A 71,778-nucleotide genomic window follows, 5' to 3' on the forward strand; every position below is an offset into this window, starting at 1 on the left:
GTGTATATATATATATATGTATATATATGCATATATATATATATATGTGTATGTGTGTATATATATATGCATATGCATGTGCACCAAAAGTCTTTATATGCACTTAAGAATTAAGATTAAGAATCCCATTCTTAATCCGTAGGGTTTAATATGGAGTTGTCCCGCCCTTTGCAGCTATAACAGCTTCAACTCTTTTGGGAAGGCTTAGGTGTGTTTATTAGAATTTTTGACCTTTGCTATAGAAACGCATTTGTGAGGTCAGGCATTGATGTGATGACGAGAAGGCCTGGCTCACAGTCTCCACTCAAATTCATCCCAAAGGTGTTCTGTGGGGTTAAGATTTCCTTTCACTGGAACTAAGGGGTTGAGCCCTACCCCTGAAAAACAACCCCACACCATACCCCCCACCACCAACTTTACACTTGGCACAATGCAGTCAGACAAGCACCGTTCTCCTGGCAGCCGCCAAACCCAGACTCGTCCCTCCAGATTGCCAGACAGAGAAGCGTGATTGGTCACTCCAGAGAACACCTCCACTGCTCTAGAGTCTAGTGTTGGTGTGCTTTACACCACTGTATCCAGTGCTTTGCATGCTGATGTAAGACTGAGCTGCTGAGAGCGACCCATTCTTTCACAGTTGTTTGTAGAAGCAGTCTGCATGCCTATGTGCTTGATTTTATACACCTGTGGCCATGGAGGTGATAGGAATGCCTCAATTCAATGATTTGGAGGGGTGTCCCAAAACTTTTGGCAGTGTATACATGCATGTATACTGTACAATGAATGTTACAGTTAAATGAATGCAGACCCTGATTATGGTTAGGTTTCCCTAGGAGTACTTCAGTGGTCTGGGGTTGTGGTCATTAAAATGCTAACCTCAGTTGTTTTTATTTCATATTTCTACACTGGGTCAGATTGTTGTCTGAACATAACGTTCTTAAATGAACATAATCCAGATTTAGCCTCAATTTCAATTCGAGTCATCCTCAGTTTAAAAATAAAAGAGTAGTGCACTGACTTGTTCACTTTGTGCAGTTTGATTAACATTTATGATAAAGTATACTGGTTTGTTTAATGGTCCTTAGTGGTGCAGCAGCTAAGGATCCTACACTCTCGAGACCATGGCCTGGGTTTGATTCCCAGGCAGGGAACCCATCCAACCAATGAGGGGTTATGGTTTACTGTCGGTTCCAAGCCTGGATAAAACCTGTGCTAAAGATGCTTGCCAGGGAAGCTGCAGCTCAGTGGTTAAGGTGTTGGACTGCTGATAGGAAGGTGGTGAGTTTAAATCCCAGGACCTGAAAGCTGCTACTGCTGGGCCCTTGTGCAAGGCTCTTAACCCTTAACGGTTTAGTTGTATAGTGAGATAAATGTATTTCGCTCTGGATAAGGGCAGCTGAACTATCAAAAGCATACACTTTTCTGAGAATTCTTAGGAGGAAAGCTGCCACAGAAGCAGTTTATTCAAAGGACTTCATTCACCTTTACAATCCCAGATACTTTGGAAACCTTACACAGTTGTAAATCAGATGTAACTGTATACAATGCACAGGGGGGTCTTTAGGACCGTATGTAAGGTTTTGTGTACAACAAACAAAATAAATGTTGAACGTTTTAATACAGCCGAGAGCTACGTAAGGAATAAAACACTCAGAGTGCTGTTCTAGGAAAATAATCAGTGACGTGATGGAGACTATTACTGTGTATTCAGAGTAGACAGAACATCTAGGAAGCAAGTTATACCTTTATTATAGCCGCTCTAAACAGCCATCCCTTCACTCTCTCTGGAAGACTTGTCATGTTACCAAGAAACCACAATGCATCCTCCATCCTGAAGACTTTCCTGTGGCGGAAAACCAAAAAGCTTTATCTCTGTGAAGCACTGACATTAACGACTCCTGAGAATCTTCTAACACTGAAAACATACATTTCTCCTTGTTAAATAACGCTTGTTTGTGTTTTATTTTAATCTACCTAGTACTCTTGGATATTATATTAGCTGTCTAAAGCCTAGTGAATTAGCTGTTGCTATAGAAACATGAATATATAGATAAGGTATTAGACTCGAATTCAAATTTTATTAGTCACATACATAATGGTACACAGTATGATATGCAGTGAAATGCTTACACGACTGTTATGACCCTAGGAAAAGGAAAAGGACAGAACAAAGACAAGGATAAAATATAAAAATACGAAATATAAAATAAGTATACGAATTATACTAAAAATATGAAATATAAAAACAAGTTCACAGTAAGTAAAAAATAAAATATAATAAATATAAATAAAGTAAGGTATGGTATATATGTATATAGAATATGTATATAAAATAGAATATGTATATAGGAAGTGTAAAATACAACAACTGTGTTATGCAAAATGAATAGTGTGTAGTGCAATAGTGTCCACGGTGCAGACAGCAGCAGTACAAAATTTTGCAAAATTATATAAAGTGAAGTGTGTAGTGTGCAATAGTGTCCACGGTGCAGACAGCAGCAGTATGGGGTGGTCATGAAGTGGAATAAGGTGATGAGAGCAATGGTTTTGCTGACAGTGTGCATTCATGTACTACAGGTCTGTGATGGACACTGGAGTTTGTATTTGCTTCCTCCAAGAAGCAGCGGAGTGTAATGTAAGAGTAAAGTGTTGCTCTTGTGGTGACAGAATGTTTCTTTTGGAAAGTATACAGGATATTAGAGATGTAGAACGAGGTATATCCGGTTAATTCAATTCAATTCAATTTATTTTGTATAGCGCCTTTTACAATGAACATTGTCTCAAAGCAGCTTTACAAAAGAAGAAAAACAGAAAGGGGAGGGGAAAGATAAATCAAAATGAAATAAAATGAAATAAAATAAAATGAAATAAATAAATAAAAATAACTAAATAACTAGAAATAAGAGTAAATCATTAAATTTAATAATTAAACTATTTTATCCCTAATGAGCAAGCCTGTGGCGACGGCGGCAAGGAAAAACTCCCTGGGATGGAATAAGGAAGAAACCTTGAGAGGAACCAGGCTCATTTGGGTGACACTAAACAATAAATAACGTAACTGTAACTGATTAATGTGTAAAGTGCAGGCAGGGACTCTGGCAAGACTAGCTATGACAGCATAACTAAAAGGGAGAGCCAGAAGGTGACAGACACGAAGGCTTGCCGGGACATAAAGAGTCCAAGCATTTGACAGTCAGCAAACCTGAGCGACTTGTGAGGGTGGTAGGGTGACAGCATCCAAACATCCCAGTACACCAAACACTCTATGCCCATGAACCTTCCAGATCTGCTCCTTTACCTAAGAACTATATATTAAAAGCTTGACTAAACAAATGTGTCTTCAGCCTAGACTTAAACATTGAGACTGTGTCTGAATCCCGAACACTAATTGGAAGGCTGTTCCATAACTGTGGGGCTTTGAAAGAGAAAGCTCCGCCCCCTGCTGTAGCCTTTGCTACTTGAGGTACTACCAAGTAACCAGCACCCTTTGATCGGAGTAGGTGTGGCGGATCATAAAAGAAACGAAAGACCAGAGTCAATAATCACACCAAGATCTTTTACTGCTAGACAAGATGAAACTGAAAGACCATCCACCATTACTCTATAATCAGAAAGCTTACTTCTAGCTGCATGTGGTCCAAGTACTAGCACCTCTGTCTTGTCCGAATTAAGCAGGAGGAAGTTAGTGGCCATCCAATGTCTAATGTCCTTTACACATTCTTCTATCTTAATAAGCTGGTGTCTCTCATCTGACTTAGCTGAAACATATAGCTGTGTGTCATCGGGATAACAGTGGAAGCTAATACCATGTTTATGAATAACTGCACCAAGGGGTAGCATATATAGGGAGAAAAGCAGTGGGCCTAAAACAGAACCTTGTGGAACACCAAACATAACCTTGGTATGCATAGAGAAGTCACCATCTAGATCTACAAACTGATAACGGTCAGTCAAATAAGACCTGAGCCAGGAGAGGGCTATGGCCTTAACACCAACAACATGTTCTAACCTATCCAGTAGAACAGTGTGGTCAATGGTGTCCAAAGCTGCACTAAGATCCAGTAGGACCAGTAAGGAGACACAACCCTGATCAGAAGCCAGTAACAGGTCATTTACCACTTTAACCAGTGCTGTTTCTGTGCTATGATGAGGCCTAAATCCTGACTGATACATTTCATAAATGTTATTTCTATGCAGGTCTGAACATCACTGCTGTGCTACAGCCTTTTCTAGGATCTTGGAGATAAAGGGCAGGTTTGATATCGGTCTATAGTTAGACAGCTGACAGGGGTCGAGGTCCGGTTTTTTAATCAGTGGTTTGATAACTGCTAGTTTAAAGGATTTAGGCACATAGCCAGTGCTTAGGGAAGAATTAATGATTTTTAGAAGGGGTTCGGTAGCTACTGGTAATATCTGTTTAAGGAAAGACATGGGTAAAGGATCTAGGATGCAGGTGCAGAGTTTTGAAGAGGAAATTAGTGAAATTAGATCAGGCTCTTGAAGTCGAGTCAAGCATTCTAAGCTCTGATCAGAAATAGCTATATTATCTAAGGAATTATCTAACAAATAATTTGGTTTTAAATTAATAGTCTGAATTTTTTGCCTGATATTGTAAATTTTTTCATTGAAGAAATTCATGAAGTCATTGCTGCTAAATGTAGATGGTGTGCGCTTTTCTACAGTGGTTTTACTCCTAGTTAGTTTTGCTACAGTGCTAAATAAAAATTTTGGATTGTTTTTGTTATCTTCGATTAGGGCAGAGAGATACGCTGATCTAGCAGGACTAAGAGAATTTTTGTATCTCAGAAGGCTTTCCTTCCACGCTAACTGAAATACTGCTAATTTAGTTTGACGCCATTTACGGTCTAGTTTCCTAGCTGATTGTTTTAAAGCTCGTGTGTGGTCGTTGTACCAGGGTGCTAGTTTCTTCTCTTTAATTATTTTCCATTTAAGTGGAGCTACAGTGTCTAGGGTGTTCCGAAACATTGACTCCAGGTAATCAGTCGCCTGGTCAAGTTCTGTGGGGTCAGACGGCAAACCAATCATGCGAGATAATTCTAGGAGACTATCGGTAAATCTCTCTGCAGTAGCAGGCATAAATGTATGCTTGATACGGTAACGTGGAACATCTCATGTCTAAGACGCATTCTAAATGAAACTAGATAATGATCTGAGATAGCTTCCGACTGTGGAAGAGTGACTCTGTTTTCTATATTTAATCTGAATGTAAAAATGAGATCCAGAGTGTGACCTCCATTATGAGTGGGTCCTATTACATTTTGATTAACACCTAATGAATCTAAGATGGACACAGCTGCTGTTCTCAGAGGGTCTTCTGGCTTATCAAAATGAATGTTGAAGTCTCCTACTATTAATGCTTGGTCTAAAGAAACAACAAGGTTTGAAGTAAAATCTCCAAATTCACTGAGGAATTCAGAGTATGTCCCTGGGGGTCTGTAAATAACAATTAGTGGGACTGACTCTGTGAACTTATTATTTGTGGCTGCATACGTTAGGTTAGTATAAAGAACTTCAAATGTGTTGAACTGATGTCTGGGTTTTTGTGTGGTGCTTAGCTTATTATCATGAATAACTGCGACACCTCCTCCCCTGCCTGTTAGACGTGGTTGATGTATATAGCTATAGCCAGGCGGACAAGCTTCATTTAATGCTACGTACTCGTTTTGTTTAATCCATGTTTCTGTTAAACAAAGAACACTGAACTCCTGATCAGTAATCAGTTCATTAATTATAAAAGTGTTTTAGTTGACAGAGATCTTATATTTAACAGTCCTAGCTTCAGATCAAAGGTGCTGGCTGTGCATTCACTATCATCTAGTTTTATGTTAATCAGGTTACTAAAACAAATTTTCTGATTGTTAAAACATTTTCGTTTGGTTCGGGGAATAGACACAGTCTCAATGTTATGAACCCTGAGTGACGACTCTTTGCAGCCAGCAGACGGTGGCTTAGAGCAGATCTGCTCTAAGACTATGTGCTATGCTGCAAGAAATGAGAGCAGCACCCTCCCGAGTGGGATGGACACCGTCCCATCCTAACAGGCCAGCCTTGCCCTCAAAAGAGCTCCAATTGTCTATGAAGCCCACATTGTTTTCGGAGCACCACCTGGACATCCAGCAGTTCAGCGACCATAACCTGCTGTAAGCTACATCGCCACGCCGCATTGGGATGGGGCCAGAGCATACTACAGCATCGGACATCGCCTTCGCTAATTTATACACCTCTACAACATTACTCTTAGTAACCTCAGACTGACGAAGGTGTATATCATTAGCTCCTACATGGAAAACTATCTTGGAGAACTTGTGCTTGCCTAGGACCCTAAGATTACCTGCAATGTCCAGCGCCCTGGCTCCCGGAATACACCTAACCTGTGCTGCTGGAGCCCCTAAAGGCCTAGCTAATTTCACATGCCTTAAAATTGAGTCTCCTATAACCAGAGCTCTTTCAGGTTTCTCAGCGGGTTCTTCACTGAGGAGAGCAAACCTGTTAGACATGTGAAGCAGAGAGGAGTGGTGCTCCCGTGGGCAAGCCTTAACGTTAGCCTTGGCTTTGTGACTATGCCGCCGAGTTGTCACCCATTCGCCCCGCTGTGAGGGCTCTAATGCCGGAGTTGGGTGGTTACTAACTCCACCTAAGGCATCCAGACTTCCTCCTACAGACACTACACTACTGTCACTATCACTAACCCTCTCTAGTGTCTGGATGCGCACCTCTAAAGCTAATATCTTCTCCGTCAGAGAGCTAACTAGCGTACACTTATCACAGGTAAAATTAACACTAACGACGGAGAAAGAATTACTGAACATCCTGCAGCTCACACACTGAACAAACTGAAAGTTAGCCATACTGTATGATCACGTACCTTTGAGTGGATTTATCCTGATAATAAAGAGATCCGGAGAGGGTTTTCCTCCGATTGCTGTATGAAAACAAGGAAAAAAAGGCTTCTCCCAACAGAAAACAAATGAACAATTTACTGCAATATGCAAGTAAAGATTTAGAAAACGAAACCTGACAGTGTAAAATATTCAGCGGGTTAGGAGACCAATAGAGCTTGATGGTACTGTATTAAACCTGGTCTCAAGCATTCAGATGTTCTTAAGGATGAAGAGACTCTCTAAGAACCTATGAAATTATTCCACCAAATCTGCTCTGAAAAAAGTAGGAGTACTGCATAATTACCAGGTTTGTAATAAGACACTGATTAGGATTTCAGTGCAAATGTGCCTTAGAATAAATTGTCTTGGGGATGGTTTTCTTTTCAAACTTTTCAGGACTCCATATAGCTCATCAGGCAAAGTAAAACAATGCTTAGGTTTTCTACAGGCAACCTTATACACTGTATTCCCAAAGGTATGTGCTTGTAGATCAGATTGCTTTGATCTCACAGGAAGTATAAGGTAAGTCAATTACCATATCCACTCTTTATAACCGTGGTGAGCAGAAAAGCATCTCAGAACCGTGTACCTTGAGGCAGATGGGCCATAATGGCAGAAGAACCAGCCAAGAACAGGTCTTCAGCCTGGACAGGTGATTGGAATGACTGATTTCAGAGTATATTTGATGCTCTGATAGGTAGGCTGCAGTGCAAGATTTCCTGTCAAGCACTGCTTTCCCCATTTGTTCGCTTTTGGTGGCACCAGTTGTTCTCTAGAATAGGCTCCAGATCCATGACAAAGATGAAGCAGTTCCTGAAAAAGATATCTGAATATAACATTTGACAATGAGGCCATGGTGGTTACCTGCAGGCTGAGAGGAAGGATCGGGCAGAAGGCTATGGGTCAGTTGGATGCCGGCAATAAAAACACACAAAACTTTTCGAATAGAAAACCTTGACTGTTTAATAAATGCAATGATATTTCATTAAGAAAGAATGTAGTACTGTGAGCTGCCAGGAATGGAGCAGTCTTGGAATTGCTTCAGAAAGCTGACAAAAAAACAAAACAAAACATTCCCCTCTTTTTGTTTTAACATATTATACAGCATTAGAAACAGCAAAACAGCCTTTTAAACAGACTCGAATTCTAATCCAACATTGTTGAAAATCGTACATTTAAATAATAATAATAATAATAATAATAGTAAAAAGCTGAAATGAAATGTAAACAGTGTCTTAAGGTTCGATCGCCGGTTTTAAATCGGACTTTTCTTTAAATAAGGTGGCAGAATTGTAGCAGTGTGAAATCTCTCTATCGTTTAACTGGATTCGTAAATCATTTGCCTTTAGACTTCCGATTCGACCCTGAGAAACAGGCGACATTAACATGAGCTGAAAACAGTATGTGGGGAAAATAGCATGTCATCTCTTCAGCATCCAAGTACAAACCCACACACCAGCATATGGAATAATATCAGATACACAACCATCTCTGCAGTTCATCTCTTACACGTTTGGATGCTGTAGAAGTCGAGAGCTGATACACTATTTTGACATTTAGCACAGTGCAGTTCTATGTAGTTTGGATGTAGCTCTAATCCACTAAGCTGATGTTCGCTTCTCGCCTGTTTAGCCGTCTGTCCCGAGGATGAGCACAGCCCCGAAGATGGCCACGTTGTGTCCGATCAGCTTCATCTGGTTCCAGAACTCGACGCGGCGCGTGTGGTGCCAGTAGCCGAGGTTTCCATCGATGAACAGAATGATCAGCGGGAGCAGCACAGCTAATATCTGAGAGGCTAAACGCACGTAGTAGCCCGAGAGGAAGGAGAGAGCAAGCACACCAAAGAGAATGATCAGGAGCTGAAGGGTGATCTCACCACCGGGGATGTGGTCCAGGTACACCAGTCTGTCCTCCTGACTGTGCTGGAGGGAGTAAACCTAGTGAAAGACAATAAGAAGAGTGACAAAATAATAATTAACGATAACTGTAGACCTCATCTTTGTTTGTCTAACAAACATTTCCAGATTCCTTTCTCTGAGAACACTTGAAGAACCCTTTTGGTGAGCACACAAGATGTTCTCCCTGCTGTTAAGAGAAAATAACACAGGATATCTTGTGGGGGGAAAAATCTTACCACGCAGATTAAGTAGATTCCTAAAAAGACTTGGCCAGTGGACTGTAGCGAGCGTGTACGTGGTTTCTGCCTGTAGACTTCTCCTGCTCCACTGGCCAGCACTAGAAAAGCTCCAATAACAGCCATGACCCTCGAGTACATCCTCACCTGAGGAACAAGACAATGCATAGAAATACACATAGCCATGAGTAAAAAGATCAAATCACCTTTATCCAAACTTTATCCAATTTAGGGTTGAACTACATTTGATTAGTATTACTGTTATTTGCTCCAGACTTCGTACATACCTTTAACCAGTCTCCGTAATGGACGTGTCCACCGATGTAGGACGCGTACGTGCTGAAAGCCAACTGCAGTGCGGCGCAGAGTGCAAACCATCTCCTCTTCACCCCGAAAGACATGAAACTGGCACACAACACTGCTGCTGCCATGTCAAAGTACAGGTACGGCACCTGGATATCTGGCTTCCTGAAATACATTTAGATAGATAGATTAGATTAGATTCAACTTTGTCATTGTGCAAAGTACAAAGAAAATGAAATGCATTTAGCATCTAATCAGAAGTACATAGTGGTATATTTACATTAAATCACGAATATATATATACAGCTATGGGGGTGATCCATGCAGGGGGAGTGAAAGATTTATGTGCAGGGGTGCAGTAGTTATTATAAAACCCAGATCAGCCATAACATTATGACCACCTGCCTAATACTGTGTTGGTCCCCCTTTTTGCTTCCAAAACAGCCCTGACCCATCGAGGCATGGACTCCACTAGGTGTGCTGTGGTGTGGTGCACATGGTCTGTAACAATGCTTAGGTAGGTGGTACGTGTCAAAGTAACATCCACATGAATAGCAGGACCTAAGGTTTCCCAGCAGAACATTGCCCAAAGCATGACACTGCCTCCACCGGCTTGCCTTCTTCCCATAGTGCATCCTGGTGCCATGTGTTCCCCAGGTGCGTGATCCATGTGATGAAAAGAAAACGTGATTCATCCGCCTAGGCCACCTTCTTCCATTGCTCCATGGTCCAGCCTTGACCGCCCATGACCCTGTCGCCGGTTCACCACTGCTCCTTCCTTGGACCAATTTTGATAGATACTGACCACTGCAGACCGGGAACACCCCACAAGAGCTGCAGTTTTGGAGATGCTCTGATCCAGTGGTCTAGCCATCACAATTTGCCCGTGTCAAACTTGCTGCCTATCAGTAGTCATAATGTTATGGCTGATTGGTGGCTGAATTCTCCACTCTGATTGGTCAGAAATCGTTGATTAAAATTTTGTAACAGCAGCTCTGACAGTAGATCTGACTTTATTTGTTTTATGTGTTTTTCATAATTTATCACGTCTTCAATTTCTACTATGTTAGTTTTTATTCTTCCTATTTTTCCATATATATTTTTATTACCTATATCCCTATACTTTCTTGTCCACACACTTTACTTTATATCCTTCTTCAAATGTAGGACAGTCATAATAAGCATTTCAGTACATGTCGTACTGTGTATGATTTTGTATATGACAAATAAAATTTGAATTTGAATGTATATCCATTGCTCTCCTTTAATCCGTTATCACAGGGATGTGTGTGGTTTCATTTTATTTGTAATTATCTTTCCTTTGATCTTATAGCCATGTGAGCTGAGGCTTGTCCAAAAATATCATTTTTACCACAAAGAGAGCTAATTAAAGGGCTTTGAGATTATAGACTAAGCCATGGGAGTGGGTTAGACTCCATCCAGATGTGTAAGCAGGTCCCGGAAGTCTCGTGGACATTTTCTTCGGTTCCAGACTAATCCGCTCCTTACTGTCTACATAGGTGCACTCGATAGGGAGCGAAATACAAGCGGCTGCACCCTACGTAGTAAGCTATAGTATTTACCCGAGAGCCGTTTGAGACTGAGCCAATAAATATATATAAATATACAATAGCAGGAATTATTTGCGTACAGGTGAGCGCTTAGGTCAAACTTTTAAACTGAAACGCGAGTGCTAACAGGCTAACGTTAGCTGCCCTAATCTGTTTTAAGATTATTATTATAGCTGATCCGAACAAATGTTTTTTTTTTTTTTTTACCGTTTCACATCGGCCCGCTCGGCGAAAAGCATCAGCATGCTGAAACAGTTCCAGAAACCGAACCGGGTCAGAATAAAGGCTCCGAACTGCGCGATGAACCTCAACGCTTGTCTTCTACTTGGAGCCGCCATGATTACTGTGGGCGGAAGTGATCTCTTCTACTCCTCACCAACACAGGCGCAGTGAGGCGATGGACACTCTTTACTGCCCCCTAGTGTAAATATTAAGTTACGATTTTATCCCTAATGAGAAGTCTGAGGTGATGGTGGTGAGGAAAAACTCTCTGAGATGATCTGAGGAAGAAACCTTGAGAGGAATCAGGCTCTGAAGGGAACCTCATCCTCATTTGGGTGACACTGGACAGGAAATAATGGAAATGTAAATAAATAATGTCCTTTCTACAACAGCAGTCAATGGCCCATGAGGAACTATTAGGTCAGTGTAGTTTCTGAGGTTATTATAGGCACTAATTCCTTGCTGTCACAAACTGTCAGATGTGGCTCTGTCCATGGCTGTCTCCTGGTCATAGGCTGTCCACACAGATCCATCCACAGCATCACTGAGCATCACCAAGTGACAAGAGTCCAACCAGGGGTAGAGCATCTGGATGGATCAGGCAGGTCCAGAAAGAAGAAATGGACACACTGGGAGGTCAGGAGTGGGATGTCCGTGATGCTCCTGTGCTACAGTTTAATCTTTTTTCTTTGCGATTAGGACTCTAGACTACTGGTTATGTCAGCGCTGACCCTTCAGCAAGGCCCATGATTGGCTCAGTTATAAGTTTCTTTGGATAAAATTGACTGCTAAATTCATCAGTTCAATTAGCTGAACTGCCTTGTTTCAATAGTGTTTGTTAAGAGCAGAAATTCCTGCAATTCTCACAGAAAATATCCAGAGAAAATACACAGATCAGGCATAACATTATGACCACTGCCTAATATTGTGTTAGTCCCCCTTTTGCTGCCAAAACAGCCCTGAACCGTCATTCTGACACCTTTCTAACATCCATCATATTATCCAGCATTAACCTCTTCAGCAATCTGAGCAACAGTAGCTCGTCTGTTCTGTTGGATCGGATCACACGGGCCAGCCTTCTCTCCCCACGTGCATCAATGAGCCTTGACCGCCCCTGACCCTGTCACCGGTTCACCACTGTTCCGTCTTTGGACCACTTTTGATAGATACTGACCACTGCAGACCAGGAACACCCCACAAGAGCTGCAGTTTTGGAGATGCTCTGATCCAGTGGTCTAGCCATCACAATTTGGCCCTTTTGGTCAAACTCACTCAAATCCTTACGCTTGTCCATTTTTCCTGCTTCTAACATCAACTTTGAGGACAAAATGTTGACTTGCTGCCTAATATATCCCACCCACTAACAGGTGCCATGATGAGGATATTTTATTTTCTTCACCTCTCACTGGTCATAATGTAGTGAGTTAGTAGTGAGCATATAAATGGCGCCTTGACCTTTTTTTTTTTTTTTTTTTTTTTTTTTTTTTACAGATTAAGCCTGTCTGGGTTAGGAAGGTGACCAGGTCACCACTTACACACGTAAGGAAATAAACCCTAAGCCTGGATCCATAATTGTGACCTTGTAACCCTAATCCATACACTTCCTTATCTACGTGCCTTTCTTGAGTTTGTCTGATTTTCCCCCTAAAACTGTTAAAGTCCCAGAGAAATGCCACTCACTGAAGTACACAAAACCTTTCAACATGACAGGAAACATAAATACTCAGATTTTTGCTCATTTTGGTTTTGTTTTCGAGATTTTTCTAACCAGTTCAAGTCAGTCAGTTCCACCCATCTGAGGTCATCACTGCCTGGTATCCGTCATTAATCCTCCTGCAAATGAGCCTAACCTAGATCTGAAGAAAAGGGCTTAAAGGTGAGTCAAAAGTAACAACCAGCTTAGCCACAGCTCAGATACTGGGCTAAATACAAACACGGGGAAATTTCAAGAAAAAAACATCTTGAATATAAGTGTGAATTTTTATATTTTCCAACTTGAAACAATCAAACACACATTCTCCTGAGATTCACCAAGGATTCGGGTTCTTTGGGGAATTTATTTTGTAATCTGTTATGTTCACTAACAAAAAGACTTACATGATATGAAAGGGACAGATCAATGTTCTCATCTGATTTCTTTTTTTTGCCATATTTCACATTTCTGTGTTGAAACTCAGAGCACGGACAAATCTGTCCATCATATTTTACCCAAATTCTAAATTTTAAGCCTTAAATATCTAGCAACTGTCAGCAGATGTCATCTGATTTACCTCAATCCCATACCTGCATAACTATAACTCTTTGTACAGATTGATTTATAGATAGATAGATAGATAGATAGATAGATAGATAGATAGATAGATAGATAGATAGATAGATAGATAGATAGATAGATAGATAGATAGATAGATAGATAGATAGATAGATAGAACTTTATTGTCATTGTCATTGTACAGGTACATAGCAACAAAATGCTGTTTAGCATCTACCAGAAGTGCAAATAGTAGAAACTGTGCAGATAAATATGTAAATAGACCATATATTAGCTCAATAGTGTTTTGTATCTCAGCTTCCCAGAGATGCAAAACACAACCCTCAGATTTCCTGGACAGAGAGATCATTTGTTGGTCATCATAATGCCATGAATCCTGTCTTGGAGTGTGACAACATTTACTTTTATTGAGATTCTTGAGACCATGATGTATTCCAAAATAATATACATCGAAAGGGAAGAGGAATGGGAAAAGGGGTGGGGGGTGTTACATACAAATACAAAATATATACCAAATAAGCAGAATATTGTATATTGTATAAGTAATGTGCGGATTCTTTCTGTGAGCCCTGTAATATCTGCAGTCACATAGCTCATAGTCACATAAGCATCACATGATCAGAAACTTAATATCTTTCTCTTTCTCTCTCTACCTTCTCTGTGGAGCTATACACCCCACTCCTGAGCTCCCAGTGTTTGCCAGTTTCCAGTGCGACCACTGCCCTACCCCTGGTTGGAGTCTCGCCGCGTGATGGTGCCCACTGATGCTGTGGATGGATCTGTGTGGACCAAGAGACAGCCATGGACAGAGCCACTTGGGGACTTTCACACCATCACAGATCTGCCATTTCATCTGTCAGCCCGTGACAGCAAAGAACTAGTGTTTATAATGACCTTAGAAACTACAATGACCTAATAGTTCCTCATGGTCATTGATTGCTGTTGTAGAAAGGACATTAATCAGCTACAGTTACATTATTTACTCTTTAGTGTCACCCAAATGAGGATGGGTTCCGTTCTGAGCCTGGTTCCTCTCAAGGTTTCTTCCTTTCCATCCCAGGGAGTTTTTCCTTGCCACCGTTGCCGTCGCCACAGGCTTGCTCATTAGGGATAAAATAGTCTAATTATAGAATTTAATAATTTATTCTTATTTCTAGTTAATTGGTTATTTTTATTTTTTATTATTATTTTTCATTTTCCTCTCCTTTTCCCTGTTTTCTTCTTTTGTAAAGCTGCTTTGAGACAATGTTCATTGTAAAAGGCGCTATACAAAATAAACTGAATTGAATTGAATAGCTAAAGTGGGATTCCCGGCACTAGTGAAGCGTCTTATCTGCTTAAAGAAGTGCTTTGAAATGCTTTATTTCAGTAAGTACTTCCTGAATCTGTTGGGGTAACATTACAAGGAAACAGAAAAGGCTGGTTTTCAAGCATGAATTGAAAGAATGTTAGCTGGGTTGTTAAGTGTCACAGTAAACTTTTAGCATATCCGGCCCAGAGTAACAAGTGAGCCCAATCCTTTTAGTCAATGGCACAGAATCTTCTTCAGAGACGGTTGATTTCCTGACTGGACCTGTTCACTTGTTTGTAAGTCTGTGGATGGTAACATGATGGTCACTCCCAGTTTGTTCATAAAGACCAAAATCAAGAGGTTAACTGAGTACCCTGGTCATGCACAATGTCCTCTAGAATCCTGAAATATTTAAACACATGGTTGAACAAGATCTAGGCAGCAGAATAAGGCATAGACTTTTAGAATCTGTTGATGATGACCAGGATTATGGGGCAGCCCAGGGATTTTAGAAGTCCACTGCGATGTGTGACCAGGGTCTTTGGCGTAGGCAGGGGCTGTAGCTTCCCAAATGTGAAGGTTCATGGGATTTCAGCTTGGGTACATGTGGAACAGGACGAGATGGTTCGCTGCACATCTGCATGTGTGTTGGGCCACCAATACTTGTCCTGTAGCAGGTGAAGGGGTAAGCTGAGGATGGGTTGAGTGTCATCCACATAGCAGTGGTATGACAACCCATGTGAGGATATGGCCGTACCAAGAGATTGAGCTAGTGGTAGAACAGAAGAGGTCCAAGTACTAATCCTTGTAGGACACCAGTAGAGACTCTGTATGGAGCACATGTGGATCCCCTCCACATCTCACAACCTTGGCATTGCTTCACTTGTACCTCTGTTTACATATAATGTGCTAGCCAGTTGCACCACTGAAACTCTCCAAAGGTAAATACCACACATACAGGTATCATAATAATATGCTCCCATAGCTTTGGCAAGAAACCTCTGGTGACATAGGCTTATGGGTGCCCAGAAACTTTGTACCAGGCTTTAAGAAAGTGGGAGCTCTTTCTCTCATGCATCCAACCACTGCTCTCCCCAAATCAGGCTTTATGTGTGCTCTAACATGGAATTGGGATCAAGAGATAAACTGTGTCAAGACATGCTCTCAAAAGAAAACCCTTTATCTGTCGCCCATCTCCTCACCTGGGCCCACACATCAACTACTACAGGTTACCCATGCATCCTTAAAGCCATGCCTCATGAAACTGGGACCTCATTTCTTAATAGACATCCAACAGTTAATTTCATCCTGTACAGTTTGTCCCCTGATGTTGCTACCCACTCCACAGCACCCATGGTTCCACCTTGATCTGGACATCATGACTGACTTCCCTGCCTCAATTATAAAGGAAAACAGTTATCCTGGTCATCATTGATCAGTATTCCAAGAAACGTCTGCCTGATACCACTGCCCAAGTTCCCTAAACCCTTCAAAACTGCAGAGCTAATTTTTAGTTACTGTGTATGTTCTGATACTACAGTTTACTGGATGATATTGAAAATGACCAAGGATCACAATTCAGCTCTGGTATGAAAAATGTATGAAAGGTATGAAGGTATGAAAAAACCTCACAGAGAAGCTGGTTGTGACCATAAGCCTCACCTCACTGTCACTGGCCAACCAGGAAGTAAGCAAATTTTTTGCAGTCCTTTTGTGCCTGTAAACAAGAGGATTAAGCTTGACATGTATGTCCATAACTCATTGAGGAATTTTGCCCACCAGCTCACCTCTTCCCAATGCAACCATAGTTACCATCCTTCCTTGCTCACGTTGGAAGCCAACCATATGGACTGTGAGAAGGTTTGGTTCACTGACTGACACTGACCAGAACACCCCAAATATCAGCCTGGAGATTGAGTCTGGCTTGTGTGTGTGTAAGTGGGGTGGTGTGTGTGTAAGTGGTTTGTATTGGTTCCGTCATGTCAAAGCCAAACTTGGCACCAGACTCCCAGATTGATCAGATCTCCCAGAATGCACCTCCACCTACAAACATGTCCACCATGGACACCAATTCACATGCTCAAGTGCAACTGATTACTGATACACTTAGACTTTAGTTTGTGGCAGATCACTGTGTTTTCCTGCTCAGAGAGAAGGATAGTCCTTTTCACCAATGGAGTTTTATCAATTATGTGCTTTTGACTGAAAGATTGACTTTAAATGCTAGGACTCAAATCCTAGAAATCCACTGATGTCTGTTTTGACATATATCCATCAACCGATCGTGTCTGAGCATGGATTATTTTAAATAAAAAGAACATATATTTCCAGTCTTCTTAACTTAATTGAACAGCAGTGCTATGTGACTGCTCATATATACGTTTTGAGATTTGTTGTTGTATTTGTCAACTAATTTTGCTTAAACAATCAGTTTCACCTTCAGAGCCGAATGCTTCGCTGTCCTTCTCCCAGGTGTCCTCGTTGAGCTTTAGAGGCTGAAGCCCTCTGACTTCCTCTGATTGGTGATAATGAGATCAGCAGGGATTGATGACATCACTGGCCACCAGGATCAAGCTGAAAAAATTAAAAAGACTGGGCATGCAACAAAGAGGAGAGGAGTGTGGAGAGCTCAGTCCACTGAGTGAGGTGTGGAGAAGTGCGGATGATATCCTAGGGGACAGTAAGAGATTTCTTGGACTGCTGAGAGTCCCACCATTCAACAGGTAAGAACAGGTTCAGTGAGAAGCATGAGGATGAAAAGCTTATGTAGTATTTTGACTAGGATCTGATTGTGATCAGTGATCACTAACGTTGGGAGAGAGGTGTTAAAAATTAATCTGTTGTATTTTATCACCCATTATTTTATTTATATCCATAATTTGTTCTTTAAACTATATTATTATTTGTATTGGCTTGATGGAAACATTTCTAAACACACGTTAAAGTTGATCTTTTATCAAGTCTGTATTAAATTCTCTCAATAGCCGAGATGGCTCGGGACATGTCTGATAAGGACATCATGAAAATGGAGCTGGAGCAGCTGCAGGTGGAAGTTAACAACACCCGGATTGCAGTAAGTTATCTCGGTGAATTTCCAGGCATCTAAACTGGACAGTAGGACAGGGGTGTATGTTTGGTGTTATTGGTCACTAAACAAATTATTTTTGATCTTGGACTAAATGTAATAAGCAAGACACCCCGGTCCTGTGATATACTTCCTGTTAGATGTCTTAAACACAATACGTTCGAGTACAAGTGACTACAAGTCACCTTTAATTCGATTCTTCATTACAGATTTCAACAACTGCCCCTGAGATTATCTCCTTTATTGAGGCCCAGTCTGCAGAAGACCCTTTAATCAAAGGAGTTCCTGAAGACAAGAACCCCTTTAAGGAGAAAGGAGGTTGTGTTATTACATAGTGATATGAAGGCTTTCTCCAGGGCTTTTTTCATAGGTTTAACCCATCTTCTACGTTCTACAAGGAAATAACTAAAAGAGGAAAATGATTCATTTGTTTTTTCTTCTCATCATTCTTTAAAATAAAGAGTAGAAGCACGAGACACTCCTTCATATCCCAGTAATCTTCAGAGATCTTTTTTCTTTTACGTGTCTTCAAAAAATCTACATATGTGTGGTATTTTTAGGGTGGACAAATGAGAGTGTATATAGTGAATAATAGTTAAATTTTAAATATATATCCAGGTTTCTGTAAAGCTGCTTTGTCACAATGTTGTTAAAAGCACTATAGAAATAAAAACGTTATTGATCCGATTGTCTCTTCTCATTCTATAATATATTCTGTAACCATCTAGTTATTAGTATAAAAAAAGCTTTCTTTGCTAGCCATAGTTCTAGCTAGTCATAAATAATTCTATGCCCTTGTGTTCCTTGATCATGTGTTGCCAGTATGTATGAGTTATTCATGGACAAAAGAAACATGCTACTCTATATGCCTGAAGCCTTACACATGTCCCACTATCAGTTAATGCTAATGAGATCTGTGTGTCCATCGTTCTCTAGTCCACTAAGGCACTTTTCTTACCTGTCTGTCAAAATGGTTAATCTTATTCTCCAAACTTTATCTCAGGATTAAGATCTAAGCATTTTATCCTATTACCTTACTGTTCCCTCGAACTCGTTTCTCTTTCTGTTGTCCTTACTGCTCTTCAGCTCTACAGGACCACTGTAGTCCGGTGTAGGAAATCTTTTACAGTGTAAGAATAAGAATAAACTTTATTGTCATTGCACATAAGAAGTACAACGAAACTGTGGGTGCTCTTCTCAAACACAGTGCACTGAAATAAAATACCATAAAAAGCATAGCAGGTAGTATATAAAATAAGAAACAAATAATTAAAATAATAAACAATTTAAAGAAATACAAAAACTGTACAGGTGGAAAAAACTGTTCCTGTTTAAAGTGCACAGTGAAATTGCACATTTTATGAGGTAAAGTTTATATTGTGTGTGTGTGTGTGTGTGTTCAGTAATTGTTTGCAGCCCGAATGGTCCAGGGGAAAAAGCTGTTTGTTAGTCTGGTGGTGTGAGACTTTGTTGTCCAGATGGCAACAGGTCAAACAAGTGATGAGCAGGATGTGAGGAGTCTCCTGTGATGGCCTTGATTTTTCCAAGGCAGCGGGACCTGGAAATGTCATCCAGGGAGGGCAGAAGGCAGCTGATGATTTTTTGAGCTGTATTTATCACCCTCTGCACAGTTTTTCTGTCCTCAGCTGTGGAGCCTGTGCAGCACACACCCAGACAGTATGTCAGTGTGCTCTCCACAGAGACATGATAGGAAGCCATCAGCAGCTTTTTGTCCAAGTTTTTTTTCCTGAAGACCCGCAGGAAGTGCCCAGGGATCTGATAGTGGAGACAGTGTTCACACGTTCTCCGTTGATGAGGAGGGGGCGTGGTCCTGTCTGTGTTTCCTAAAGTCCATAATTAGTTCTTTAGTTTTATGTACATTCAGTGTCAGATTGTTCCTTGAGCACCAGGCGGACAGGTTCTCTTCTTCCACCCTGTATGCCGTCTCATCCTCTCCGGAGATGAGCCCAACCAAGGTGGTATCATCTGCAAACTTGATGATAGTGTTGTTTGGGTGTACCGTGACAGCACAAGATTTGAGCAGTTTAATTTAAGGTTATTTATTCAGAAGAGAATTCAGGCAATTATAAAACATTCATTCATCTTCAGTAGCGGCTTTATTCTGATCATTATCTCAAATACACTAATTCATGGTAATACAGCCTGTAGGATAGCAGTCTATCACCATGAACACATACTCGTTCACAACCACCGGCATCCTACAGTCACCATCACTTTATCCACTGGGATTAGTCAGGAGGGAGGATAGTGGGAAGCCAGAAGAAAACCAGGAGAAACATGAGTGGAACTTGTAGTCCATCTGCCTACATTCTGAGATGCTTTTCAGCTCATCAATTCAATTTATTTGTATAGCGCTTTTAACAGTGGACATGGTCTCAAAGCAGCTTTACAGAAATATAGAAACATAGAAAAAATGATAAAGTTTAAAGTTAAGTTACTGTTTATCCCAAACACTTATCCCTAATGAGCAATCCGGTGACGGTGGCAAGAAAAACTCCCTGAGATGATCTGAGGAAGAAACATTGAGAGGAACCAGGCTCAGATGGGAACCTTATCCTCATTTGGGTGATACTGGACAGTGAATAATGTAAATGTTTATAATGCCTTTCTACAACAGCAACCAAGAGCTCTTGAGGAACAACTTGGCAGCTTGGATGGATAGCTTGACAGAGACAGCGAGAGAGAATGATATTAAGTATGCTTGTGATCATGTGATGTTTAAAGACAAGTGCAGGCAGGGACTCTGGCAAGACTAGCTATGACAGCATAACTAAAAGGGAAAGCCAGAAGGTGACAGACATAAAGGCTTCCCGGGACATAACACATCCAACCACTTCACAGTCAGCAAACCTGAGCGACTCTTATCTTAGCCACACTGCATTAGCTCCCAGTCAAATTTCTTATTGATTATAAAATACTATTGACCTATAAAGCACTAAATGGTCTCGTGCCACAGCACGTGAGCGATCTTCTGGTTATTTATGATCCGCCACGCCTACTATAATCAAAGGGTGCAGGTTATTTGGTAGTACCTCAAGTAGCAAAGGCTACAGCAGGGGGCAGAGATTTTTTTTATTTATTTTTTTTACAAAGCCCCACAGTTACAGTGTTGGGGATTCAGACACAGTCTCAATGTTTAAGTCTAGGCTGAAGACACATTTGTTTAGTCAAGCTTTTAATGTATAGTTTCTCTTAGGTAAAGAAGCAGATCTGGAAGGTTCATGGGCATAGAGTGTTTGGTGTACTCGGATGTTTGGATGCTATCGCCTTACCACCCTCACAAGTCGCTCAGGTTTGCTGACTGTGAAGTGGTTGGATGCTTTATATCCCGGGAAGCCTTCCTGTCTGTCACCTACTGGCTCTCCCTGCCTGCACTTTACACATAACCTACATTGTCTTTAAACATCACTTGATCACAAGCATACTTAATGTCTTTCTCTCTCTCTCTGTCTTTCTCTGTAAAGCTATACACCCCACTCCCGACCTCCCAGTGTTCTGAGTTCCCAGTGTGACCACTTCTACTTTCCAGACCTGCTGGATCCATCCAGACGCTCTACCCCTGGTTGGAGTCTCATCACTTGGTGGTGCTCACTGATGCTGTGGATGGATCTGTGTGAACAGTCTGTGAACAGGAGACATCCGTGGTCAGAGCCACTTGGGGACTTTCACACTGTCATGGATCTGCCATTACATCTGTCAGCTTGCGACAGCCAGGAATTAGTGTCTATAATGAACTCAGAAACTACACTGACCTAATAGTTCCTCATGGGCCATTGATTGCTGTTGTAGAAAGGACATTATTTAGTTACATAATTTACTGTCCAGTGTCACCCAAATGAGGATGAGGTTCCCTTCTGAGCCTGGTTCCTCTCAAGGTTTCTTGCTCAGGGAGTTTTTCTTTGCCACTGTTGCCTCAGGCTTCTCATTAGGGAAAAATATGGATAAAATAGTTACTTAACTTTATAATTTTTTTCTCTTCTCTATTTCTATACTTCTGTAAAGCTGCTTTGTTAAAAGCTCTATACAAATAAATTAAATTGAATTGAATTCAACATCTTAGTCTTCAGCCTAGACTTAAACATTGAGACTGTGTCTGAATCCCCAACACTAATTAGAAGGCTGTTCCATAACTGTGGGGCTTTGAAAGAAAAAGCTCCGCCCCCTGCTGTAGCCTTTGCTACTTGAGGTACTACCAAATAACCAGCACCTTTTGATCGGAGTGGGCGTGGCGGATCATAAATAACCAGAAGATCGCTCAGGTACTGCGGCGCGAGACCATTTAGTGCTTTATAGGTCAGTAACAGGATTTTATAATCAGGGTGAAATTTGACTGGGAGCCAATGTACTGTGATACGAGTGATGTGTTCATATCTTCTGGTTCTAGTTAGGACTCTAACTGCTGCATTCTGGACTAACTGGAGCTTGTTTCTGCTCCTACTGGAACTTCTAGACAGTAAGGCATTACAATAATCCAACCTAGAACTAACAAAAGCATGAACTAGTTTTTCTGCATCATGAAGTGACATCATATTTCTTATCTTAGCAATATTTCTGAGATGAAAAAAGTGATATTATCTACATGAGCTTCAAATAAAAGACCAGAGTCAATAATCACACCAAGACCTTCTACTGCTGGACATGATGAAACAGAAAGACCATACAGACTGTTACTCTGTAATCAGAAAGCTTACTTCTAGCTGCATGTGGTCCAAGTACAAGCACCTCTGTCTTGTCAGAGTTAAGCAGGAGGAAGTTAGTGACCATCCAATGTCTAATGTCTTTTACACATACTTCAAACTTAATAAGCTGGTATCTCTCTTCTGACTTAGCTGAAACATATAGCTGTGTGTCATCGGCATAACAGTGGAAGCTAATACCATGTTTATGAATAATTTCACCAAGGGGTAGCATATATAGGGAGAAAAGCAGTGGGCCAGAACAGAACCTTGTGGAACACAGAACATAACCTTGGTATGCATAGAGAATGCATATCATTATGGTTGGAAATGGAGTGCTTATTTGAGTTACTTCCTGTAAGCTCAAACCAGACACTGGCATGGTGATATGAGTCAGGCTTCTGGACTTGTTATTTTGTGTTTGGGTCACTAAAGGTCCTTCATGTTTGTGTTCCCTTTGTCTGCTACCTCTCAATCCCTTAGATTGAATTGCCTCGGTTCTTTGGTTCTTGGCTCTGTGTTTAGTTGTGCCAGGGCGAGCTGTTCTCGCCTCTTGTGGTCCTGAAATCTTTTCATCATGATTTTTCCAATTTGCCTTAAATATTTATTGTATTTTTATATTTTTATTTCACCAGACCTTGTTTTTTTGTCTTGTTTTTAATTTCCATGTTAGTTCTGGATTTTAATAAACCCTTTTTTTAACTATGTCTGCATTTATCTTTGCAGTTGGCTTCACAGCCTCTTCTACATTTCTGGCATTTGGCAGATGCCTTAATCCAAAGCAAGTTACATTTTATCACATTTTTGTACAACTGAGCAATTGAGGGTTAAGGGCCTTGCTTAAGGGCCCAGTAGTGGTTCTGAGCAGTAGTCCAATAATGGGACCTGGAAGCAGAACACAAACTCAAGTGTAGAGGGTTAAATGGGTTTTATTGAAGGTAATTTCGGAGAGGGGCGCATGACGAGGTGTACCTGTTGATCTCGGGATTCAAACTCCTATCGGTGGCATGAGAGACAAGTGTTCAAGCGGAGCTCCACAGAAATGGCAAAGCCAGTCTGGGCATTACAGGAAGTGAGCAGGTGGACCTGGAGCAAGGTACACAAAATGCAGGAAACAAACACAGGTAGGCCTGAGGAGTTAAAGCACAGGAAGCCAGAATGATCTGGTGATGAATAGCTGAAGGACCAGGGTTCATGTATATACAGTACACTGTTGATTGGCAGTCTGATGGAGTCCTGGTGCGTTTAATGATTTTATAGAGGACAACACTACACACACACACAAACACACACACACACACACACACACAGTAGAGAGCTCAGGAGCATGAGGAGGGGAAAAATAGAAAAACATAGATCGAGGGAAACAACTTGGGCCATTCACTTTTTAAAATGGTGACATACTCTTTAGGAAATCTAATAGCAATGCTCTCATCATTCTTTCTAAGAACTGATTTGGCCAAACATTACATATATTACAATACAGCTGATTATTTTCTATCCCCATATACCACCTCTTATCTTTACCGTTGGTCATTTAAATGAATGTATCTTTCATTCCTTCAGACCTTTAGCACTTGCTAGATATAAAACGGCTTATGAGAGAATAATTTCATCAGCGCTGCAACAATAATCAGTTCATACAGCACTGCAGCAGCAACTGTGCAGCTTTACGCATTCTGTCTACAGCAGCTGTGTTGTTTCCTTCAGGATGTGGTTGCTGGTGCTGTTGGTGTGGTTCCTGCTTTGGGCTGGGGGTACTTACTGGTACCTGTTTGGCAAACCGAGCCCTTTCTCACTGGAGTCGGTTAGACCGCCCGGTCCATTAGAGCTGGACCAGAAGAAGAGATCCAAAATTCTGAAGCAAGGTGAGTGCATGAGGATTCTGTACATGTTCAGGTGATGACTGGACGTTTATATAATTTACATGCTAAAGCTTTACATGGCGTCTAAATGTAAAATGTTTTGATCAAGAAACGCAAAAACTGAATGAAATGAAAGAAATGATCTAATTAGCAAGATTTACACAAATTGAAGGAGCATATAATACAAGGTTTGGAGGATTTTTTATTTTTATTTTTTTTAGAGAAGTCGCATAAGAAATATCTACATGCCATAAAGAAATAATGTGATAGTCCAACTTTATCTTGTCTTATCTTAATTAGATTAACAAATTTGGAAACCTGCCCAGAGTGTTTAAAGACACTAAAATTGCTGTTATGATAAAGGAAACTTTATTGAGTTACGTGAATTTATTTTGGTCTTGAATAGAAACAATTATTTTTTTTACTTAACCTATTCAAAATAATATCAGGTGGTTTACAAAACAGTGATTCGTTCCTGTAGGCTTCAGGAAAGAGAAAGTTCCGGAGAATCTGGATGCCATCGTGATCGGCAGTGGTATCGGTGGCATGACGGCGGCAGCTACGCTGGCCAAACTGGGGAAGAGAGTGCTGGTGCTGGAGCAGCATGACCAGGCTGGAGGCTGCTGCCACACCTTTACTGAGAAAGGGTTCGAGTTTGATGTAGGTAAGAAATCACGCCATTACATTTTGGACTTTGGATTTTCATCATGTATTCCTGCCTCATCTGCAGGGTCAACATGATAAGCTACAGATGTGCATGACCTTGACCAGGATAAAGTGATTACTGAAGATGAATAAACTCTTTTTTTTTAACGTATTTGAATTTTTAACATACTCTAGTGGATTTTTTGGTTGCTAATGGATTCAGGCATATAGACCTCCAAGTAGCCGAGCAACCTGAATGAAGAATCTATCAACTATTATGAATTAGCACTAAACGTCAGGTAACGTAATCTGGCTAAATTAACACTTTCAACTTGTATTCTGTCAGGGGCTCAATGGTGCAAAAGTATTCAGCCCCTTAAAAGTCATCAGATTTATCACATTTACAAATGGCACTGATACATTTTGCTGTATCATATATTTTGTAATTGAAATTGTTTGTGTAATAAAACATCCGTTTAGCATAAGTATTGAACACCTAGAAATGTAACACTTTGACTTTTCATGTTCTCTAGAAAGTAATGTGTAATACACACTGATCTACAGTGCATATAAAAAAAGTCTACACCCCTCTGATAAAACTGCAGGCTTCTGTGACGTTGAAAATTAAAAACAAATTCAGATCAAATCTTTTCCCACGGAAAATCTGGATATCTGTCTCTACAGGACTGCATTACATCGGTCAGCTCCATGAGAACAGTCTGTTCAAGGTCATCATGGACCAGATCACAGAAGGACAACTACAGTTTGTAGAACTGGACAAGCACTTTGACACTTTAGTGATAGGTAGCGGAGAGAAAATCAGGAAATACACAATATACAGCGGCAAAACTGAGATGGAGGAGCATCTGAAAGCACAGTTCCCCGATGATACCAAAGCTGTAGAGGAGTTCTTCAAGATCATGAAGGTAGTGTATTTACACAGACCCCTTACATCTCTCAGCTTTTGGAGGATCTTCCTAAAATGTGTATTTTTCCTCAGATCTCAGCCAGCAAGACACACCTTTTGGCTGCACTGAAGTTGATTCCTCAGTGGATGGCACTGTTCCTGCTTAAGAGTGGCATTGCTGACCTCTGCTCCTCCATCTTTCGCCTTGTAGGCACTAACGCCACCGCACTTGCCAACAGTCTGACCTCCAACAAGGACCTTCAATTAATCTTTAATTATTTTTTCTATGGTGAGACAATGCATGCATTGTTCTATACAGTATATTAAGCTGGCATCAGTATAGCATTTTTATGGGATTTTTTGTAGCTGTCACTGTTCTACATTTTATGCAGCAGGTCTTCTTTCACAGGAAGGAGTTAATCCATAAAATCCTTAGAATTAAGCTATTTTTGTTTAATTAACAGGTGTTCCACCCAAACAGTCCAGCAGTGTCATTAATGCTTTGCTGTTGCACCATTACAAGCGTGGAGCATACTACCCAAAAGGTGGCGCCAGTGAAATCCCATTCCACATCACTAAGGTCATCCAGAAATATGGTGGACGTGTGCTGGTCCGAGCTCCTGTAAATCGCGTCCTGGTTGACAATAACGGAGCTGCATATGGTGAGTGAGAGAGCCATATTATAAGAATATATTTTATTATTATAAGGTTATTTATTTTCATGCCATGGCTTCTTCCATAGTTTTATAAATAATCGCTATGCCACTGAAGTCTCTCAGATTTAACAGTGTTCCGGACAGGAAGGTTGAAATTTATTGGAATTTAATTTTTTCCCTCTTTGAAGAATTGTAAATTTAGAAAAAAAATTTTTTTTATTTTGATATAATTAATTTTTTTTTTTCATATACACAAATGCGTTTTATGACTGGTATAAAAATAGATTAATAAATTAATTAATAAATTAATAAATTATTTTAAAAATAAAAATAAAATAAAATAATTTAAAATTAAAATAAAATGATATTAAATAAAGATAGTGTATAGAACTGTACAGAAAAGGGGAAAATAAATAGACAAAATATAGAAAAAACAGAGCATATGAATTCAATACAATGAACGAATATAATAGTATGAAATAGTATTTATGATATATGTATTATTTTATTGAATATCTTAAGCATACTTTGCTTCCTTATAGGTGTCACTGTGAAAAAAGACCAGGAGGATGTAGAAGTGCGGGCTCCTGTAATCATCTCCAACTGTGGAGTCTTCAACACCTTCCAGAAACTTCTTCCAACACATATACAAACCAAACCTGGTCCAGCCTTTCGTTCTTATCTATTACTTATTGCTTTATTTCTTTGTTGTCTGGATTTCAGGTGTTCAGCGGTAAACGTGTCCTAAACATCATCCCACTCCAGCCTTTAATTCTAATCTATATATTACTTATTACCTAAACATCATCCCATGTTTTCATGCTATGATCTCATGTTGCAGAGATCCAGAAGCGTGTGAATATGATGAGACCTGGACGAGGATGTCTTTTAGTGTTCTCGGGTTTCGATGCCACACAAGAGGAACTGGGCATCAATTCTACCAACACCTGGCTCTTTAAGTCTAATGATATGGATGCCATGTTCGTATTAAAGCAAAAAAATGTTATATGATAAGTATATCATATGAATATGACACTATGTGGTGTTCTGAAATCTATTTTATCTGTGTATTAAAGTGCCACCAGATACAGATTATTTTCCTTTAACAGCACATTATGAAATGTTTTATTCCTCCCTTCCTATCAAAGTTTACATAATTCTATATTTATTAATAAATGGGAAACTTTACTGGACAGCATGGTGGCTTAGTGGTTAGCACTGTTGCCTCACAGCAAGATGGTCCTGGGTTCGCACGGGCCTTTCTGTGCGGAGTTTGCATGTTCGCCCCGTGCCTGTGTGGGTTTACTCCGGGTACTCCGGTTTCCTCCCACAGTCCAAAAACATGTACATTAGGTTGATTGGTAATTCTAAATTGCCCGTGTGTGTTTTTGTCTGTCTATATGTGTGTGGCCCTGTGATGGACTGGTGACCTGTCCAGGGTGTGCCCCTGCCTTTCACCCAATGTGTGCTGGGATAGGCTCCAGCAGATCCCCGTGACCCTAATTAGGAATAAAGTGGGTATAGACAATGGATGGAAACTTTAATTACTTTAACGATTTACTATTACAAGTGATGTTGTGGAACGTTTATAAGACATTATTAGACTTGCGTGATAGCAGCTCACCAGCCTCTCTTTTACTTATAAGAATTCATTTATATTAAAAAAAATAAAAAATCCCACACAGTTTACATTACATAATAGTGCATAAGTAAAGTTGTCTTTATTTGTCACGTATACACAAATTCTTTCTTCGCATATCCCATCCTTGGGGGTTGGGGACAGAGCGCAGGGTCAGCCATGATACAGCGCCCCTGGAGCAGGGGAAGGATGGGGGCCTTGCTCAAGGACCCAGCAGTGGTAGCTTGGTGATGCTTGGGCTTGAACTCCGATCTTCTGTTCAATGACCAAGAGCCTTAACCACAAGAGCTACTACCGCCCCCATTAAGCGAATTAACAGAAATCATTTGAACTGCTCTGGAATATAAATCAGTATCTACTATTCACTGGTATTAATGTTTATATATTTCCAATATGCAGGAATCGCTGTTTAGCTATTATCTGCTGTAGCTAACAAGGCACATGATAGTCTGTAGAATCGATCTGTGATCGATCTGTGATCTACCTGGTTTATTGGTTATTAATAAAACATAGCACTTCTTAATAAGCTGCATATGTTTCAGAAAGTTTCCTTGTCAGACTTTTTCCTGCTGTTCAGACTTGTTCTGAGGTAGTGCTGATGTTTAAATATTGAGAGAAAGTTTACAGAAATCACAGCACAACCCCAGAGCTTGACTTTTTCCCCGTTCTTCCACTAGGACATGGTTTTATTTCTATTATATTACAGGCTGTGGGAAGAACATGGTCAAACCCAGCAGCATAATATGCACAGCTATTCCTGTTGGGTGGCACTGTAGTGAGTTTTCACACTTGTAATTCTATGTTTATCTAAAGGATGGACGAGTTCTTCAGTATGGGGAAGGATGAAGCTCCAGATAATATTCCTATGATGCATTTTACGTTCCCGTCTGCCAAAGATCCCACGTCAAAGATCCGTCACCCAGGTACATCCTCAGTTTTTAGCAGAAACATGTTTTTATAAATAGTCAGTGATGTGGTTTTGTGATGCCACAAGATTTCAAATTCTAACCACACACCAGTTACTGTCCTTTCAGACCAATATTATTACCATCTCCTGTTCATTTTCCAGGTAAATCTTGCATGACCATGCTGATAATAGTTAATTATGAATGGTTTGAAGAATGGAAGGACACTCCGGCAAGAAAAAGAGGGGATGATTATTTAGCATACAAGATGAGATTTGCCAAAAATCTGTTTGAATGGGCCTGCAGCCAGTTCCCCAAACTGAGAGACAAGGTAACCATCATTTCAGCATTGCTTGTAATATTTTGTATAAAAATTCATAGTGGATTAAAGATTAGAAATATTTAGTTTTGTACTCCTCATTCATGGGTGGCATCAGTGCAATGTATAACATTATTTACATTAATGATCATATCACACAACAGAATGTGGAATGATACATGAGATCAATGACTTTGACTCTGCCATGGCTGCTGATGCCAGACAGGCTGTTGAGTATTTCAGAAACTTATGAAATTTTTTTTTTCTCTTGGGAAAGAAAGGTCAGAGGAAAAGCCCAAATTGTTCAAGCTTTTTACAGCCTAAACTGCCCATCAACCTAGTACATCAGTCTGACACTACACTGGACACAGGTTAAGTGAAACTGGACAGATTGGCAAATGTGATCTCCAGATTGAAACATAGACATGGTGTTAATACCAGACGAGCTGTTTGAGTATTGAAAAACTGCTGATTTCCTGGATTTTTTAATGTAAAACAGTCTGTGGAATTTGCACAGAATGATGCCAAAACCAAAAAAATCTCCACTGAGCTGCAGCCATGGGGGTCAATACACCATGTTGATGAGAGAGATCAGAGACCAGGTGCTTTCACACTGACAGGAAGACTATGGCACTTAAATATACACTATTTAAAAGTTTTTTCAGCAGAAAAATATCTCAGAACACACGTCAAACCTTGAGGATGTACTACAACGTCAGAAGACTACATCAGGTAGACTGGGTAGAGGCTCTGGGTAGGGGCTCATAGAAACTGGACAGTGAAAGAATGGAAAAAGACCAGGCGATGTTTTTCAATTGTTCAGTAGATAGATAGATAGATAGATAGATAGATAGATAGATAGATAGATAGATAGATAGATAGATAGATAGATAGATAGATACTATCAATTGTTCAATAGGTTCTGGTGCGGATGGACCTGTATCTCCTCCTGGATGGAAGGAGGTTGAACAATGACTCGGGTAGAAGGAGTCTTTGATAATTTTGTGTGCTCTGCGCAGACATCTACTGTGGTGAAGAGACTCAATGGCAGGTAGTTGGGTGCCGATGATGCATTGGGTGGTTTTCACAACCCTTTGCAGTGATTTCTTTTCACACACTGTGGAACTGCCATACCACATTGTGATGGTGCTTGTCAAGATCCTCACAATGATGCATCGGTAAAAGTTGGTCAGGATCTTGGGGGAGAGGTGGACTTTCTTTAGTCTTCTTAGGAAGTAAAGACGCTGTTGTGCCTTCCGAACCAGAGTTGGGGTGTTCAGATGCCAGGACAGATCCTCAGAGATGTGGACACCCAGGAACTTAAAGCTGGAGACACAGTCTACTTCAGACCTGTTGATGTAAATAGGTGAGTGTCTGCTGCTGTTGGATTTCCGGAAGTCCACAATGAGCTCTTTGGTCTTTAAGGTGTTGAAGGTGAGGTTGTTCATGGAACACCATGCTGACAGTCTTTGGATCTCCTCCCTGTAGGCCGATTCATCGTTATTGCTGATTCGGCCAACAACTGTGGTATCATCTGCATACTTGATGAAGACGTTGGAGTTATGTTGCGGAACACAGTCATGGGTGAACAGGGAGTAGAGCAGTGAGCTCAGCACACAGCCTTGTGGGATGCCAGTGTTCAGGATTATGGTTGAGGATAAGTGATTACCCAACCTTACAGACTGAGGTCAATTTGTTAAAAAGTCCATAATCCAGCTGCAAATGGATGTGCAGATACCCAGGTCACTGAGCTTAGTGATCAGTTTCCTAGGGATGACTGTATTAAAAGTGGAGCTGAAGTCAATGAACAACATCCGAATGTATGTATTGTTATTGTCCAGGTGGGTGAGAGCTAGATGAAGAGCAGTGGAAATAGCATCCTCTGTAGACCTATTTGGGCAATAGGCAAACTGGTGTGGGTCCAGTGTAGGTGGGAGACATGCTATGAGGTGACTTAGAACCAGCTTCTCAAAGCACTTCATAACAACAGGGCAGAAATCATTCAGACATTTTGCAGAAGAATGCTTGGGCACTGGTATGATGGTTGTAGTCTTCAGACATGTTGGAACAGTGGCCTGGGCCAGGGACAGGTTGAAAATGTCAGTGAAGACTTGCGCCAGTTGGTCAGCACAACTCTTGAGCACACGTCCGGGTATGCCATCAGGGCCAGCTGACTTATGTGGATCTACTCTGCTCAGTGCTGAGTATACCTCTGTTGTGGAGAGCGATATTGGAAGATCAGCCATAGAGGAGTCATCATTCCTGGTGTGTATGACACTATGGTCAAAGCAAGCAAAGAAGTGGTTGAGCTCGTCTGGGAGGAAGACATTGCTGGTTGGTAGAGACTGTATTGTTGGTTTGTGGTCAGTGATGGTCTGGATGCCTTTCCACATGCGTCTGGGGTTGGAGTTGCAGTGGAAGTGCTCCTCGATACACAGTTTATGTGCATGTCTGGCTTTCCTAATGCTCCTTTTCAGGTTGGCCCTGGCTCTGCTGTAGTCCTCTGCATGGCCCTGTATGCCTCAGCAATGTTGGTGTAAACATGGTCCAATGTGTTGTCCCCTTTAGTAGTGCAGGATGCACTGATGAAATTTGGGAAGTACAGATCTCAAGTTGGTGTGCTTGAAGTCCCCAGCAACAATAATAGCTCCACTGGGATGCGTGGCCTGTTGCTTGCTGATAGCTGCGTGCAGTTCTTCCATAGCAGCCTTAGCATTAGCATCAAGAGGGATGTATACTGCAGACACAACAATGGCTGAGAATTCTCTTGGTAGATAAAAGTGTCTGCATTTAATCATCAAATACTCCAGATGAGCAGAGCAATGACTTTCAATTACAGTCAAGTCTGTGCACCATGATTTATTAACCTACATACACAGACCTCCACCCTTGTGCTCACCAGAGTCCACTGCCAACCTGTCTGCCCGGAAGACACTGTGTCCCTCTAGCTCAATGGCGCTGCTGGGAACGTTGTTGTTAAGCCATGTTTCCATGAAAATCATGACATTACATTCCTTGATCCCAATAATACGGTTTCTGTGAACGTATGCTATCTGTAGCTTTGTCCTGCTGCACCATGATTTGCAGGGTTCAGCTGTCCCTATGTTGCCAGTGAGTGTATTTTGTAAATATGCTCCAATTCATGTAACCTTTTTTTTCTAACTCTTTTCCCCCTAGCTGGTGTTTCAGGAGGTCTCCACTCCATTATCCAATGCACACTACCTTGGTTCTCACCTCGGAGCCATGTGCTCAGCTGATCAGAACTTGGAGCGCTTCCAAGCAGAGGCCATCGTCAGAAACCGTTGTGACACGCCTGTCAAGAACCTCTTTCTTTCAGGTATAACAAGCCCTGTGTGCTGAATACAGTATATAAATGTTTCTTTGCTTCTTAGTTATGTTTTGGAAAGGATGGTCACTTGTATTTGTCGACCATTACACATTACATTTCAATTTACCTGGTCTAGCTTGTATGGAAAGTTACAGGTGGTTACTATTAGGGTGTTTTTTTAGACCCCATGTGCAATTTTGTGACTGGTAAGCTTTAATTTTGGTCAGTTGAAACTTGAGTGTCTGGTTATTTAAGCTCCAGCATAGTGAGCTTGCATTGCAGGGTTTGTTTACTCATGATGTGACTGTGTGTGTTTGGGTTCTCAGGTCAGGATGTGTTTAGCTGTGGTATTGCAGGTGCATTACACGGTGGTCTTCTCTGTGCCTCCACGATGCTCAAACAGATTGTGTACATCGACCTCATGATGCTAAAGAAGAAGCTGAAGAGGAAGAAGACGAGAGGAACTGATGAACACGTCAAAAAGCTGCTGTGAATCAGAGGGAAAAGCTACAGCAACTGACAGAAGCAATGGCTTGCTAATTAGTGGCACAAATTAATGTGTTTATTTACGTAGCCAATTAGCAAACTAATAAAAAGAATCCAATGAATGAATGAATAAGACAAAGCTAAATGAAAACTGATAAAGCAACTAATGAAACATACCAGTAGAAGGCACTGGTGAATCTAAACAGTCCCCAGTTGTAAATATTAACGTGTCCAGTGTCCTGTGATGGACCGTCATTCCTGCCTAACTCTCAGTATTCCTGGGATAGGCTCTGCAACCCTGACCAGATTAAAGTTGTCCAAAGTGGTCCAGAGTGGTCCAAGTGGCTTGTGTCCAAGTGGCAAGCTACACTATGGATCACCCTCCTTGACCCACGGCCACCTTGACCAGTTTTCCACAGATTTGATGATATTCTTTGTGTCTCTTCTTTCCTGCAACCCTTTGATGCCAAGCAGACTGAGTGTCCAATTCAATTCAATTCAATTTATTTTGTATAGTGCCTTTTACAATGAACATTTTCTCAAAGCAGCTTTACAAAAGAAGAGAAACAGAGAGAGAGGGGGTTGGAAAAATAAATAAATAAGTAAATAAGTAAATAAATAAATAAGTAAATAAATAAATAAATAAATAAATAAATAAATAAACTAACTAGAAATAAGAACAAATTATTAAATTTAATTATTAAACTATTTTATCCCTATTTTATCCCTAATGAGCAAGCCTGTGGTGATGGTGGCAAGGAAAAACTCCCTGGGATGGTATGAGGAAGAAACCTTGAGAGGAACCAGGCTCAGAAGGGAACCCATCCTCATTTGGGTGACACTAAACAGTAAATAACGTAAATGTAGCTGATTAATGTCCTTTCTACAACAGCAATCAATGACCATGAGGAATGTCCAATGAAGAGACAAAAAAAAAGCCCCTGCATCCCTCCTCAATAGGCTCCCAGTGGCCTTTTCACCCATGTCTTCTACATTCTTCTACCAATTTGAAATATCTGGCCTTCTCATACTCGTTGGCCTCCTCTATCCAGGCTTCCTAGGGGACAGTGAGTTCTAACATAAGCACTTGATTAAAACTGTCTGATTTTTTGACCAAATCAGACCTGACCTTACAATGTTCAGATGCTTTATTAGATCAATCTTAATTGATACAGGGTAATTCTGATTAGGCTTTTTTGGTAGGCCCAGCCACCTGCAAAGGAACTGGCTGACCTTTCACTGCCCTCCACAATGATCATTGGAACTTCATATATCAGCAATGACAGCTTACTATACTGATAAATCCATGACTTGAACATCAATACATTTCTGACTTATCCAGTGCATAGCCTTGCTTTCAGCTATGTACAAGTTGATTGAACTGCTGCAATGTCTCTTTAGGTCCAGATGAAGATCTTCTCAGGCACAAATGGAATTTTGAACATCTTACCCAGGACAAATGCCCTGGATTTGGCTGCCTTGAAACTCATTTTTGTATATGTAATGAGCCATTCCAGTTGTTGAAGGAGCTATTGGCATCTTGGCACTGATGTTGTTGTGACAGTCAGGTTATCCATTAAAGCTCTAGTTGTTGGTTGATGTATGCCAAATCTGGGGGGGGCCTACATTCCATTTCTGCTGACTTGAGAAGCATGATCATCACCAAGGCAATCAGGGACACTGATAAGGTACATTCAGTGTTGGTGCCTTCTCTAGGTCATGCCATATTGTTGCCCCAGAGGTGAATCTTAAGCTGAAAATATTGTAGTCCAGAATGAGGTATTTGATCCTTTCTGGAACATGGAATTTTGTCAGCACTGTTCGTCATCCCTTCTGGGCCAGTATGTCAGAGTAGGGAACCCTCAGGATTTACACTCCTGTCAAACAGTTAGCAAATATCTTAAAAAAGGTTCAACAACTGTCCCTTAGCTTGTCTCCTACACTAAGGTCCAGTGTGGTAAAGATTCCTTAATCAAGTGATGTCTGTAGACAAGGACCACTTTAAGAAGAAAGGAGCTTGTGTTATTACATACCGACATCTTTCTGAAGGATTTGTCACTAGGATTGCAACATGGATAGCATTGCATTGCATAGCATTGCAACAGCTTTTTTCTTCCATATTGTTTAACAAAAACCTAATATCTTGAGTACCATCTAGTGGTAAAATAATGTAAGGACATTAGTAATGTATGTCTGGATTGCTGTAAAGCTGTGTTGTAACACTGTCCACTGTTAAATGAGCTATATAAATAAAAACTGATTTAAACCAAATGTCTTTTCTCATTCTTTGTAATATATGAGCAATTGCTTTAAAAAAACAAAACAAAAAAACATCTCTGCTAGTCTTTATGTGTAGAGCTTCACAGATGCCCCAGTATTGGTTAATGCTAACGAGATCTGTGTGTCAAGTCTTCTCTTTGACTCTTCCTACCTGTCTATCAAAATGTTTAATCCTATTCTCCTAGCTTCATCTCAGGATTAAGAAATAAGCATTTTATCCTATTATCTCACTGTCCCTCAAACTCAGTGCATCCTCAGTCTGCTGTCCTCACTGCTCTTCAGCTCTATAGGACCAAAGCAGACCAGTATAGACAATCTAGTAATACACTCCACTTGCTCTTGACCTTGCTCAATTAAGGAGAAAAGAGTTCATGTTTAACCCTAACATTTATCCCTAATGAGAAGCCTGAGGCAACAGTGACGAGGAAAAACTCCCTGTGATATGTGGAAGAAACCTTGGGAGGAACCAGGCTCAGAAGGGAACCTCATCCTCATTTGGGTGACACTGGACAGTAAATAATGTAACTGTAACTAAATAATGTCCTTTCTACAACAGTTTAAATTCATGTGGAATTGTGCAACCAAGAGCTCTCGAGGAACTAATATGTCAGCGTAGCTTTTGAGTTCATTAGACTTGACACTAATTCCTTCCTGCCGAAGTCTTCAAACGTTGACTAATAAAGACCCGAGCACAAAGCTGACCGACGCAACGGCACTTCAGAGATGGCTTGATAGTCTCCAAGTGGTTCTATCCACAGCAGTCCCCTGGGTCACAGATTTTCCACACAGATCTATCCCCAGGAGCAGTGGGCACCACCAAGCGAGACTCCAACCAGGAATAGAGCATCAGAATGGCTCAGGCAAGTCAGGAAAGATCAGGCTTTATATCCTTCACTATTCGCTGACCTTTGGGGTTTATCTCAAGCAGTATACTACCATACTAAATAGTGGAACAGAGTAACATGACTCCAGTAACTGTATTTTATTTCAATAATAATAAATCATAAATAAATGATCAAATAATAAATCATCCAGCTACGAACAATCTGATATGACTGGTAGGTGCTTCCAATGCTCAGAGTTCATTTTAAAAAATTACATTTTTATTTGCAGGCCATCAGGCTATTAAATAACTCTAAATAGTGTTTAGTACTAACCTTGACCCCTTTACTTACTATTTTTATAGAACATTTAACACAGTGACACTTTATTCTCTGCTGCTCTTTAAGTAAACATTTCACCCAACCACACTCTAATATTCAGTTCTATTTGTATTATTTTATTATTTATTGAAATTTTGTGTGTTTTTGTGTTTTTTTTCTGTTGTCTCCGAGCCTTAGCAAGTTTACAGAGCCCCATTATGAGCATTTCAATGTACACTATATTGCCAAACGTTTTGCCTTTACATGCACAAGAATGTAATATGCAGTTGTTGCAGTTATAACAGATTTAACTCTTCGGGGAAGGCTTTCCACAAGGTTTAGGAGTGTGTTTATGGAGTGTGTTTTTTGACCATTCAACTAGAAGCGCATTTTTGAGGTCAGGCACTGATGTTCATCCCAAAGGTGTTCTATGGGGTTGAGGTCAGGACTCTGTGCAGGCCAATCAAATTCCTCTACACCAAACTCACTCATCCATGTTTTTATGGAGCTTGTTTTGTGCACTGGTGTGCAGTCATGTTGGAACAGGAAGGGGTCATCCCCAAACTGTTCACACAAAGTGGGAACAAAAGAAACTTAGTAACCTTGAGGTGGAAGTCTCCACAGTGAGCAGTACCATTACTTTATTGCACAAGTGCACCAATATTATCTTTCTTTTTCTTGTGCCCTAAATAAAACAAAGGGTGTACTACTACTAGGTGACAGGAAGTTGAATCTGCAGGTTGATGGATCGGGAAGTGATTCTGATGGCCGTTTCTACTAGGCTGTGATTATTTTAAATACACTTAAGTACTGTCTTGTATCTGTCTATGCTCCTAACACATTTGATCCCTCCTTCCTTGATGATGTTAAAAGTAAAATCTTACCTTTGGGTAATATTCCAATAATTGTGGGTGCAGACCTTCATTCAACAGTTGATTCCTCTGACAGATCCAGTGCTACTCTGCCTACTTCTAATCAATTTATGGCTTCTAATTACTTCGAATCCTTCGTGAAGGATTCGAAGTAATCTCCTTCTTCGTGAATCTCCTTCACCACAGTTTTTTAAAGATATCAGTTCGTTATGCACAAACTTCATATGGAGTGGTAAATGACCCAAAATTCGCCTGTCAACACTACAGTACCCTAAAGGTTCTGGCGGTCTAGCCATTCCTAATTTTAAGTTGTACTTTTGGTCTTTTCAATTAAGATCTTTGAAGATGTGGTCTGAATTTTCTTCTAAAACATCCTGGCGGTCTATAGAACAAGAATTGGTTTATCCCTATAGACTACAAGACCTACCATTTGCTGGCATCTCACACAGAACACTTCGTTTTGGACCAATCATAACTTGCTCTCTTGAAGTCTGTAAACACTTGTGTAAACACTCGTGGCACCATAATTACCTCTTGACAGGCTCTAAACTGTTTGTTTCCTGTTCTTGGTCAGATAAAAATGTCCACATTCTGAATGACATTTTTTATTCCGAAGGGTTACCTTCTTTTCAGGATCATTGTCATTCCTACTTCTTATATCTTAGGCTGCACTCTGCACTTAATTAGAAAACCATCCCCTGCTTGAACATCTACAGAAATCTCCATCAACTCAGGGTTTGGTCTTTTATCTGTATAATTTGTTCATTACTCATAAAGATCCTATCATAGGTTCTCTTTCAGTCTGGTCCAGAGAGTTTAGAGTTCTTGGGGTCGAACTTGATTGGGAGACTATTTGGAATAATATATCTACTTCATCTAAAAGTCTGGCCCATCAGTCTATATAACACCATGCAGAGCTTATTTGCTGAAACTGTCCAATGATAAAACAAATACTGTATTTGTTTGAGTACTACATACCCATTCATCCTGAGTTTTTGGCACCATGTGGTAAATTTTCTTTCCATACTTTTTAAGGTGGATATTCCTTATTGCATGAACCAGCAGAGGGCACCTCCAGTGAATTCTAGACACACTTCTTCTGTTATTATGCTCCAGCGGCAGGATCCTGCGCTCTCATTTCCGCGACCAAGGTTCGATTCCCGGTCAGGGAGATAACCTCGCCCCTGAAGAGTTAACTCTCAGTGCTGGTCCCAAGCCTGGATAAAGCAGGAGGGTTGCGTCAGGAAGGGCTTGCGGTGTAAAACCTGTTCCAAATCGAATCATGCGGACCAAGTGACCTGCTGTGGTGACCCCCAAACATCCTAAAGAACACCAACAGTTTATAAGGCATGTGGTCATTCTCTGGTCTAACCTTGTTGAGTCTTACTGATGGTGTAAGTTCTGTACTGCTTTTTTTGCTTGTGTTTACATGTTTGGATTGCTGGTTGAACCTTGAAATAATCAGGTCTACTGACTAGTTTTTATGTTTACCCTTTGGATTTGGGAACTGACCAGTGTGTTTGATTTGGTTTTGGTTTTGGAGATGATTGTGTCTGACCCTGGCCTGCTGTTGAGTTTAGGATTATGAACATTATTGTTAATAAACCTCCAGCACATAAAGTCTCAGTTTGCAAAGGCAATTTTTACAAAACATTTCACTCTGTTGTGTATTTTAAAAATACAGATTTAAGGGTCAGAAACGGGATATCAGTTGCGAAAACAAACAAAAACAAACCACATCTTTTAAATGCCTTCTTTAATTTTTGGAGCCAATTAAGCTATGTTTAAATATATTTTGAATGCATTGATTCTGTTGTTTAGTTTACACTCAAGTAGATATGAGTGACATATTATGATACAGTTGTTATTGCACATGAAGTACCTACAGCATTATAAATAAACTACTTGATGTACTGATGCTACAGGAAACAAAATGGAAATGTAAAATGAAGAAATTCTAAAAATTGCCTGATGTGTATATACACAAAAATCAATCCCAGCCACCAAAAAAGAACTTTCTTAAAGAAAAGGATGTCCTTTAATTGCAGACACTGGGCTGCTTTTATTTGTCAGTGTTCCAAAAGTACTGGAACCATCAAATAATTAACTTCTTTAAATACTTATAATCTAATTTTACATGCTTCAGTTACACTTTTACTAAAGAGTACTGCTTATTGCTTTAATAAAACATACCTTGAATGATAAAGGGCACTTTTTAAACATTATGCTTAAGTGGACATGAAAAAAATTCCATTTATTTAGAGCATACTAGTGCAATTTAGGAATTACTTTAAAATATCCTTTTAAAAAAATGCAGCCAAGTATATAATAGGTCTCTATCCAGCAAACAGAGGAAGAGAAAATGTACTTTTAATATTCTTTATGGTTGTAGTCTACTCTTTATGAATTTCAGTTCTGAATGGGTGACATTTACTCTATATCTGAATAGCAATGCCCTATACTCCTAAATCTAATATGCTCAATGCTCTCATCATTCTTTCTAAGAACTGATTTGGCCAAACATTACATATATTACAATACAGCTGATTATTTTCTATCCCCATATACCACCTCTTATCTTTACCGTTGGTCATATAAATTAATGTATCTCTCATTCCTTCAGACCTTTAGCACTTGCTAGATATAAAACGGCTTATGAGAGAATAATTTCATCAGCGCTGCAACAATAATCAGTTCATACAGCACTGCAGCAGCAACTGTGCAGCTTTACGCATTCTGTCTACAGCAGCTGTGTTGTTTCCTTCAGGATGTGGTTGCTGGTGCTGTTGGTGTGGTTCCTGCTTTGGGCTGGTGGTACTTACTGGTACCTGTTTGGCAAACCGAGCCCTTTCTCACTGGAGTCGGTTAGACCGCCCGGTCCATTAGAGCTGGACCAGAAGAAGAGATCCAAAATTCTGAAGCAAGGTGAGTGCATGAGGATTCTGTACATGTGGGCTTGATTTAAAAAATAAATAAATAAATAAAATAGGAGGAATTGGATTATGTGTTTATAAATGAAAATGACCGTATGTGATGCGTGGATGTTTAATCAGTGGATGTTTAGCTTAAAATGGCATCTAAATGTAATATCTTATGCTCATAGAAAACACAAAAATGAAATTAAACAAATAATAATGTCCATTTTAGCAGATTTTGTATAATTAAAAGAAGCATAAGGTTCACAAGATTTGTTTTTTTTTTTTTTGTTCTTTTTTTTTTTAGATAAAGTCACATAAGAATGCCATAAAGAAATAATGTGATAGTCCAACTTTATCTTGTCTTGTCTTAATTAGATTAACAGATTTGGAAACCTGCCCAGAGTGTTTATAGACACTTATATAAACCTTTTGTTATGATAAAGGAAACATTATGAGAGATGAATCTAATTTTTACCATTTTTATTGAAGAGAAACATTTTTTTCAAAATGTCAAAGCAATATCATTGACACACTCCAGTGATTCGTTCCTGTAGGCTTCAGGAAAGAGAAAGTTCCGGAGAATCTGGATGCCATCGTGATCGGCAGTGGTATCGGTGGCATGACGGCGGCAGCTACGCTGGCCAAACTGGGGAAGAGAGTGCTGGTGCTGGAGCAGCATGACCAGGCTGGAGGCTGCTGCCACACCTTTACTGAGAAAGGGTTCGAGTTTGATGTAGGTAAGAAATCACGCCATTACATTTTGGACTTTGGATTTTCATCATGTATTCCTGCCTCATCTGCAGGGTCAACATGATAAGCTACAGATGTGCATGACCTTGACCAGGATAAAGTGATTACTGAAGATGAATGAACTCAACTCCCTGTTATAATTCATAACATATTGTAGTAGATTATGGGTTGAGTTCAGGCATTTAGACCCCTAAAGTGTTTGTAAACAAAAAGAGATGCATGTAATGTGGTTAGATGAGTAGCTCAGCAATTTGATTCTACTTGGTCATAATATGACAATCATTCTAATCTTTATTGATTACCATTAAAGGTAAGGGGGTGTAATTTAGTGTAACTCACACTTTCAGTGTATAGCTTTGCATCCTGTTAGCAGCTCTGTGGTGCCTAGACATAAATATGTACAGTGCCTTGCAAACATATTCAACCCCTTAGAAGTAATTAGATTTTTCAGGGAATAGAATAGAATAGAATAGAATAGAATAGAATAGAATAGAATAGAATAGAATAGAATAACTTTATTAATCCCCATAGGTAATATTAAGTTGTGATAGTAGCTTGGTACAATTTAAAATACACTAGGGTTAAATACAGTAGTAAATGAGACATTGCTAGTTTGTGCTGTTTCATATTTTATTTTAAAAGGCTGATTAATTAATTTAAATTTAAAGGCAATGTAAATCAAAGCTGCATCATATTAAACAGGCACCGGTGATACAAGACCCTCGGAACTCAAGACTGTCCCTCGGAACTCAAGACTGTCCCTCGGAACTCAAGACTGTCCCTCGGGACTCAAGGCTATCCCTCGGAACCCAAGGCTGTCCCTCAGAACCCAAGGCTGTCCCTTGGAACTCAAGACTATCCCTCGGGACTCAAGACTATCCCTCAAAACCTAATAAGGACATTTATTTGAAGTCACATTGAGGAAAACACTCAGTTTAGAGGGGTTATAGGGTACAGTGGCTGAGACTGGAATGAAGGTGCACCAGTCAGTGATAGGATTTCTGTAAACAGCTGGCCAGTATGGGAGAGTGGGAAAAACAAAAGGAAAAAAAAACACAACAAAACACATCTGGAGTTTGCCAGAAAGCAGCAGAGTGACCCAGCTAAATAAGTATTTTAAGATTGAAGGATGGCTGGTTTAAATAGACTGTTTTAGTCTGCTAAAAAAAAAAGAAAAAGATGATGAATGATCTCAAGCACAAGGCCAATGCAACACAGGAGTGGTTGAACAACCTCAAGGTATATGCTCTTCCAAAGGTAAATGGCAATGGCAAGTCAAAGTCCAGATCCAATACAACAGACCTAAAACTGTTATTGCAGCAAAAAGTGGTTCTACCAAGTACTAGTCTGAAGGGTTGAATACTAGTTAATTTTAACTCTTTAAAAAAAAAAAAAAGAAAGAAAGAAATTCAAAAATCTACTCTAATAGTACGTTAAATTTTCTGGAACAATCTGTGTCATTTGTAATCCAGACAAAATTGATGACTTATAAGAGGGTTGAATATTTTTGCAAGGCACTGTATCCCATATAATCTCAGAGCATTTGTGCTAGACATGGAAGGTGAATCTGTGGATTACAAATTTGTGAATTTTAACAAGACGAGATGGAAGAACACTTTTGCGATTCTGACACCAAACAGAACAATGTGACATTTCAGGAAACAAATTTATCCTGTTACATATCATTGCAACCAGGAGGAGAAGCTGATGTTGGAGCTACATATATCACATGTCAAGGCTAGGCTTGACATTTGGTACAAAGGTTGCTACTGTACACTCTTCTTCTTGTTCTGTCATTTGAACACATTAAGTTTATGTTTCTCATGTTCTCTAGAAAGTAATGTATAATACAAACTGACCTACAGTGCATATAAAAAAAAGTCTACACACCCCTGAGAAAACTAATAAATTAGGTCAGATCTCTTTCCAAGTTTAATGTGCTAAAGCAATAAACAAAATTCAACTGAAAAAACAATTAGAATCAAAGAAATGGAGGTTTCTACTGTACTTACTGGATATCTGTCTCTACAGGACTGCATTACATCGGTCAGCTCCATGAGAACAGTCTGTTAAAGGTCATCATGGACCAGATCACAGAAGGACAACTACAGTTTGTGAAACTAGACAAGCACTTTGACACTTTAGTGATAGGTAGCGGAGAGAAAATCAGGAAATACACAATATACAGCGGCAAAACTGAGATGGAGGAGCATCTGAAAGCGCAGTTCCCCGATGATACCAAAGCTGTAGAGGAGTTCTTCAAGATCATGAAGGTAGTGTATTTACACAGACCCTTACATCTCTCAGCTTTTGGAGGATCTTTTGTAATTTTCCACGCAAAAATACATGTATTTTCCTCAGATCTCAGCCAGGAAGACACCATTTTTGGCTGCACTGAAGTTGATTCCTCAGTGGATGGCACTGTTCCTGCTTAAGAGTGGCATTGCTGACCTCTGCTCCTCCATCTTTCGCCTTGTAGGCACTAACGCCACCGCACTTGCCAACAGTCTGACCTCCAACAAGGACCTCCACATAATCTTCAACTATTTTTTCTATGGTGAGGCACTGCATGCATTGTTCTATATATTAATCTGGCAGTTCTATCAGTCACATGGTACCAGCTCCTGGGTCCTTGGTTCTATCCCGAGCATGTTTGTGTGGAGTTTATCATGTTCTCCTATTGTTTGAGAGGGTTTCCTATAGGTTCTCTAGTTTCATCACACTGTCCAGCAACATCACTAAGCTGTGATGAGTGTTTGCAGGTGCCTTGTGATAGTCTGGCATCCTTACCAAGGTGTGTTCCTGGAATAGGCTTTGGACTTTTTTCCCCTTATATAACCCTTATAAGGGGATGAGGTAGCTCAGTGGTTAAGGTGTTCGACTACTGCGTGGAACGTTGTGAGCTCAAATCCCAGTAGCTCCCACTGCTGGGCCCCTGAGCAAAGCCCTTAACTGCTCAATTTTTTAAAAAAGATAAATGTAGGTTGCTCTGGATAAGGGCTTCTGCCAAATGTCGTAATTGTAAGTATTCTTTAAATTTGACTAAAGCTTAACAATACTATCATTGTTGAAAATCTCCAATGAACAATCATTATTAGAGATCAAGTCTGTATTACAGAGGTCGTTAGTGTATGTATGTATGTGAATGTGTGTATTTGTATGTCTAAAGGAAAAAGTCGTCACATTTCCCCAAACATGGGAATGACTTCTGTGAGAGTAATCCATAAAATCCTTAGAATTAAGCTATTTTTGTTTAATTAACAGGTGTTCCACCCAAACAGTCCAGCAGTGTCATTAATGCTTTGCTGTTGCACCACTACAAGCGTGGAGCGTACTACCCAAAAGGTGGCGCCAGTGAAATCCCATTCCACATCACTAAGGTCATCCAGAAATATGGTGGACGTGTGCTGGTCCGAGCTCCTGTAAATCGCATCCTGGTTGACAATAACGGAGCTGCATATGGTGAGTGAGAGTGAGACGATTACAGCCATTTCTCTAGCCAAATAATGCGCTACTTGCTGCTGCCATTTTATATAACATGTCCTCTTTAAGCAGAAATTCAAAACTTCACTATGGAAAAATAATCACTATGTCACTAAACTGATGCAGTTTCTCATATCAACGGTGTCCCGGACAGGACATTTATAATATACATTGGGTTGCAAAAGTATTCACCCTCCTCCCTTGGTGTTTGTCCTTTTGTTCTGCATTATAACCTGGAATTAAAATGTATTTTCAGGGGTTTGTTCCATTGGATTTACACAACACACTTATGACAATAAAAAAAAAAAAAAAATTTCAACTTCAAACAATAATTTAGACAAACAAGCAGAAATCTGGATGGTGCATAATTATTCACCCCCATTTGCCACTAAATAAGAGTCCAACCAATTAATTTCAGAAGTTTCATTATTAGTTGATTAAGGTCCACTTCTGTAACACTTCTTTGCAAGCAGCATGAAGACCCTGGAGCTCTCCAAACAGTTCAGAGACAAAGTTAAGAAAGAAACAAAAAAATATGCTGTGGGGCTGATTTTCATCAAGCACTGGAACACTGGTCAGGATTGAAAGAAAAATAAATGGTACTAGATACAGGGCAATTCTTGAAGAAAACCTGTTTCAGTCTACCCAAGATGTTTACCCTCCAGCAGCACAGTGATACTAAACATATTGCTAAAGCTACAAAGAAGTGGTTTAAAAGGAATCTTTTAATGGTCTTGGAATGACCTAGTCAAAGTCCAGACCTCAATCCAATTGAGAATCTGCGGCACGACTTAAAGATTGCTGTGCACCAATGCAACCCAACTAGCTTGAAGAATCTGAAGCAGTTTTGCCCTGAAGAATGGGCAAAAATCCCAGTGCCTAGATGTGCTTAGCTAAGAGAGTCATACCCCAAGATACTTGCAGCTGTAATTGCAGCAAATGGTGGTTCTACAAATGACTGACTTTTGGGGGATGAATACTTATGCACCCTACAGATTTCGGCTTGTTTGTCTTATTGTTTGTTTTTTAAATATTTTACACTTTCAAAATAAGTGTGTTGTGTAAATCTAATGGTACAAATTCCCCCCAAAAAATCCATTTTAATTCCAGGCTGTAGTGCAAAAAAACAGGACAAACACCAAGGGGGGTGAATACTTTTGCAACCCACAGTGGCTTAATTTTTCACCTTAACATGCTTTAGTTTTTGCTTCCTTATAGGTGTCACTGTGAAAAAAGACCAAGAGGATGTAGAAGTGCGGGCTCCTGTAATCATCTCTAACTGTGGAGTCTTCAACACCTTCCAGAAATTTCTTCCAGCACATATACAAACCAAACCTGGTCAGCACTCCAGCCTTTAATTCTAATCTATATATTACTTATTACCTAAACATCATCCCACTCCAGCCTTTAATTCTAATCTATATATTACTTATTACCTAAACATCATCCCACTCCAGCCTTTAATTCTAATCTATATATTACTTATTACCTAAACATCATCCCATGTTTTCATGCTATGATCTCATGTTGCAGAGATCCAGAAGCGTGTGAATATGATGAGACCTGGACGAGGATGTCTTTTAGTGTTCTCGGGTTTCGATGCCACACAAGAGGAACTTGGCATCAATTCTACCAACACCTGGCTCTTTAAGTCTAATGATATGGATGCCATGTTAGTATTAAAGCAAAAAAAAAAAATTATATGATACGTACTGAATATGACATAATGTGGTAATAATCGGATTATTTTCCTATAACAGCATATCACAAAGTGTTTTATTCCCCTTATACCACTCTTAATGAAGGAAACTGTGCTTTTTTAATGGTTTATTGTTACATATAATGTTGTGGAATGTTAGTGAGACAAATTCTTTAGATTCTAAGCATTATAGCAGCTTTTTATTTCTTGAAGTTATTAATATAAAAAAATCCCCATGCAGCTTGTTATGTTGCGTAGAATCCAGAAAGTGCGTATTCTTGAAGAAAACTGAGCATTACTAAATGTTTATAAATCTTAGATAAACATCACCATATCGATTTTTCTTTTTTTCTATTAATTTATTATTAGCCAAAGGTTCTGCCATAGAAGTTCTAGTGAATGAATTATTATAGAAAGGACACCAAAAAACATAGAACTACTGTCTGAAGCGCTGTTTGACATTATAACGCAAAACCTTCTGACCAATCAGAATCAAGTATTCAACAGATTTGTGCTATTAATGGTGATGTACTTCAAAAATATAGGAACAGCTCTTCGTCTGTTATTTGCTAGTCTGATTAGTAGATCTGTAATCTTTATTACTTTTTAAAATTTTGTGGCTTAATTTTCTCGTCAGTCTTGTTCTTACATAAAGCCCACAGGGTAGTGCTATTGTTTAAACCTTGAGAAAAAGTTCATCACAGCACAAGCCCAGAACTCGACTTTTTCCTGTTCTTCCACTAGGACATGGTTTTATTTTTATTATACTACAAGCTGTGAGAAGAACATGGTTAAATCCAGCAGAATAATATGCACGGCTATTCCTGTTAAGCACATGTGGCAAATTGCCACTGTAGTGAGTTTTCACACTTCTATTGCTATGTTTATCTAAAGCATGGACGAGTTCTTCAGTATGGGGAAGGATGAAGCTCCAGATAATATTCCTATGATGTATTTTACCTTTCCATCTGCCAAAGATCCCACGTCAAAGATCCGTCACCCAGGTACATCCTCAGTTTTTAGCAGAACATGGTTTGCTTTTATAAATACTCAGTGATGTGGTTTTGTGATGCCACATGATTTCAAATTCCAACCACACACCAGTTACTGTCCATTCAGACCAATATTATTACCATCTCCTGTTCATTTTCCAGGTAAATCTTGCATGACCTTGCTGATGATGGTCAAGTACGAATGGTTTGAAGAGTGGAAGGACACTCCAGTAAGAAAAAGAGGGGATGATTATTTAGCATACAAGATGAGATTTGCCAACAGTGCCTTCGACTGGGCCTGCAGCCAGTTCCCCAAACTGAGAGACAAGGTAACCATCATTTCAACAATGCACCAATGCCAGTATTTTGAATTAAGTCACAGACGATTAAAGTTAGAGCTGAGGAACATGTGTACTCCCTATTATTCATACAATTGTCTAATCAACCAATGATTTGTAGTGTATAACATACACTATGGAGACATCACTTTGGAGAAAAAGTTGTTATTATTGAATTTTGAAATTTTAGAAACTGCTCAAATAAGCACTCTTTACAACCATTGTGTGATCAGGAAAGCATCTTAAAATGAGCCTACACCAGGCCACATTGGGTTTCACCCCATCAGCCAAGTACAGCAGCCTGAGACTGCAATGGATGCAGGATAAGTAAAACTGGACAGTTCAATTCAATCCAGTTTCATCATTCAGTGGACACTGTCAAAGCAGCAGTGTGGGCTGGTGGTAGCTCAAGTGGTTAAGGCTCTGAGTTGTTGATTGGGGTTCAAGCCCTAGCAGTGCCCAATTGCCACTGTTGGGCCATTGAGCAAGGTCCCAAACCCCCTTCCTCCAGGGGTGCTGCATCATGACTGACCCTGCACTCTGACCCTGACCTCCAAGGATGCAATATGTGAATTAATGTGTATGTGGCAAATAAAGGCTACTTATTTAAAAAAAATCAGTATACCCCAAATGAGCAAGCCAGAGGTGATGGTGGCAAGGAAAAACTCCTTGACATGATATCAGGAACAAACCTTGAGAGGAACCATCCTCATCTTGGTGGCATTGATTATAAAAAAGAGAATTTTGCTTCTGTAACTGTGTACTAGAAGGTAAAAAAGTGCAAAACCTGTAGAATCATCATCTAGGTATAACATAGTCATGTCTTATTGAAGGTATCAATTATTTATTGATCAATATCATTCACAGTCCAAAGTCATGTCCATGGTACCATCCACAGTAATCCCATGTATCTCCAGGATGTCCATGTGGGTCCATACTCAGCAGCCGTGAGACTGGCCTTGAAGTAAGGAGACTCTAACCAGATGTAGGGCATTGGAATGGATCAGGAAGGTCCGAAGAGCAGAAGTAGACAGGAGCACTGGTATCTCAGGAGTAGCACATGTAGCTTGACAGAGATACAGAGAGACGCAGAATCTTCTGTATTCTTGTGATCACCTAACGCTTAAGGGCAATGTACCTTGTGCAAGCAGGGACTCTGGCAAGATGATCTATGATGGCATAACAAAAAGGGAGAGCCAAAAGGTGACACAGATATGGGGGTCAGCCACTTCACCATCAACAAACCTGAGTGAATGCGTAAGAGTAGGATGACAATATCCAAACATTCACCAGTTCACAAAAACACTTTATGCCCATGAACCCTCCAGATCTGCTCCTTTACCTAAGAAAATATTCACAAAAGGCATGCCTAAACAAATGTGTTTTTAAGCCTGGTCTTAAAGACTGAGACTAATTGGAAGGCTGTTCTATAACTGCAGGGTTTTTTTAATAGAAAAACACACCAAGGGGTTTTCCTGCTGCTCATGATGAAACAGAAAGTCCATCCAGAGTTACTCTGTAACAAGAGAGCTTACTTCTAGCTGCATGTGGACCTAGTACTAGTTCTTTTAGCTGGTCATGCTTTTCTAGTTTTGTAATCTATCAAGGAGTATAGTATAATCAGTGTTGTCAAAGGTCAAGCAACACCAGCAGGGAGACACAACCCTGATCAGAGGTCAGTAGCCGGTCATTTACCACTTTAACCAGGGCTGTCTCTGTGCTTTGATGAAACCTAAATATGACCGATATGAGCATAACTGCTTTGCTACAACCTTTTCTATGATCTTGGTGATAAGATGCTTAGGAGGCTGAGATGTTCCATGCACAGCAGTCACACAGTTTGTCCACACAATGGACAAAAAATATCCAGTGAGCTGCAGCCCTATGGGTGGAAACACCTTGTTGATGAGAGAGAACAGAGACCAAACTGGTTCACACCGGGAAGGCTACAGTAACTCAAATAAGCACTCTTTATAACAGTGTTGAGCAGAAAAGCAGAATGTGCAGCATGTCAAACCTTGAGGCAGATGGACCACAGCAGTAGCAGACTTCATCGGGTTCTTCAGGGTCACAGAATCTGGACAGCTAAAGACTAGAAAAAATAACAACTGTAGCTTGAAGCTCTTGACCTTTATCTGCCTGCCTTCATGCTTTGCATGGCTGCAACACAATTTGCATGAATGAACAAGGGCACTAGCATTCCTATTAAAGTGACTGTATTACTGAGTGTAAATTCACTAGAAAACCATTGCTCTAATTTAAGAACTAAGATTTTTTTTCTACCTCTTTTTCTCCTAGCTGGTATTTCAGGAGGTCTCCACTCCATTATCCAATGGACACTATCTTGGTTCCTACCTCGGAGCCATGTACTCAGCTGAGCAGAACTTGGAGCGCTTCCAGGTAGAGGCCATGGCCAGAAACCGTTGTGACACGCCTGTCAAGAACCTCTTCATTACAGGTATATAGCTAAATGTCTTAGTTATTCTTTGGAAAGGAGTTATTTTTATATCTTTATTCATATAAAATCCAGTGACATTCTTGCTCATTACACTTCTTATGAAATTTGGTGACTGCCTTCTTAATTCGAGTCTGTCTAGTCTTCATTGTTTTATCTTTGAGCTCCAGCACAGGGTTGCAGGGTTTGTTCACTCATGATGTGACTGTGTGTGTTTGGGTTCTCAGGTCAGGATGTGTTTAGCTGTGGTATTGCAGGTGCATTACACGGTGGTCTTCTCTGTGCCTCCACGGTGCTCAAACAGATTGTGTACATCGACCTCATGATGCTAAAGAAGAAGCTGAAGAGGAAGAAGGTGAGAAGAACTGATGAACACGTCAAAAAGCTGCTGTGAATCAGAGGGAAAGCTACAGCAATTGACTAAAGAAGCACAAATTAATGTGTTTATTTACATAGCCAATTAGCATCTTTTTATTACAAAATGTTTGTGGAAAATAAATCTATTTTTGCATAGCTAATAAAATATAAGCAATATTAAAGCAATTAATAAATAAATACATTTTGGTCTCTCTAATTTTGACTAAATGAATAATTCATTTAATGATCGGTTTGCAGTTTTGAGTCCTGAAGACTTAAAATCTGAATAGAATAGTCATATTCATGATTCATACATTAATTATTTTTTTCTTTTTTAATCCACAACATGCAGTTACAGACTTTCATATCTCTGATTAGCTCTAAAGATTTCTACATTTACTTGAATTCATACTTGTACATGACAGAAAAATTTAATCATATAAAAAATAATAATATTTGTTAAAAAAATAATCATATTCATTTTAATAATATTTATTTTTTTTAAAATTGACAGAAAACACAAAAAGAAATAATATTGAATATCAAATATTTTAAATATTGAAGGAATATTTGTTAAAACAATTTCCATAAAAGTGCACGTGTATCCGATATTTTTAAATGAGTGTTTTATCTCTATATGGAATTTATGCATAGATTTTATTGATTTTTTTTTTTAATAAGGTTGCAAAGAAAGATCACATCCATTATATCCATCCATGACTATCACTTAGAGGTTTAATTTTGCATACAGCTAAGGATAAGTAACACAAAAAAGAACAAATATTTAAATAAATATAAATTATTATATTTCCTGCAACCCTGGCCAGGATAAAATGGGTACTATGGATGGATGGGTGGGTAGATAGATGTATGGGTGGGTTATTGGATGGATGGATGGATGGATGGATGGACAGATGGACGGATGGACGGACGGATGGACAGGATGGATGAATGTACGAGTGTATAATGTAATGTCACATAATGTTATGATAAAGTTTGGTTTTGGTTAAACAAGCTAACCCTAATCCTTTTTTTTTTTTTTTTTTACTTTGACTTACTTTTCACTTGTTGTAACTTAATGCAATTACAGCATAGTGTTTAGGAATTTCCTCACTCCTAATAGACATAAACAGTACACAGCGTGATGGAATAATCTCACCCTAGACAGGGAACTGTATCCCTGCTGTGTTAAATAATCCAAATCCACACTTAACCGTTTAAGCAGAATCCTCGTGCCAGTGTTGTTCTGACCTGCGTGTGAGTCCCTCCTGATCGAGAATCAAAGGGTTGACAGGAAACTTTACACTTCCTCAACTAAGTGGACATTTCCTCTGGGAAAAGTGTGTAGATTGGTTGGCATAACATGGGTCCTGATGAATGAAGAGCACTGTGGAGGAGAGGCGGTTAGGAGGTGAGAGGGATGAATGCTTTCACTGTGTGTAGCTACAGCGGGATGCGAACCTTCCTCCAGCTCTCTGCTCTTCTCTGTTCACTGTGACCTGTACACTGGGAGGGATATCCTGCGCTCCCTTATAGATCATCTGAGTTATTGATTTTTATATCTGTAGCTAAATTACCAGTGCACTGGATTTAGTGGAATATTGGAAGATAGATAGATAGATAGATAGATAGATAGATAGATAGATAGATAGATAGATAGATAGATAGCCCCAGCAGTGACAGCTTGCTGATGATGGGGCTTGAACCTTGCGATTACAGAACAGTTACTAAGCTAGAGAATTTTGCTATCCTTACTACTCCTCCCAATTTACTGGAGATAATTATTGTAAAATCAAATCCATAAATAATAAAATAATACGAGGAACAGGAAGAGCTGCCGTCATTCAGATGAATGGTGTTTTTTGGTGCGTGTGAGAATTCCTACCCCGCCATTTTAAACTTCCTGTAAATGATCAATCGGGTTAAATCAGTTCAGTTTGCAGTCTGTTTGTCTCCTGGAGAAAAATCATATTCCTGGTAAAATTACATACTGCAATAAAATGAATTTTTCTCTAAACCATACCATGCAATTATAGACTTTCATATTCTCTGGTTCACTATATATATATAGAGGCTCGTATTTCTATTAATTTATACTTATAATGCTGTTCTCATGACAAAAAGATTCGGAATAAAGGAAATGTGGTACACTTTTTAAAAAATACAGGAGACTTCTGATGAGACTTTGTAGAGTTAAGGGTTCTTAGCATCCGAAAGGTTTCTAAATGATTTCTAGTTGTTTAAAATAACAAAATGAAATGATAAAACTTAAAAATGCTAAAAAGAAAAAAACTTCAACTTAAGCAACAGTCTAAGGCGGAAAGACTAACTAAGAGTGTCTCAAAGAAAATCAAAGCAAGTTGAAATAGAAAGCCATTTAAATCTCGGGGAGAAACCGGTGGAAGTTTATGGTTTTACCTTATTAAGAGGATTTTTTTTTATTGTTTCGGGAATATCACCTCCCCTCTTTTTCTTCGTCTCTCCTTGGTGTCTTCAAGATGTCCCTCCTACAAGCTGGGTTTGGCGAGGTTTGCTTCGTTTCTGACTTTCCCAGCTGTGTTGAGGCCAATAGAGGCAGCTGGTTTTAATCATCAGACACACACACATACACAGAGAGAGAGAGACAGAGAGAGAGAGAGACAGAGAGAGAGACTGCTGGAAAAGGGTGGGGAAGAAAAACATACTGATCCAATGTAAGGTCACCTAAACACAAGGAGAAGCTCGAGAAGCTCACTGTTCAGTGTTTCTTCTTATTTTCATGTTAGATCAGATCATGTCATTATATTCAAACTGGTAAGAATTTCAGCAGTTCATATGAGAGGTTTCTATAAAGGTTACGTCATTCCCTGAAATGACTCTTTATAGAGACTATAATCTATAGAAGGTCAGCAGACACACTTTCTTCATACTACCTTCTGTCCATTTTTCTTGCACATTGTGTTTTGTTTGTGTATCTGCATGAGAAAGAGGGAGGACGTGTGTCAAGCTTTAATAAATAATATCCTGCATATAGTTCATATTATTCACATAAGTTCATGCTGGTAGTTTGAGTGTGTTAGCTCGTTTATACAACTGAGCAATAAAGGGTTAAGAGCCTTGGGGTCCAGCCGTGGCAGCTTGGTGGACCTGGGATTCAGACTCACTACCTTCTGATCATTAACACAACACTGAAAAAAACACTCTCTGTTAGTTTTTTTTCCCTCTGAGACAGTTGATATGTAAACAATTAGAAAATATTTAAAAAGCACTTTTTTAACCTTTGGAGAACCGTCTAGTGTAAGAACTTCACCAGAAGGTTTATGGGTTTTTCAGAAAATTTACTGTTTTAACTGTACAAAGTATCAAAGTATGTGTGTGTGTGTGGTGTGTGTGTGTGTGTGTGTGTGTGGTGTGTGTGTGTGGTGTGTGAGAGAGCGAGACAGACAGAGACAGAAAGAGATAGAGAGAGAGAGGGAGACAAAGACACAGAAAGAGAGAGAGATAGAGAGACAGAAAGAGATAGAGGGAGAGAGGGAGACAGAGAAAGAGACAGAGAGAGAGACACGCACAGAAAGAGATAGAGAGAGAGAAAAAGAGAGGGAGACAAAGACACAGAAAAAACACAGAGAGAGAGACAGAGAAAGAGACAGAGAGAGACACACGCACAGATAGAGATAGAGAGAGAGAGAAAAAGAGAGGGAGACAAAGACACAGAAAGAAAAAACACAGAGAGAGAGAGAGAGAGAGAGAGAGAGGCTATGTTGAGCTATATGTTTATAAAGTGAAGTAAACACAGTTTTCTAGATGTCTGTGCCGAGGGGAAATCATCATCAGAACAGAAGAGCAAAATGGCTGCAATGTTCGCCAAGACACCTGGGAAAGAAAACACATCATTTCCACAAAGTTCATTTTAACTGTTTCTGTCCATGCCACGGTAATTACTTGCGGCTCTTTCTGCAGTTATTGAAACATGAAGGAGATGATTATAATAATATAATAATAAAAATAATTGACAGAAAGCTTTATTATTATTATTATGTTTTATTATATTTCTGGTTGCTGCTATTCACAGGATTAGTGAGACGTTAAGTTAATCAAAACAAAAACAGAAATATATATATATATATATATATATAAACAAACAAGAAAGCAACAGTAGTCTTAAAACAGAGAGGGTTAAAAAATAAAATCGAATAAATAAACAAAAATAAATTCAGTCATAAAGCTAAGACAAAAGTTCATGCTGACAGCTTCAGCTAAAAAAATAATCGTTTATTTTTTTTCCAGAACTGAAGATCCAATTCATTCAGTAACCTTGACAACAGAAATGGATATATAATATATGACATGTGATTGTTATGATGTGTTCACAGTAAAATCTCCAGTAAATCTTCACTGTGCTTTATTATTCGCTATCAAATAAATATCAAGCCTTCCTGCATGGTTAGCGCTGCTAACACCGCCGGTCGACTCATAACACTGGAATTCCTCTTGGCAGCCGCTCCACGTTTTTCCGTTTCAGATGTGCGGATTGTGCAGATTGCTGGCTTATAACTTATGTTACATGCACTTCAGAGAGAGAGAGAGAAAAGAGGGGGAGGCCATTTTGGAAACTTTGCAGAACAAATGCAGAACAAAGACAGAAAGTGTAACATGGAGCAAATCCATCAGGGAGTAAGGAAAAGGAGAGAGAGAGGGAGAGGAATAATGAGGCTTTATCAATTAGATTAGAGAAGGGAACTGTACAGGATCAGGTACATTAGCTAGAATAACATATATCTGGAAAGTATGTGTTAAGAAAGTGATTTAGATCATGTACATAGAGAATATAAACGGTACTGGAAGTCTTTAAACTGCTGCAATCTCAAATCTTTTATAATTAAAAGATTAAATTATTATATATATATATATATATATATATATATATATATATATATATATATATATATATATATATATATATATATATATATATATATATATATTATATAATATATTAGATAATTTAATTATATAATTAAATTATCTTTTATAACAGCTTAGAGCGACAGCACACATTGATTCCAGAGATTTGACTTATTTAAACACTAGGGATCCTCCTTGCTCTTTCCTCTGCCTCTTCATCTCCCCCTGTTGTTTACAAGGTGCCATAATCAATAGGGCATTAAATGCCTGTTCTTAAACAATTACACTACTCTTTCTCAAGAATCTCGCCTCCTGTCATCACACAAATACATCTAAAATTCATTTCTGGTTAGTAAATAGAGTGTTTTTTTGTTTAAATCCTTTCCACCCTTGTAAATAAATAAATTAAAATTTAGTGTTAAATAACGAGGTGATGCTCGTGTTATTTAGTGTCTGTTTGGCTGCACATTTCGAATAACCTCATGAAATTATAAACATATATAAAACTCCTAAACTCATGATCAGCTTTTAACTGATCCTTAAAGTGATACTTAAGTCTACCCATCCATTTTCTATACCTGCTTTATTTCTAAATAACAGGGATCTGCTGGAGCCTATCCCAGCACACATTAGGTGAAAGACAGGGGTACAACCTGGACAGGTCACCAGTCCATCACAGGCACACACATATAGACAGACAACCACACACACACTCACTCCTACAGGCAATTTAGAATTACCAATCAACCTAATGTACATGTTTTTGGGCTGTGATACCTCCACAGGCATGGGAAGAACATGCAAACTCGAACCTGGGATTTGAACCCAGAACCTTCTTACTGTGAGGCAACAGGGCAAACCATTAAGCCACCATGCTGCCCCACAGCAATCCCATGAACCTCCAGTTAGTCCATGTGATGTATCCTCAGCAGCAGTGAGCACCAGCAAGTCATGAGACTCTAACCAGAAGTAGGGGATCAGAATAGATCAGGCAGGTCCAGAGAGCACGAGCGGTCAGGAAGACAGGTATCTCAGGAGGTTCATGTGTAGCTCAAGAAGGAGATTAGGTATGGCTGTATGATGCATTGTTTAAGGACAATGTACATTATATGCCAAGCTATGACATCATATCTATAAAGGACACAAAAGGTGACACAGGCATTAGGGCTTCTCGGGACATGAAGCTACTCCACAGTCAGCAAACCATAGTGAATATGTAAGAGTGAAGTGGTGAGAGCATCCAAACATCTCAGTTTCCCAAAACACCTCCAGATCTGCTGCTTTACCTATTCACAAAAGTCTGACTTAAACAAATATGTTTTTAGCCTCAACACAGATCCGATCTCCTGACTGTAACCAATCACGTGAGGAATTTCTTAAAACAGAAACAGAAACATTGAAGACTTGTTTTTTTTTTAAAACTCATTTAAAAGATAAATTGAGAAACTATTCTTGACCTAAAAAGTGAATTAAATCCAGCTCAACACTTTAAGCCTTACTGCTTTAAAATGTTTTACTTGGAAGCCGGAAAAATCTCCGGCTTATCCGCAGCTTTCCTCTTGCTATTTCTTATTAATCAGTGTCTGTGTATCAGAGTTTATTTCAACTGAAGTGTTTACAGTGGAATTGAAGTTGCTTTTTTACATCTCAGCTCTTAGTTTTGTGTTGTTTTGTACACTGATCAAGCATAACATTATGACTACCTAATATTGTGTATTATACAACAAACACATACAACAAACTGTGATGCACTGTGTATTCTGACACCTTTCTATCAGAACCAGCATTAACTTCTTCAGCAATCTGAGCAACAGTAGCTCATCTGTTGGATCAGATCACACGGTCCAGCCTTCTCTCACCACATGCAACAATGAGCATAACATAATGACCACTGAGAGGTGAAGTGAATAAGACTGATAATCATCATCATGGCACCTGTTAGTGGGTGGGATATATTAGGCACTTTTTTTGAACATTTTGTCCTCAAAGTTGATGTGTTAGAAGCAGGAAAAATGGACAAGTGTAAGGATTTGAGCTATGAGTTTGACGAAGGGCCAAATTGTGATGGCTAGACCACTGGATCAGAGCATCTCCAAAACTGCAGCTCTTGTGGGGTGTTCCCGGTCTGCAGTGGCCAGTATCTATCAAAAGTGGTCCAAGGAAGAAACAGGGTCATGGGCGGTCAAGGCTCACTGATGCACGTGGGGAGAGAAGGCTGGCCCGTGTGATCCAATCCAACAGATGAGCTACTGTTGCTCAAATTGCTGAAGACATTCAGATATAAAGGTGTCAGAATACACAGTGCAGGACAGGTCAGGGCTGTAGGCAGTGAAAGGGGGACCAACACTATATTAGGCAGGTGGTCATAATGTTATGTCTGGTTGGTGTGACACCTAATGCCAGAAGTGTGCACACTTTTGATTTGATGACATCACTCATCACATCTTTTTGGGGAAAAGTCTATCAGTGTGGCGTCTTAAATTAGCAATATTTTCCCAATCTTTCTTGCAAAAACATTCTAGATACAACAAATTATAAATCTCCTGTGCACACTGAAACCGGACAGGTGAAGGTTACGGTATATGAGGCAATGTCAATTTTATTAACTGACATGAAATCTTGAGTCAGTCACCCTTCCAGCACATTAGACAAGAAACATGAAGAGCATGCTCAAAAGATGGCAACATGCAGTGGAGTGTAATAAATAGTGTAAATTTGCCTTACTTCATAGTAAGGACAAAAAAGCAGGAAACCATTTCCATCAGCAATGTTATTGCATGGTAAGCCAGAGATATTCATCACTTGTAGAGTTTCGATAATACTTATTTTGGCAGATCAGAGTTTTAAGAGAAGGTAGGAAAGGAAAAATCATTTGAGAGTGATGATTATGTGCGGAGGGATAATATTAGATATGATCGGATGCTCTTCTCCGCATATATAAACACATGCACTGTGTTCAGGCCCAGAATAAACATGTTGGATGACACACCACAGGGTACAAGCTGTAAGGCCTGCAGGCATCTGAAGTGTGGGCCAGGGAAAACTTTCACACACAGACAACACACACACTCCCTTGTGTTAAGATACACCATAGGAACACTAGTATAAAATGACCTACACTTCACAATATCATTTTTATTGTTTGAAATTATTGTTTTTGCTGTTCTTCCTTGAAAAACATAAATAAAACCGACCTACAAACAATCCCCCACTCTGAAAGAAGCAAAGTCTTATGTCCCGCCCATTAGGCTTAGAAAGGGAGGAGTTTCCCTGAGCTGAACTCTCTGCCCCCCGAGTAATACTTTCCTCTGCCTTCCCGAAGCAGAATAATGGTCAATAAAGGCTTTACTGGTTCATGCATGCCTACATAGCTGCCTCGTTAATGCTTACAGTGGAGACTGCACAGTTTTCTCAGATTCTGTGTAAACAAACCCACCGCTCCTCTGACTGCAGCTCCAAGACAATAAGCAGGTAATAAAGTAAAGGTTTAAAGACTGGGTAAGTGTTAGGCTGTTAGGTCTTCAGGAGGAACATAAATTCACACAGACAGAGAGAGAGAGAAAGAGACAGAGAGAGAGAGAGAGAGAGAGAGAGGATGAGAGACATACAGACAGACAGAGAGGGTGAGAGAGAGAGAGAGAGAGAGAGAGAGAGAGAATGAGAGACAGACAGAGAGACAGACAGAGAAAAAGAGAGACATACAGAGAGAGTGAGAGAGACAGACAGACAGACAGACATAGAGGTAGAGAGAGAAATACAGAGAGAAGGAGAGCGAGAATGAAAGACAGGAATTGAGAGAGAGAAATCTCTCAGACAGGGAGATAGAGAAAGAGTGAGAGAGAGAGAGAGAGAGAGAGAGAGAGAAAGAGAGAGAGACAGGCAGACAGACAGAGAGGGTGAGAGAGACAGACAGAGAGAGAGACAGACAGACAGACAGACAGAGAGAGCATGTAGTATGCAGATAAGTAAAGAAGAGTTGTAGAATAGTTCAGAGCAGAATGAACTCCTCGGGTGCTGATGAACATGCCTGAACACACAATCCCTCATGGCAGAGAAGAATCTGACCTCAGATCAGCATTAAACTTCTAGTTGCTATTTTCTATTTTAAATACTCCAGTTAAGTCTTCTGAAGAAATCATTTTCGAGAGAGAGAGAGAGAGAGCAATCGAAAGAGAGAGGCACATGCCACAACATCCATTATCTGCCCCATTCTTTTCACTCAGTCAACAAAAAACAACTGATTAGTTGAAGTTCCCAAACAATTGATTTCTGCTCCTTAACCCTTCTCATGTAATTTACTCCACAACAGTCATGTTAGAACGGCAAACAGCGCGTTTAAGGGCTATTTTCTGCTGTACGGTTTGTTACCCAGTTACATTCGCACCAAATTCCAGCTGCTTAAACAAGTCCAGATGCCTGAAACGGAGAACATGTGTGCTGGAGCTTCAGAAAGTGGTGCTTTCTTATGATAGAAGAGAGAACAATGCAAAAAAAAAAAACATCCATCTAGTCTTAAATCTCTATTTAAGAGATTTATTAACAATAAATTATATCACACGCTGCTGAATTCTTCATTCGGATTGACGTTGATTCATTTTCCATGAGCAACAGATCTGACAGAATCTCCATCACTGAGGCTAATCACAGAATTATATTACTGCACCCGTATCGTTTCTATAGCAACAGCTATTAACATTATTTACACCTAATAATAAATGTGTTTGTTTGTTTTTTTTAATGTTATTTCACCTTTGCATGCATAGCATCAACTTTCCTGGAAGGTTTTAAAATTTTGGTTAAATTTATAATACACACACACACACACACACAGTGGATATAAAAATCTAGAACAAACCCTTATTAAAATGCCACATATTTGTGATATAAAAAAATAAAATTAACCAATAGGAATCATCTCAGAATTTTCCACAGTAAATATAAAATACAACAAATAAAAATGAAGTAAATAAACATGACAATATAAAGTCTAGTGCCAGAAGTGTGCACACGTTTGTTTTAATGCCATCACTCAGTCTTTCTGGGTAAGAGTCTATCAGTGTGGCATCTTAAACTGGCAATATCTTTCCAATCTTTCTTGCAAAAATATTTTAGATCTAGCAACTTCTATTCCAGGTTCGAACAGGCAGGGGCCTTTCTGTGTGGAGTTTGCAGGTTCTCCCCGTGTCTGTGTGGGTTTACTCCGGGTACTCCGGTTTCCTCCCACAGTCCAAAAACGTACATCAGGTTGATTGGTAATTCTAAATTGCCCATAGGAGTGAGTGTGAGTGTGTGTGGTTGTCTGTCTATATATGTGGCCCTGTGATGGACTGGTGACCTGTCCAGGGTGTACCCCTGTCTTTCACCCAATGTGTGCTGGGATAGGCTCCAGCAGATCCCCCTGACCCTAATTAGGAATAAAGCGGGTATAGAAAATGGATGGATGGATTTTTTGCCACACGATTTGAGTGAGATTTATTTATTTTTGCATTTATTTATTTATTTTTTATAATCGACATGAGAGCTTGTTGTCACATGTTGATGCAGAGAGTAATCAGTAGGTGTCAGATATTCCTGCAGCTCCTTTAATGCTGCTGTAGGTCTCTCAGCAGCCTCCCTGGTACGTTTTTGTCCTTTTTCAGATCTACATTTTGGATCAACTTCCTGTTCTCCTGTTCTTGGTGGTGTCACTGCGGTGCTACACTTTCTCTATTTGTTGATCAGGGATTTTATAGAGCTTTATAGTGCATCTAAAGTTTTGGGAAATTCTTCTGTACTCCTCGACCGAACTTTCTCAATGTTTTTCACAAAAACCTGCCTTTTTAAAAGGAGTATCTAGACTTTATATCCATTATACATCTATACCACTGACTACATGGTTATGTTGGAGTCTGTAGTTGGAGAAAAGCTGCTCCAACGCTTGAGGTTCCATGTGGGAAAAAATAAAATGTTGGAAACTGGCTCAGCAAACAAAGGAAAAGGTCCCTGCTTTCTGCATGAGAAAATGGAAAGAATAAGACATGTCTGTGAAACAAGTGTTTTTAAAATCAGCAGTATGATTTTTTTTTTGTTTGTTTGCCATTTTGGATTATCCTTTTTTTCGTTCAGTAAATAATGTGAGTGTATAGAAGTGGTTATGATGTCATAAGTAATATGTCAATTAGCTGACCATCCTGGGGGAAGAAATGGATTCACAATTTCAGCCTGAATTTTTAATCAGTAATATCAATAATATGTAGCGTATCTGTTTATATTTTAGTTTCACAGAGATTCATTTCTCAACATTGACTAATTTAGTGACTCTCATGACTCTGATTTTTTGGTCTTCTTAAAGTCTTCTTTCTAAATAGTAAAAGTGCTAAATGAAAATAAAACGAAATGAATAACCGCTGTAGATGAATATCGTGACTCTTATTTTGCTGATGTGTGAGACAATTTGCATTTCAAACGTCTAATTTTTTAATCTATTTCCACAACACAGAGAGAGAGAGACAGAGAGAGAGAGAGAGAGAGAGAGAGAGAGACAGACAGACACACAGACAGACAGAAAGACAAGCAGACAGATATACAGACAGAGAGAGACAGAAAGACAGACAGACAGAGAGACAGAAAAACAGACAGGCAGACAGGAATACAGACAGACAGAAAAACAGACAGACAGGCAGAGATACAGAAAAACAGACAGAGATACAGAAAAACAGACAGAGAGACAGAGAAACAGACAGAGAGACAGAGAAACATACAGAGCATGTAATATGCAGAAAGGTAAAGAACAGAAAAAAACATTTTAAAAAAGCAGCAATAATAGTGTTTTTTCTACAGTTTTTTTATTAGATTTTCGGTAAATCTTTGAGAGAAAGAAGCGAAATGAAGAAAAACGGTATTTGGGGAATAGTATTTTTTCCTGCAGCAGGCAGGTACAGACAAGCACCATGTCATCGAGTCAGAGTCAGAGTCAGGCAAAGCACCTGAGTGTATAACATAACAGAGAAGGAAAGGTCACGAGTCTCTGAAGGTTTCTAAACCACACCCTGTTCACTAAACACCATACAACAATGGATTATAGGTGTTCCGTCCCTTAGCCACCAGCTACTGCAATGCATGATGGGATTTAATGAGTAGATATTACTACTACTCATTCTAATAATATATAGTTTCTAGAGAAACTTGTAATTCACATGGACTTATCAAATAATATCTAAACCTGATATCAAACAGATTAAACGAACACTTATTAGCATCAAGGGAGAAGGCTGGTCAGGGTGGGATGTCTGTTTAGAGCTGATTTTTATTTATTTTTATTTATTAAGGCAGCTAGCATTGCTGCCTCACTTTCCTTTCACCTTGGTATGTTTCTTTCTCATTTCACCATTTCATAAATTTCACCATTCCATTTTTACAACACTTTTTGTGTCAGGAAACAGATTAACAGCATGAGAATGAAAGTGAAGCTGAGTTTAACGTAAACAGTCCAGAAAATGGAAGGCAAAATATAGGTCCGAACCAGGAAATGGTCAGTACCAGGCGCAAACAGATTAAGACAGGCTTAGCTTGTCGAGAAGCACTAAGCAAAGGTCAAAACTGGTAAATCTCTAACAATAAACACGCTTGGTAACATCACAGACATACAGAACTGAACGATTACTACACAACGAAACAAAATGCTTTTAAACAAACACAAAATGAAAAAGAAAAAAATTAAAAACAGGTTAAATTCATCAGGACACATGACAGAAATGCAAAAAAGGGGCGGAGACAAGACGTGGATGAAAATAAAACACACATGGCGATGTAAACAAAGCAATGAAAATATGGAACGAAAAGCAGAATTGAGGATCATAACACTGCGGCCTGCAGCGCTCACTGTGCAGCTCGACTCTCAGTGCTTGACTTACTGTGCAGCTCGACTTACTGTGCAGCTCGACTCTCAGCGCTCAACTTACTGTGCAGCTCGACTTACTGTGCAGCTCGACTCTCAGCGCTCGACTTACTGTGCAGCTCGACTTACTGTGCAGCTCGACTCTCAGCGCTTGACTTACTGTGCAGCTCGACTTACTGTGCAGCTCGACTCTCAGCGCTCGAATTACTGTGCAGCTCGACTCTCAGCGCGCGACTTACTGTGCAGCTCGACTTACTGTGCAGCTCGACTTACTGTGCAGCTCGACTTACTGTGCAGCTTGACTCTCAGTGCTCGACTTACTGTGCAGCTCGACTCTCAGTGCTCGACTTACTGTGCAGCTCGACTCTCAGCGCGCGACTTACTGTGCAGCTCGACTTACTGTGCAGCTCGACTTACTGTGCAGCTCGACTTACTGTGCAGCTCGACTCTCAGTGCTCGACTTACTGTGCAGCTCGACTTACTGTGCAGCTCGACTTACTGTGCAGCTCGACTTACTGTGCAGCTCGACTTACTGTGCAGCTCGACTCTCAGCGCTCAACTTACTGTGCAGATCGACTCTCAGCGCTTGAATTACTGTGCAGCTCGACTTACTGTGCAGCTCGACTCTCAGTGCGCGACTTACTGTGCAGCTCGACTCTCAGCGCTCGAATTACTGTGCAGCTCGACTCTCAGCGCTTGACTTACTGTGCAGCTCGACTTACTGTACAGCTCGACTCTCAGTGCTCGACTTACTGTGTAATTCGAGTAATTCGAGTAACACAGTAATTCGAGCACTGAGAGTCGAGCTGCACAGTAAGTCGAGCTGCACAGTAAGTCGAGCTGCACAGTAAGTCGCGCACTGAGAGTCGAGCTGCACAGTAAGTCGAGCTGCACAGTAAGTCGAGCTGCACAGTAAGTCGAGCTGCACAGTAAGTCGAGTGCTGAGAGTCGAGCTGCACAGTAAGTCGAGCGCTGAGAGTCGAGCTGCACAGTAAGTCGAGCACTGAGAGTCGAGCTGCACAGTAAGTCGAGCACTGAGAGTCGAGCTGCACAGTAATTCGAGCACTGAGAGTCGAGCTGCACAGTAAGTCGAGCACTGAGAGTCGAGCTGCACAGTAAGTCGAGCGCTGAGAGTCGAGCTGCACAGTAATTCGAGCACTGAGAGTCGAGCTGCACAGTAATTCGAGCGCTGAGAGTCGAGCTGCACAGTAAGTCGAGTGCTGAGAGTCGAGCTGCACAGTAAGTCGAGTGCTGAGAGTCGAGCTGCACAGTAAGTCGAGCTGCACAGTAAGTCGAGCTGCACAGTAAGTCGAGTGCTGAGAGTCGAGCTGCACAGTAATTCGAGCACTGAGAGTCGAGCTGCACAGTAAGTCGAGTGCTGAGAGTCGAGCTGCACAGTAAGTCGAGTGCTGAGAGTCGAGCTGCACAGTAAGTCGAGTGCTGAGAGTCGAGCTGCACAGTAAGTCGAGCTGCACAGTAAGTCGCGCACTGAGAGTCGAGCTGCACAGTAAGTCGAGTGCTGAGAGTCGAGCTGCACAGTAAGTCGAGTGCTGAGAGTCGAGCTGCACAGTAAGTCGAGCTGCACAGTAAGTCGAGTGCTGAGAGTCGAGCTGCACAGTAAGTCGAGCTGCACAGTAAGTCGAGTGCTGAGAGTCGAGCTGCACAGTAATTCGAGCACTGAGAGTCGAGCTGCACAGTAAGTCGAGTGCTGAGAGTCGAGCTGCACAGTAAGTCGAGTGCTGAGAGTCGAGCTGCACAGTAAGTCGAGTGCTGAGAGTCGAGCTGCACAGTAAGTCGAGTGCTGAGAGTCGAGCTGCACAGTAAGTCGAGCTGCACAGTAAGTCGAGCTGCACAGTAAGTCGAGTGCTGAGAGTCGAGCTGCACAGTAAGTCAAGCTGCACAGTAAGTCGAGCTGCACAGTAAGTCGAGTGCTGAGAGTCGAGCTGCACAGTAAGTCGAGCACTGAGAGTCGAGCTGCACAGTAAGTCGAGCTGCACAGTAAGTCGAGCTGCAAAGTAAGTCGAGTGCTGAGAGTCGAGCTGCACAGTAAGTCGAGCCCTGAGAGTCGAGCTGCACAGTAAGTCGAGCACTGAGAGTCGAGCTGCACAGTAAGTCAAGCTGCACAGTAAGTCGAGCTGCACAGTAAGTCGAGCGCTGAGAGTCGAGCTGCACAGTAAGTCGCGCACTGAGAGTCGAGCTGCACAGTAAGTCGAGCTGCACAGTAAGTCGAGCTGCACAGTAAGTCGAGTGCTGAGAGTCGAGCTGCACAGTAAGTCGAGTGCTGAGAGTCGAGCTGCACAGTAAGTCAAGCTGCACAGTAAGTCGAGCTGCACAGTAAGTCGAGTGCTGAGAGTCGAGCTGCACAGTAAGTCGAGTGCTGAGAGTCGAGCTGCACAGTAAGTCGAGCTGCACAGTAAGTCGAGCTGCACAGTAAGTCGCGCACTGAGAGTCGAGCTGCACAGTAAGTCGAGTGCTGAGAGTCGAGCTGCACAGTAAGTCAAGCTGCACAGTAAGTCGAGCTGCACAGTAAGTCGAGTGCTGAGAGTCGAGCTGCACAGTAAGTCGAGTGCTGAGAGTCGAGCTGCACAGTAAGTCGAGCTGCACAGTAAGTCGAGCTGCACAGTAAGTCGAGTGCTGAGAGTCGAGCTGCACAGTAAGTCGAGCACTGAGAGTCGAGCTGCACAGTAAGTCGAGCTGCACAGTAAGTCGAGCTGCACAGTAAGTCGAGTGCTGAGAGTCGAGCTGCACAGTAAGTCGAGCCCTGAGAGTCGAGCTGCACAGTAAGTCGAGCACTGAGAGTCGAGCTGCACAGTAAGTCAAGCTGCACAGTAAGTCGAGCTGCACAGTAAGTCGAGCGCTGAGAGTCGAGCTGCACAGTAAGTCGCGCACTGAGAGTCGAGCTGCACAGTAAGTCGAGCTGCACAGTAAGTCGAGCTGCACAGTAAGTCGAGCTGCACAGTAAGTCGAGCTGCACAGTAAGTCGAGCTGCACAGTAAGTCGAGTGCTGAGAGTCGAGCTGCACAGTAAGTCGAGCTGCACAGTAAGTCGAGCTGCACAGTAAGTCGAGCTGCACAGTAAGTCGAGCTGCACAGTAAGTCGAGTGCTGAGAGTCGAGCTGCACAGTAAGTCGAGCTGCACAGTAAGTCGAGTGCTGAGAGTCGAGCTGCACAGTAAGTCGAGTGCTGAGAGTCGAGCTGCACAGTAAGTCGAGCTGCACAGTAAGTCGAGCTGCACAGTAAGTCGAGCTGCACAGTAAGTCGAGCGCTGAGAGTCGAGCTGCACAGTAAGTCGAGCGCTGTGAGTCGAGCTGCACAGTAAGTCGAGCACTGAGAGTCGAGCTGCACAGTAAGTCAAGCTGCACAGTAAGTCGAGCTGCACAGTAAGTCGAGCACTGAGAGTCGAGCTGCACAGTAAGTCGAGCACTGAGAGTCGAGCTGCACAGTAAGTCGAGCTGCACAGTAAGTCGAGCTGCACAGTAAGTCGAGCACTGAGAGTCGAGCTGCACAGTAAGTCACGCACTGAGAGTCGAGCTGCACAGTAAGTCACGCACTGAGAGTCGAGCTGCACAGTAAGTCACGCACTGAGAGTCGAGCTGCACAGTAAGTGGAGCTGCACAGTAAGTCGAGCGCCGAGAGTCGAGCTGCACAGTAAGTCGAGCTGCACAGTAAGTCGAGCTGCACAGTAAGTCACGCACTGAGAGTCGAGCTGCACAGTAAGTCGAGCTGCACAGTAAGTCGAGTGCTGAGAGTCGAGCTGCACAGTAAGTCGAGTGCTGAGAGTCGAGCTGCACAGTAAGTCGAGCTGCACAGTAAGTCGAGCTGCACAGTAAGTCGAGCTGCACAGTAAGTCGAGCGCTGAGAGTTGAGCTGCACAGTAAGTCGAGCGCTGTGAGTCGAGCTGCACAGTAAGTCGAGTGCTGAGAGTCGAGCTGCACAGTAAGTCGAGCTGCACAGTAAGTCGAGCTGCACAGTAAGTCGAGCTGCACAGTAAGTCGAGCGCTGAGAGTCGAGCTGCACAGTAAGTCGAGCGCTGTGAGTCGAGCTGCACAGTAAGTCGAGCACTGAGAGTCGAGCTGCACAGTAAGTCAAGCTGCACAGTAAGTCGAGCTGCACAGTAAGTCGAGCACTGAGAGTCGATCTGCACAGTAAGTCGAGCTGCACAGTAAGTCGAGCTGCACAGTAAGTCGAGCACTGAGAGTCGAGCTGCACAGTAAGTCGCGCACTGAGAGTCGAGCTGCACAGTAAGTCGAGCTGCACAGTAAGTCGAGCTGCACAGTAAGTCGAGCACTGAGAGTCGAGCTGCACAGTAAGTCACGCACTGAGAGTCGAGCTGCACAGTAAGTCACGCACTGAGAGTCGAGCTGCACAGTAAGTGGAGCTGCACAGTAAGTCGAGCGCCGAGAGTCGAGCTGCACAGTAAGTCGAGCTGCACAGTAAGTCGAGCTGCACAGTAAGTCGAGCTGCACAGTAAGTCACGCACTGAGAGTCGAGCTGCACAGTAAGTCGAGCTGCACAGTAAGTCGAGTGCTGAGAGTCGAGCTGCACAGTAAGTCGAGTGCTGAGAGTCGAGCTGCACAGTAAGTCGAGCTGCACAGTAAGTCGAGCTGCACAGTAAGTCGAGCTGCACAGTAAGTCGAGCGCTGAGAGTTGAGCTGCACAGTAAGTCGAGCTGCACAGTAAGTCGAGCTGCACAGTAAGTCGAGCGCTGAGAGTCGAGCTGCACAGTAAGTCGAGCGCTGTGAGTCGAGCTGCACAGTAAGTCGAGTGCTGAGAGTCGAGCTGCACAGTAAGTCGAGCTGCACAGTAAGTCGAACTTACTGTGCAGCTCGACTCTCAGTGCTCGACTTACTGTGCAGCTCGACTTACTGTGCAGCTCGACTTACTGTGCAGCTCGACTCTCAGCGCTCGACTTACTGTGCAGCTCGACTCTCAGCGCTCGACTTACTGTGCAGCTCGACTCTCAGCACTCGACTTCCTGTGCAGCTCGACTCTCAGCGCTCGACTTCCTGTGCAGCTCGACTCTCAGCGCTCGACTTGAGTTGGATCTTCCAGAGAGTTTTTGACTTTAAAGTGTACAGTTACATGCAGGAAGAGCACTAGATCAAATTGACTTCAATTCAGTGAAATGGAATGGGATTGGAATTTAGATTGAATTGAAAGTAAATTCAATTGAAATAGAATTTTGAATAGAAATTTAAACAATTAGACAAAATAATTTTTTTATTTAGACAATTAAACTGAATTGAATAAAGATCACACTGTGGTTTTATTAGTTATGAAATGATTTCCTGGCAAGTTTGTCAGCTTCTTCTGTGAAAGTAAAAACTTTTTCTTTTCTCTTTTTTTTTGGTGTCTCCCAGATCTCAGTCTAGTGTACAGCTCTAGTCTCAACCGAAAAAAAACTAATAAATAAATAAAAATAAATCAATAAATCCTCCTTTTTTTGTATGACATCAAAAGACATAGCTGTTCGATCTATTTGGATTAATATACATAGATAGATAGATAGATAGATAGATAGATAGATAGATAGATAGATAGATAGATAGATAGATAGATAGATAGATAGATAGATAGGTATGCAGGCTTGAGGTATGCAGGCTTTAGTGATTTTAATTAAATAAATAAAAGTTGTGGTCAGTTTCAGTGCTTTTCAGAATTTTTCTGTTCTTTTCAGAATTTTTCTGTTCTTTACCTTTCTGCATATTACATGCTATGTCTCTGTCTCGGGTTCAATTCCCAGCCAGTGCCCACACCCCAGCCACTGGATGCAGTGCTGGTCCCAGGCCTGGACAAACATTTGTCAGGAAGGGCATTCGGCGTAAAACCTGTGCCAAGTTGTTGTGCAGTTGGACCGATTGGTCCACTGTGGTGACCCCTCACACACGTAGGGAGTGGCTGAAAGATCAACAACAGATTTACAAAAGGTTTTCCTTTTGTAAAAGTCACAGAAAAATGTATGAAATTGGAGCATTAAATCTAACCAGGAAGCCAAAAGAGGCCAGATGTTGCTGTTAAGAATGTTTCTGTGCCATTAATTAATTAATGCATGAATGAATGTTTTGCCTGTTTATTATCAGCAGCTTTACATTAGGAATATAATGTTTAGCATGTCAGTTCTGAACGTGTAACATGCAGCCCATGTGTTTATTCATTCATCTTAGAAAATCTAGCTCTGGGCTCGGCTTCTCTCGTTTTCTGCTTGCTATTGGCCAATCGTTAATCTCTCTCTCTCTCTCTCTCTGATAGGAAATGCTGTTTGCAATTTTTTTTTAGCTTCCTTCTTATGTTGATGTGGCAGCCCTTGCAAAATGATCCTGTACTGTGTTTGCAAACTTGGGGGAAAAAAAAACATAGACAAACCCTTCCATATCCTCCACCCTCTCTCTTTCTCTCTCTCTCTCTCTCTCTCTCTCCCACTTCTACTGCATGAAAGATAAAGGGATACATAAACCAGAACAGATCTGAAATTTGATCTCATTCAAACACCAGCATTCAATCTCACATGAAGAGCTATTTTCCTGTTAAATAATTGCTGTGGAATTATATCGGAAAAATACATGATCAACTAAAGCATTACATCATTGGATAAGAAGCCGGTTTCCTGTCCGTCTTCATGACAGCTGGACCGAATGTTTAATGTAGAAAGTATCTGTATGAATATTTGCAGTGTGTTTGGGTTTTCTATAATGTCAAGCTGAGAAAAAAGAAATAGCCTCTGGGCTGAGAATTTAGCCAACTAAACATGGCCATCTTGCTTCAGCCAATCAGCAGAGGACATTTGCATAGGCTCCAGCCACCATGTAATAACATGCATGAGTTAAAACATGGCTCTGCCCCTCTCTCTCACACCCTCTCTCTTTCTCTCCCTCTCTCTGTCTCTCTCTCTCTCTCTCTCTCTCTCTCTCTCTCTGTCTCTCTCTCTGTCTCTGTCTCTCTCTCTCTGTCTCTCTCTCTCTCTCTCTTGCCTTTTTTTACTGTTTTTTTTTTACTTCAGGGTCCATCTTGAAGCACAAAAAAAATAAAGCAAACATTTTTAAAGCTACAACATCTTCTGCAAAATGAGTCCTGAGATTTTTCTGCATGTATTGTGTCAGTACCTAACATGGGTAAAGAATTACAGGAACGTCTAATTGTCCGCTCCTACGTTTAATGTACTTTTTTACACTTTAGCCCACTCTCCTCCTTACAGACTTTGTCTTGTATCGCTCTTGGTATTTCCTGGAGTGATCCAAACTTCTGCTTCCCATCTGGACATGGAGTCTGAGATCAGCCAAACATGATGGCGTAGCACTTTAGCATTGTCTCACTGAAGATTTGATTTAGTTATTTAGTTAGTTAGTTATTTATTTAGTTAGTTAGTAAGTTATTGTGGCAGTCTGATGTTTTGTAGCTTGGCAGTGAGTCTATAAAGAGCATGCCATCAATCTATACATGAACTCTGAATTATCTTCAAGAGTGAATCAGAAAATCTGTTAGATTTGAGCTTAAGGACTGTAATGAAACCATGACATTTCCACAACATATATTTTATATCTTATTATCACGTGCTAAATGTATGCAGTATTTACAGAACCTGACCAGAGCACAAGAAAGAAATTAGAACACGGGTTGATATGAAATATTTGTCATTTTTCATTTCTTTTCTCTTCACAAAAACCAAAGCATTGTAAAACTTTTTTTTTCTTTCTTGCATCATGCAAAAGCTTTATCATAAACCAAAGCGAACACATTCCACGTAGCCTTTTTTTCTTTCTTTCTTTTTTTTCCTTCTCTCCTCTTAGATTGCTCTAATCTGCTCTGTGAGTATCTGGGCAGGGCTGCGGTTCCCTGTCTGACCAACAGAAGGCATCTCTGAAACATGAGGAGCTGCTCCTTTGACCTACACATGGCTGAAAAAAAAGTAAAATGCTTTGTTTTATTTCACATTTTCAATGTTACGAGTCTCTTTAGGACCAGAGCTACTGCGTGTTTAGAAATCCAGGTCTGATGCACAGACACAGACTGAACGACAGAACGACAAAGACATTACAACAAGTCAAGAAAGACAACATTTTATGGCAGTATTTAAAGAGAAAGCATTTAAATTCACGGATCAAGCAATTTTCCACAGGTTCCTAGTTCCAAATAGGGTAATGAGTCTGGTTTAGTTTAAGTGCAGGTTCTCCGCAGGACGTTTTTACCTGCTGTGAGGTCCTGATTACTTACCAATTTACACAGGCATCTTTATAGACTACTGTCTCCGGGGGTTATAGGTAGCCTGAAGGAAATGAACCTTGGCAGATATTCAGCATCTATTCTATACATTAACTCTGCTTCCATTATACTCCCTCTATTTTTTTTTTACTATGCTATAGGAGTTTTATGAGCTCTACTCTCTGGGTGTAATTTACAATGTTTAGCTCCACATGACAGCCTCATAATGAGGACATGTCTTTACCTTCCTAAACGTCTTCACATGTTTGATGTTAGCAGTGGTCCTGGATTGCTGAAACACTCACATTTT

The 71,778-nt window shown here is 40.6% G+C and overlaps 4 protein-coding genes across 5 annotated transcripts; 3 read left to right on the forward strand and 1 right to left on the reverse strand.

Moving 5' to 3' along the window:
* Window positions 1-7,860: 7,860 nt before the first annotated feature.
* tmem101 (transmembrane protein 101) lies at window positions 7,861-11,274 on the reverse strand. The gene is made up of 4 exons (XM_058405433.1): window positions 11,118-11,274; window positions 9,324-9,504; window positions 9,037-9,183; window positions 7,861-8,839 (listed from the first exon to the last, which is right to left on the reverse strand). The coding sequence occupies exons 1-4, from the start codon at window positions 11,246-11,248 to the stop codon at window positions 8,531-8,533; spliced, it is 768 nt and encodes a 255-aa protein (XP_058261416.1). The 5' UTR covers window positions 11,249-11,274; the 3' UTR covers window positions 7,861-8,530.
* A 6,410-nt stretch (window positions 11,275-17,684) lies between these two features.
* On the forward strand, window positions 17,685-18,115 carry gngt2b (guanine nucleotide binding protein (G protein), gamma transducing activity polypeptide 2b). Its single transcript, XM_058407339.1, has 2 exons — window positions 17,685-17,768; window positions 17,990-18,115. The coding sequence occupies exons 1-2, from the start codon at window positions 17,685-17,687 to the stop codon at window positions 18,113-18,115; spliced, it is 210 nt and encodes a 69-aa protein (XP_058263322.1).
* A 6,073-nt stretch (window positions 18,116-24,188) lies between these two features.
* LOC131364182 (inactive all-trans-retinol 13,14-reductase-like) lies at window positions 24,189-33,363 on the forward strand. Its single transcript, XM_058407309.1, has 11 exons — window positions 24,189-24,345; window positions 24,824-25,006; window positions 25,672-25,913; window positions 25,988-26,183; window positions 26,359-26,556; window positions 27,093-27,212; window positions 27,392-27,530; window positions 29,003-29,112; window positions 29,259-29,425; window positions 32,591-32,750; window positions 33,068-33,363. The coding sequence occupies exons 1-11, from the start codon at window positions 24,189-24,191 to the stop codon at window positions 33,232-33,234; spliced, it is 1,839 nt and encodes a 612-aa protein (XP_058263292.1). The 3' UTR covers window positions 33,235-33,363.
* A 5,269-nt stretch (window positions 33,364-38,632) lies between these two features.
* LOC131364180 (inactive all-trans-retinol 13,14-reductase-like) lies at window positions 38,633-50,679 on the forward strand. 2 transcript variants are annotated; one of them, XM_058407307.1, is made up of 12 exons: window positions 38,633-38,915; window positions 40,289-40,446; window positions 40,994-41,176; window positions 43,221-43,462; window positions 43,551-43,746; window positions 44,454-44,651; window positions 45,891-46,010; window positions 46,206-46,344; window positions 47,266-47,375; window positions 47,526-47,692; window positions 50,000-50,159; window positions 50,384-50,679. In XM_058407307.1, exons 1-12 carry the CDS (start codon window positions 38,911-38,913, stop codon window positions 50,548-50,550), a joined length of 1,845 nt encoding a protein of 614 aa, XP_058263290.1. In that variant the 5' UTR covers window positions 38,633-38,910; the 3' UTR covers window positions 50,551-50,679. The 2 variants fall into 2 exon arrangements, with proteins under 2 accessions (XP_058263290.1, XP_058263291.1); XM_058407308.1 differs by having other exon boundaries at window positions 38,633-38,868.
* Window positions 50,680-71,778: the final 21,099 nt, after the last annotated feature.

The sequence above is a fragment of the Hemibagrus wyckioides genome, linkage group LG13 (genome assembly GCF_019097595.1).
Source record: "Hemibagrus wyckioides isolate EC202008001 linkage group LG13, SWU_Hwy_1.0, whole genome shotgun sequence".
Taxonomy (NCBI): domain Eukaryota; kingdom Metazoa; phylum Chordata; class Actinopteri; order Siluriformes; family Bagridae; genus Hemibagrus; species Hemibagrus wyckioides.

Coding starts and splice junctions, on each gene's coding strand:
- tmem101 (XM_058405433.1), bottom strand. CDS start 11,248: ATGGCGGCTCCAAGTAGAAGACAAGCGTTGAGGTTCATCGCGCAGTTC. Junction 9,505..11,117: donor GAGCGGGCCGATGTGAAACG/GTAAAAAAAAAA, acceptor AATGTATTTCAG/GAAGCCAGATATCCAGGTGC. Junction 9,184..9,323: donor ATTACGGAGACTGGTTAAAG/GTATGTACGAAG, acceptor CTTGTTCCTCAG/GTGAGGATGTACTCGAGGGT.
- LOC131364182 (XM_058407309.1), top strand. CDS start 24,189: ATGTGGTTGCTGGTGCTGTTGGTGTGGTTCCTGCTTTGGGCTGGGGGT. Junction 25,914..25,987: donor AGTTCTTCAAGATCATGAAG/GTAGTGTATTTA, acceptor ATTTTTCCTCAG/ATCTCAGCCAGCAAGACACA. Junction 29,426..32,590: donor TCCCCAAACTGAGAGACAAG/GTAACCATCATT, acceptor TTTTCCCCCTAG/CTGGTGTTTCAGGAGGTCTC.
- gngt2b (XM_058407339.1), top strand. CDS start 17,685: ATGGCTCGGGACATGTCTGATAAGGACATCATGAAAATGGAGCTGGAG. Junction 17,769..17,989: donor TTAACAACACCCGGATTGCA/GTAAGTTATCTC, acceptor TCTTCATTACAG/ATTTCAACAACTGCCCCTGA.
- LOC131364180 (XM_058407307.1), top strand. Junction 40,447..40,993: donor ATCCAAAATTCTGAAGCAAG/GTGAGTGCATGA, acceptor TCGTTCCTGTAG/GCTTCAGGAAAGAGAAAGTT. Junction 43,747..44,453: donor CTTCAACTATTTTTTCTATG/GTGAGGCACTGC, acceptor TTTAATTAACAG/GTGTTCCACCCAAACAGTCC.